We start from the raw sequence: 72,089 nt of genomic DNA, 5'->3' as shown, positions 1-72,089 counted from the left end.
CGGTGTGGTGGCACATGCTTGTAATCCCAGTACTTTGGAGGCTGAGACAAGAGAATCATAGGTTTGAGGACAGCCTCAGTAAGTAGTGAGACTCTCATCAACATAGCAAAACCCTGTTTCAAAATAAAAAATAGGGCTGGAGTTGTAACTCCGAGGTAGAATGCCCCTGGATTCAATCCTCATTGCCACAAGGGGAAAAAAAGAGAGAAATAAATTCAGGTAAGATTGTGCTTTGCCAGGACTACAAACAGAGTATTTGGAAGAATTCTTTGCTGCTTTCTAACATCACACCCATTGAGAATACAGTCTAAATGAAAACTGTCTTTCAGAATAGTTAGTTTACTAAGCCAGTCGTGGTGGCACACCTTTGTAATCCCAGCATTCAGGAGGCTGAGACCAGAGAATCACAGTTTGCAGACAGCTTCAGCTACTTTAGCAAGGCCCTTTGCAACTCCACGAGACCCTGCTTCAACAGAATAAAAAGACTAAAAAATAAGGCTGGGGGTATAGTTTGGAGGTAGAATGCACCTGGGTTCCATCCCCAGTGTTACACACACAAAAGAATAGTCATGCTACCTGTTTGTACAGTTCCTGCAGCAGTGAGTCATTAGAGTGAGAAGGGAAAGACTGTTTTCTTCAGGGATCACCCCCATCTTTGTTAAGTACTTAATTGTCATGATATATATTGCTTTTTTTCAAATGGATTCTCATTGTATTCACCAGTATTTGTTAAGGCTCCTTCCAGAGGTATAATACATCCTCAAAGGATACAAGTTTCTCATAGCTGAGGAGATTGCAAAGAATGCAGGCAAGATTTGAGTTGTATTATAGAAAGGTAAATTTAATTGAGTCAGAAATCTAAGCTTCATCTGTGCCCCAAACAGGCAGTTTTATCATAAGCAATGTCTTAACCTCTTTGAACTTCATTTTACTTGTTTTAAAAGGCTAATGATGCTTTTTTCCTAAAGTAATGACAAGGATAAAATATGTGAAAACAGTGTGCAAATTATGAAGAGGTATACAATTATTGGCTGTTATGGTTTAAATAAATTGGCAATAGAATAAAAAAATGAACTTAGCTTAAAAAATGAGAACATATATTTAGAAAGCCTCCTGGAAGTAAGTCTGTGATAAGTGTGTGTGTTACTGGACACTCTACCAATGAGCTACTATCCCAGCCCTTTTTATTTTTGAAACAGTAGGTGCCACAGCACCTGGCTGCCTCCTGGAACTTTTTTTTTTTTTTTTTGCGGCACTGGGGTTCATGGAACACAGAGGCATTCTACCTCTTTGCTACACTCCCAGCCCATATTTTTTTTCATCATTTTAAAAGAGTCTCACTGAGTTGCAAAGGGCATGACTAAGTAGCTGAGTCTGTTCACAAACCATAATCCTCCCGTCATAGCCACCCAAATGATGGGATTACAAGTATTTGCCACCCCAGCCCTGTTTTTTATTCTTTATTTTGAAACAGGGTCTCACTAAGTTGTGCAGGGCCTCACTAAGTAGCTGAGGCCAGCGGCAAACTCATGATCCTTGTGTCTCAGCATCCCAAGTACTGGGATTACAAGCATGTGCCACCACGCCCAATCCCTAGAAACTGAAGTACTCTACAAGTACTTTGGAAAAGTCATTTCTTAAGCCAAACAGTGGCATATCCCTATAATCCCAGCAGTCTGAGAGTCAGGCAGAAAGACTGCAAGCATGAGGCCCCCCCTGGCCAACTTAGACCACCTCAAGATTTTTAGAAACAGTTGGGGATGTAGCTTAATGGTAGAATGTCCCTGAGTTATTCAGAGGACCCCCCCCAAAAAAAAATACTTTATAAATTTCCTTAAATAGTCACAGTGAGCCAGGTATGGTGGTGCACACTTGTAATTCCAGCATTTGGGAGGCTGAGACATAAAGATCGTGGTGCCAGTACTGCAAAAAAAAAAAAAAAAGAAAGAAAAGAAAAGAATTAGGGCTAGAGGTGTGTAGCTTGGAGGTCAGTAGTCACATGTAGATACACCTTAAAAAATGAATTGGGAGCTGGGTGTGGTGGTGCATGCTTGTAATCCCAGCATTTGGGAGGCTGAAACAAGAGAATCCTTGTTCTAGGACAACCTCAGCTACTTAGTAGCTCTTTGCAACTCAGATCCTCTTTCAAAATAAAGAATAAAAACAAATAGGGCTGGGGTGTAGCTTGGGGGTAGAATGCCCCTGGGTTCCATTCCCAGTACCCCCAAAAAATGAATTGGGAGGAGGGGATACCAGTGATTCGTTTCTTGGCTAAACTGAATATGTAGCATTAATAGTACATTTTTAAGAAAGCACATATTTAAGGAACCTTTATTTTTGCAGTATCAGCTTCCATCCTCATTGTGCCCCTCATCAGTTTTTAGTAGCTTGGCTTTTGTTATCTGCCTGGAGTATACATAGACATACACATACTTTTCAGTTTCACATTTTGCAAATCCTTTCTAGTTTCCTGATAAGGTGGAACTGAAGGTATCATCTGCAAAGTTGGGAAGAAGTTTGCCATTTTAGTGTGTGTGTGTGTGTGTGTGTGTGTGTGTGTGTGTGTGTGTGTGTGTTTTACAGTCATTCTACCTCCAAACTACAGCCCCTGCCCTATTTTTTATTCTTTGTTTTGAAACAGGGTCTCACTAAGTTGTAGAGGACCTCACTAAGTATATGATGCTGGCTTCAAACCTACAATCCTGTCTCATTCTCCCAAGTACTGGGATTACAAGCAAGTGCCACCAAGCCCACCTTTGTATTAGGCCTTTTTAAGTTAGAGTAAATATTCAGCATCCTTTGTATATGATGCCCTAAACTGATAGAAACTGAGTTTCACTAAAGATCTTTAAACATGTGGTTGGGCAAGCATGATTTTATAATGCTACATGTCAGCAAAGAGAAATATAGATAGGAAGAAAAAAGGAAGTGCAACTGAATATCGAGTTTAACAAAGATGATGAAATTCAGGATTAGAAGGCTGGAACATCCTAATACTGGACCAGAAAATGCAAGAAATATTAACCTAGAGCAGTTCTGACTCCACACCCAGATTGCCCAGAACTCCCTATACCAGTTGATAACACCCTTGAGAAACTGAATAGAATCAAAGTGGTAAGGAGTTTAAAATGCAGCTAGGAAGGTTAAATCAGTTCATAATCCTATTTTCATGTGAACTGAATTCACAATAAAATTACTTTTAAAGTTTATCATGTACTTAGGCATTTCATTTTATCCTCTTTCAAAAATTAGATCAAAGTCATTTACTTAACAAGTAAATGCCAAGCACGTCTAACTTACAAGTACTTGAAAATATATAAATCTCTAGGTTGCATGTTTCACATAGAACTAAGGTGTTTAGATACTAAGGAGATTCTGTTGTAAGCTATCTATTCTAAACCATGTAGCTGCTGTTTTTTGTTTGTTTGTTTTGCAGTACTGGGAAACACTGGAGCATTCTCTCTCTAAGCTACACCCCCAGCCCTATTTTTTTATTCTTTATTTTGAAACAGGGTCTCACTGAGTCACAAAGGGCCTCACTTAGTAGCTGAGGCTGTCCTTGAACCGTGATCCTCCTGTCGCAGCCTCCCAAATCCTGGGATTACAAGTGTGCACCAACCACGCTCCATTGCTTCTCTTTTACCTTGAATTTTTTTCTTTGATCACAGAAAGAAGTGCAAATAACTGAAGATGTGCCCCCTCCTTTTTTTTTAATACAGTGTAGAGACTGAAGTTGGTGACTACATGTTCTGCTTTGACAACACATTCAGCACCATTTCTGAGAAAGTAATTTTCTTTGAGTTAATCCTGGATAATATGGGAGAACAGGCACAGGAACAAGAAGATTGGAAGAAATATATTACTGGAACAGATATGTTGGAGATGAAACTGGAAGACATCCTGGTTAGTATAATCTTTTAATAAAGTAATAAAAATTATTACCATCCAGAGGCCTTTCTGTCTGAGGCAACTGAGGTAGCGTTTTCTCTGCATTTCTCAGGAAAATGTTTCTAATGTTTTTTTACTTTTGTGAAAAATATTTTGAAATTTCAAATTACTTTAGCTTCATAGAGCCCTGTTATCATGTTCACTTATTTCAATATGACTGTATCATAAAATTTGTTGGGTTTTTTTGTGTGTGTTTGGGGATTGAACCCTAGGGGCATTCTACCTCTGAGCTACACCCCCAGATTTTTGAAAGTTTTTATTTGATAACTGGGTTCACTAAATTGATAGACACTTCACAAAGTTGCTAAGGCTTAGATAGATTATATTTTTGATTGTATAGTATGCACACCTAAAAATAAAATATTAGCCATGCATGGTGGTGCACACTTGTAATCCCAGTACTTGGGAGGATCACAGGTTTGCAGCCAGCCTCAGCTACTTAGTGTGGCCCTCTGCAACTTAGACTCTGTTTATTATAAAGAATAAAAAAAAAATAGGGCTGGGGTGTAGCTCAGAGGTAGAATGCCTCTGGGCTCTGGGTTCAATCCACACACACACACACAAAGAAATCAAAGAATAAAATATTATAAATGCATAATGTCTTTGATAACAGGTAAATACCTAAAGGTTAATATGTACTTGTGTTTTTTTAAACTGAGTCATTGTCTTATGCCTTTAGGAATAAAAAGTAACTTATAAAATTCCTAAACTATGCTATACTCTGCTGCTCAAATATTGTTTCATATTATACATTTTCAATTCATAGTATCTTCTTGGGTTTTTTGTTTGTTTATTGGTTTTTTTTGTGTGGGTCTGGGATGGAACCCAAGGGCATTTTACCTTCAAGCTATACGCCCTACCCTATTTTTTTATTCTTTATTTTGAAACAGGGTTTCCCTAAGTTGCAGAGGGCCTCACAAAGTAGTTGAGGCTGTTCATGAACTGCAGTCTCAGCCTCCCAAATGCTGGGATTACAAGTGTACACCACCATGCCCAGCTTCACAATAACTAAACATCAGGGACCAGGGTGTCCAAGTACATGGGAGGCTGAGGCAGGAGCCTCAACTGCTGGTTTGAGGCTAGCAACACACAGTAACTTAGGAAAACCTAGTCTCAAAATTTAAAGATAGGTCTAAAAGTGTAGCTTAGAGGGTAGAGCACCCCTGGATTCAGTCCCTAGTACTGCCAAAAAATATATTATTATATAACTACAGAGGATCTTTAAGTAATGTAAGTAATACTTTTCCTTTTTTTTTTGTGAGTCTTGGGAATGGAACCCAGGGGCATTCTACCTCCAAGCTATACCCCCTGCCCTAGTTTTTATTATTTATTTTGTAATCAGGTCTCACTGAGTTGCAGAGGGCCTCACTAAGTAGCTGAGGCTATCTGCGAACCGCGATCCACTGGTCTCAGCCTCCTGAATGCTGGGATTATAAGCGTGGGCCACCACGTTTTCCTCTTTAATTGGATTGTGCACCCATCTACCTCAAAATTGTATTTGGATTTTTAAAAAGCCTATTATGAAGCATATCTTTAAATTTGAGTATTTTTATATAGTAAAATTATTTTACTTATCTCTAGGAATCCATCAACAGCATCAAGTCCAGACTAAGCAAAAGTGGTCACATACAAACTCTGCTTAGAGCATTTGAAGCTCGTGATCGAAACATACAAGAAAGCAACTTTGATAGAGTCAATTTCTGGTCCATGGTTAATTTAGCAGTCATGGTGGTGGTGTCAGCCATTCAAGTTTATATGCTGAAGAGTCTATTTGAAGATAAAAGGAAAAGTAGGACTTAAAGTTCCACTAGATTATTTAAGTTGAAAAGAGAGGCAGAATGCAATAAATTGTTATTACTAATAATCTTTTCCAAAATGTTCTTAGGCATTATCATTAAGCGTAAAACAAGTATAAGTTTAATGTCAAGAGAAAGCCTTCACTTTCTGTACAACAGGAATATTTTCTAAAATATAGGTTAACCAAATGAGGTCATATTAATAACTGCATTTTTCTGTTTGAAAAAGACTTTGCGAGTCAGTGAATAAATGAACACTTGGCCTAAATACAACGTCTATCTGCTTTCACCCGGAAATTTCTTTGTAAATATGGCAGTTACAAATTAATCATAAAAGTTTTTTATATATTAAATGATAAACCATCTGGGAATTATATAATTCTGGATTGAATATATCAACTTTCTGCTATTTACATGTACTTTTCACTGTTTACATGTACCTTTCCTAAAAGATACATGGAAAAAGCTTTGAAATTTTAAAAATTTGAGATTTTTAAAAACCAAATATATCTCAGTGTAAAATATTAGCAAAATGACTGGCTTTAATAACTTAGCTCTCAAACTGACATTTTAAAATTTCTTAAACCAGCCGGGCGTGGTGGCGCACGCTTGTAATCCCAGCATTTGGGAGGCTGAGACCTGGAGGATCGCGGTTCGCGGACAGCCTCAGCTACTTAGTGAGGTCCTCTGCAACTCAGTGAGACCCGGTTTCAAAATAAAGAATATAAAATAGGGCAGGGGGTGTAGCTCGGAGGTCAAATGCCCCTGAGTTCCATCCCCAGACCTGCAAAAAAAAAAAAAAAATTTCTTAAACCACAAATACATGCTTTGTCATTTAAATTAGGCCAAATTTTCTGTTTGAAATAAAGATATACAAGTAAAGGCTTTCTAAAGTGCCGAAAGAAAGGTTGTTCAGTCTTCATAAGATACATTTGTCTAAACTTTAAGGTATAGAATGTTATAATTAAATGAGATAAATTCATTTTTACTTTATCTGTCAACAGTATTATGTTAGTTTTAACATAATTATTGACTTCAATAATATGCTGTTATCAAGTTCTAAGGAAAATATTGCTGATCTGGGTTCTAGTATAAATAATTATCTCCTTAGTTCTCTATACTATTAGAAACAGATCCAAATATAATTCACTTAGAGCTATAAATAAATATCTGCAAGTAATAACTCATGATATCCCAATCCTAAAATAATCTATAGGTTAAATTCCAGGTAATTTAAAAAACTATTAGAGTGAGTTTTATTTTCTACAATTATTAATTTGAATTATCTTTTATAAGCATTGAGGTACATTTTATGAAATATAAGCCCAACTGTAAGATTTACTCCTGGGCGTGCATATTTATTACAGTTTTTATTATAACTTTTAATAAATGACCTTTCTGATCATTTTAAGGAGTGGAAACAGTCCCAAATTATAGACACCTAATATATAAATAAGCCATATATACCTAGAAAAACCTCTGTGCCATCCTAGTTTATCAGTGTAGATAGTCTTACTCAAGTACTAGAGATTTAACTATCATGAATCAAGTAATGTTTAAATTACACCCATTTGTAGTATTATAAATATATTGTAAGTTAGAAACAATCAACTTAAACATTTGGGTATAGAACCCATCTACAAGGTTGTATCACTGGGATTCCTGATAAGCAATAATGATATTCAGAGAAAGTGATTCACTTAAAATTTATATTCAGAGTGGTAGAAAAATAGCTACATTTTCTTCCTTCTTAGGCCTTTGAAAAATAGAAGCCTTTATTTCCCTATTCAGATACTTTTTAGAATGAGGTAAATCAAGCTGGGTGTGGTGGCACACACTTGTAATCCCAGCATTGGGGAGGCTAAGGCAGGGGGATTGCGGTTCGCGGACAGTCTCAGCTACTTAGGGAGGCCCTTTGCAACACCGTGAGACTCTCTTTCAAAATAAAGAATAAAAAATAGGAATGGAGATGTAGCTCAGAGGTGAAATGCCCCTGGGTTCCATCCCAAGTGCTGCCAAAAAAAAAAAAAGGTAAAACTGGCCAAGAAAACACACCAGGTGTCTACAAGCCCCTGTAACACATGCAGAATGAAGGCCAGTAAGATCATGGAGAGTCCTTCCTTTTTCCTCTTCTGACATATTCATAACAAGAAGCAAACTTATAATACCATAACTAATAAAGCAGGGTAAAATATAAACTACTGCATCTTTTCTATAAAACTGTGATTAAGAATTCTACCTCTTATATATGACTGTTACTGTTCTGTACTCTGATTCCTTACCTAACTGAATTTGTTATACCATTGATTTTAAACCCTTAATTCAGTTAACTTACCATATAAAATAGTGACTTTATTTGAAAAGCAAGGACTTTAGGGATGTTAACAACAATTTTATTTTTATAGATGTGAAAAGAATGAGATATTTAAGAAGGATGTTACCTGTATTAACCAAAAAAGTAAAGTTTATAGACAACAAAAATCTGATATTTTAAAGACATATTATCTGCTTCATGTTATTTTTAATGTCACTTCTGAAATTAAAATTATGCTAAAATCAAGTAAGTTGTTCATCACACAAGAGCTGATTTTGTCTTTGGTTGCTATTAAATACCACAACATTTAACTAAGGCCTGTTGTTTCATTCTGATTTGCACTTGGATCATTAATGATGATTTTCTTTAATGAATGTCAACATGTAGAAAGTAAATGTTTGAAAACAGCACTGAAATAAATTATAAATTGAAGTGTAATTCTATGTCAAGTATATTTATCCTTAAACATTGTCTTAAAATTGCCCCAAATCAAGTACCTATAATTGTATGCCTCCTTACAGGAAAGTTCTTATCTGAATTTCTAAGAGAAATAATTCTGCATGTAATGGTTTCTCATCTGGAGTATAATCCACAGTGTTCTGAAATGAGGAGTAGATTATGGGTACTAAGCTGAGCATATTTAATAAAAATCACTATAAAAGGAAGTCTCACGTATCAATCATAAATCCTGTCTACTCTTTAAAATCTTCCTTGACTTCATTCTCAGTTAAATGACCTTTCCTCTCTCATTCTGAAAACCCATACCTCCTATCTCTATTTATATATGTACTTATTCATTGATTGCCTAGACATGCATTGTACCAAAAGGTCCGCAAAACACAAAGAGCCAACAGAGATCCTCAGCTTTGAAGTTTTGGGATATTATGCAAGCACCCAGGGACTTGTACTACTCTTCTACCCCAGAAATTAATTCTTTGGATCTGGAAGATGGCTCATGAATCTTAATTGTTATGTAATTCAATTTGGAATTCTTTCAGTTATCCTTGGACATATGCTAGCTAGGTGATCTTGGGAAATAAAAACTCCTTTCAGCCTATTTTTTCATTTGTAGAAATATTTGAAGTCCATTTTAAGACTTGTTAAAATAGCTGGGCATGATGGCCAGCCACACTGGCTTAAGAAACCCTGTTTCCACATAAAGTATTAAAAAATAGGTCTGGAAGTGTAGCCTGTGGGAGTGTAGCCCAGAGGTAGAAGGGCTTCCAGGAATCCCAGTACCACCAAAATAATAATAATAATAATAATAATAATAATAATAACAACAACAACTAAAATAGCATTTAAGAGCCAGGCGTGATGGCACACTCTTGTAAACTCAGCATTTGCGAGGCCAAAACAGGAGGATCACGATTTGATGACAGCTACTACTTACTGAGACCCTTTGGAACTCAGTGAGACCCTATTTCAAAATAAAGAATAATTAAAAAAAAAAAAAAGGTCTGGGGGTATAGCTTGGAGGTACAATGCTCCTGGGTTCCATCCCCAGTACTGCCAAAAAAAAAAAAAAAAAGTACAATAAGCTGGGCATGATGGCACATGCCTGTAATCCCAATAGCTGGGAGACAAGAGAAAGGAGTTCTCAAGTTTGAGGCCAGCCTCAACAATTTAGCAAGATTGTGTTTCAAAACTAAAGAATAAAAAGTGCTGAGGGTGTAGCCAGGAGGTAGAATGCCTCTTGAGTTGAATCCCCCCGACACACCAAAAAAAAAAAAAAAAATAGGCCGGGCATGGTGACACATACTTGTAATCCCAGTACTTGGGAGGCTGAGACAGGAGGATAGCAGGTTCATGGCCAGGCACAGCTACTCATGAGAACCTGTCTCAAAATAATAGAATAGCCTGGGGAATGTAGTTTGGAGAGAGAATACCCCTGGGTTCATTCAATCTCTAATACCACTGCACAAAAAGTTATCTCGAAAAGTTTACACAGAGGCCGGGTGTGGTAGAGCGTGCTTGTAATCCCAGTTTTGGGGAGGCAGAGATTGGAGGATCACCATTTGCGGACAGCCTCAGCTACTTAGCCCTTTGCGATTCAGTGAGACCCTGTTTGAAAATAAGGAATAAAAAATAGGGCCTGGGGTATAGTTCAGAGGTAGAATGCTCCTGGGTTCCATCCCCAGTACCACAAAAAAGAAAAAGAAAAAAAAAAAAAAGGAATCTGTAATTACTCCAAAATAAAAATTTTAAAACAAAAATGTTCGGGCAGAAATACTTTAGAGTTGAAACAGACATAGTGTATTGGCACATACCTAATTCTGATATGTTTTTTGGATAGGCAAAATAAATATAATCAGAGTGGCCACTCCACCAAAAGTGATACACGATTCAATGCAATCCCTATTAAAATACCAATATTATTCTTTCTTTTTTGTGGTACTGAGGATGGAGCTACACCCCCAGCCCTATTTTTTATTCTTTGAAATGGTCTCACTGAGTTGCAAAGGGCCTCACTAAGTAGCTGAGGCTGTTCATGAACCATGATCCTCCTGTGTCAGCCTCCCAAATGCTGAGACTGCAAGCATGCACCACCATGCCCGGCTTACCAATGTTATTCTTGCCACCATGTCTGGCACCAATATTCTTCTTAAGAGATCTACAGAAATCAGTCCTAAAATTCACATGGAAAATATGAGACCCAGAATAGCCAAAAACAATGATGAAGACATCACAATACTTGATTACAAATTATACTGCAACTTAGACTGTTATAAATAAAAATAAAATTGGGCTAGGAGTGTAGCTTGGAGGTAGAATGCCCCTGAGTTCAATCATCAGACACATACACACAGAGGCATGGTGACACAAGTTTATAATCCCAGTACTTGGGAGGCTGAGACAAAAAGATCACAGGTTCACAGCTAGCCTCAGCTACTTAGTGAGGTCCTCTGCAACTTAGTAATACCCTTTTCAAAAAAAAAGAATAAAAAATAGGGCTGGTGGTGTAGCTCAGAGGTATACTACCCTTGGGTTCAAAATCCCCAGTACCACAAAAGTTTGGGGAGAGCCTACAGAATGGAAGAAAAAAAATTTGCCAGCTACTCCTCTGATACAAGACTAATATCTAGAGTATATGAGAAACTATAAAAAAAAAAAAACCTAAAAGCAAAATAGTCAAATGAATTGAATAGAAAAATGTTCAACATTATTAGCAGTCAGAGAAATGCAAATAAAAACTACACTGAGAATCCATCTAACTCCACTTAAGAGTGGCAATAATCAAGACCAATAATAAATGCTGGCGAGAATGAGGGGAATTACCAACTCTTAAACACTGTTAGAACTGCAAATTAGTACGACCACTATGGAGATCAGTATGGAAGTTCCTCAAAAGACTAAGAATAGAACCACCATATGACCCTGCTATCACTCTTTATGGTATGTTGCCAAAAAAATTAAAGTTAGAATACTATAGCAATACATGTACATCCATGTTTATGCCAGTAGAATTTATACTAGTCAAATTATAGGAGCAACCTAGGTGCCCATCAGTAGATGGTTAAAGAAAATGTAGTATATATACACACAATGGAATTTTACTTAGCCATAAAGGACACAGAAGCTGGGTGTGATGATGCGCACCTGGAATCCCAGTAATCGAAAAGCCAAGGCAGGAGGATTGCAGGTTCATAGCCAGCCTCAGCAACTTAGGAGGTCCTCTGCAACTTAGTGACACCTGTTTCAAAATAAAAGAAATAAAATCAGACTGGGGATGTAGCTCCAAGATAGAATGCTTCTGCGTTCCCATCCCAAGTACTACCGAGAAAAGGCACATATGTGGTGTGTGTGTGTGTGTGTGTGTGTGTATGCCATCTGCCAAAAAATGGATGGAACAAAAGAATATTACACTAAATGAGATCAGCCAGTCACAGGAAGTGAAAATTGTGCTTTAATGTATAAAATTTAAAAATGGAACTTTAGATAAATGAGGGCAGAGACCAGTAGAATAGTGGAAGGAAGGAGGTAGGGTGGAGATAAAAGAGAACTTATGAAAGAAACAATTCAAATAAAGCTATGTAAGCCAGGTTTGGTAGTGCATGCCTGTAACCCCAGTACTTGGGAGGCTAAGACAGGATTTGTAGGTTCGAAGTTAGCCTCAAGAACTTAGCAAGGTGCTCAGCAACCGAGCAAGACCCTGTCTCCATATAAATAACAGCTAGGAGTGTTGCTCAGAGGTAGAATGCCCCTGGCTCAATCCCGAGCAAAACACACACACACACACACACACACACACACACACACACACCCATACCACACCACACACATACTATGTCCATACATGAAGGTATCATTACCAATCTCACTAATATGTACAAGGAAAGGGTGGAAACAGGATCGGCTCCAGAGGGAAATATATCAAGTGCTGTGTGCATGTGTATTTGTATTTGTACCACTTTGAAGCTACGATGTATAATTACAACAAACCAATAAAAATATTTTAAAAGCAAAGGTGGAATACTATGTTCTTTGGAGAGCTATGTAATTAAGCCTGATCACTTTTCATATGAACTATAAAATAACATTTTTCCTTTTGAAGCAATCACATATTCTAAAATACCATCTATTTTAGGGCGTGGTGGTACACACCTGTAATTCCAGTACTTTGGAGGATCACATGTTCAAGGATAGCCTCAGCAGTGTAATAAGACTCAGCAACTTAGCAAGACCTTGTTTCAAAATAAAAAAAGGGATGGGGGTATAGCTCAGGGGTAGAATACAGCCTGAGTTCAATTCTCACTACCACAAAACAAATATCTACAGGCCATACTATGATGATATTTATCATAATATATAATTATTAAAAATCTACCATTAAGCCAGATGTGGTGGCACACACTTGTAATCTCTGCGCTTGGGAGGCTGAGACAGGAGGATTAAGCAGGTTTGAAGCCAGGCTCAGCTATATAGTGAGCCTCTCAGCAACTTAGTGAGGCCCTGTTTCCAAATAAAAATATAAAATAGGTCTGGAAGTATTAGCCTGGAGGTAGAAAGCCCCCCCCCAAAAAAAAATAAAGTCTACCATTAGCCAGGCGTGGTGACACACACTTATAATCCCAGTGCTGGGGAGGCTGAGACAGAAGGATTGGGCAGGTTCAAAGCCAGCCTCAGCTACTCAGTCAGACTCTCGGCAACAAAGTGAGATGGTTTCCAAATAAAATGTCACACACAGAGACACATACAAACACACAGACAGTCTACCATTATTAGAGGAAGCTAATAGAAGCCAGGCATGGTAGTGGATACCTATAATCTCAATATGTGGGAGGCTGAGACAGGAGGATGGCAGGCTCAAGGCCAACCTCAGCAACTTAGTGAGGTCCTTGGTAACTTCTGAACACACAATCTCAAAATAAGAACTAAAAAAAGATAGGGTTGGGGGTGTAAATCAGAAGTAGAACACCTCTATGTTCAATCCCAGTACTTCTCCCACAAAAAGTGGCTGTTAGAACATTACTATAATATTACCATGGGAAGACTACACCTGTTCCACAAATGCTGCAGTTATTGTTTTGTGAATTTCAATAGACAAGTCATCCTTGACTTCCCAGTGGACAATCATGGCATATAAATAAAATGGAACCCCCCCCCCCCGGGGTTCCTGGAAGCCCTTATAAGCCCGGGCTACTCCCAGACATACATACATATATACATATACATACGTACATATATATATATATGTACGTATGTATAATTTTTTTTTTTAAACAGAGTCTCATAAGTCAGTGAGGCTGGCTTTGAACCAGCGCGATCCTCCTGTCTTCGCCTCCCAAGTATGGGGATTACAAGCGTGCGCCACCACGCCTGGCAAAAGGAAAATTTTGAACATAATTCCTACATCTAAAAAGATTTGGCTAAAGGGGGGTCTCAGAAATATAAAATACTCTTAAATTCTTAAATGTCACAATAACAATTTGTGTGTGTGGGGGAGGGGGTACTGGGGGTGGATCCCTGGGGCTTTCTAACTCCAGGCTATATTCCCAGGCCTATTTTATATTTTATTTGGAAACAGGGTCTCACTAAGTTGCTGAGAGCCTCACTAAGTAGCTGAGACTGGCTTTAAACCTGTGCAATCCTCCGGTCTCGGCCTCCCAAGCGCTGGGATTGTAAGTGTGCACCACCAATGCCCTGCTACAATGACAAATTATTAAATGTGCTGGCAAATAGCCCTTGACTAAACCACAAAAGAGAAGTAATAAAGAACATTCTTTTTTACTAAAGAACAGGAAAAGTCTAGAAAATATTATGCAGATGGTCCATGTGCCAGTATTGGGAAAGATTTTCAATTTTTCAAATATATCTTTGGTAGTAAAAGAAGCCAGGAGCTTCAGAGAAAGGGATGCAGGATTCCAGGCACCAAGGGTGATTAGCAAGACAACAGAGATAGTTTCAGGGCCTTTTTCAGTGTAAAGATTACATTTCCCAAGGAAGTGGAAGAATGCCATAAACCTTCAAGAGATACCAGAATTGAATGATCAAATAACACATTTTGGGGTGTAACAAGAGGCTTAGGGTCTGTACCAGAAACAGGAAAGACAGGCAGGAAGGAATCCCCCACATCAAAAGGGCTGGCCCTAGAGGGGGCAGATCTGGTTGGGTTAGGAGACTGGCTATAAGAATATTGTGTCCAGGAATCTTAGGTAAATTCATTCAAACCCCCCCCCCATGCCATGGGACTGTAAATGTATTCTGTATTTCTATCTTTTTAATAAATTCCTTTAAATCTTCAGCACGAGTCGGGCTATTGCACATCTATCCTTAGCTCAGGACAAGAACCTGCGGTTTTACAGAAATAGTTTCTGGGAGCCGAACAATGGTCTCCGGGGACAGTTTCCCAAACTGTAACAGTCCACGTAGTATCAAAGAAGATTATTTAATTTTTGGCCACCCAAGAAAAGATCAGGGTATAATACTCATATCCCCCACATACCCAATACATGTTACATTCCTCATAGCATATCCAAAGCAAGGTTTAATATCAAAATAATAAATGTTTGAGAGTTCCTCAGTCTAGTACTTTGGAAAACACAAACTTAAAGAATTAGCTGTTAAAAAGTCAATAGTGTAATTGGGGAGAAAGGCAAATATTGTAGGATTATCAAGTGTACATTTTCCCAGGTCTCAGCGCTGTCGTTCCTAACTTCGGTTAATATGCTCCCTCTACTTCCTTTGCTAAGCGCTGGTCATATGATATTGACTCTGACGGCAGAGCCATGTCTGTTTTAATCTACCATGCTGCACAATGAATTTTTTTTTTCTTTCTTTCTTTCTTTTTTTTTTTTTGTTTTTGTACTGGGAACTGAACCCAGGGGCATTCTACCTCTAAGCTACACCCACAACCCTTTTCTTTCCTTTGAATTTGGTTGTTTTTGTACTGGGGATTGAACTCAGGGTGTTACACTTGCAAGGCAAGGACTTTATCACTGAGCTACAACTCAGCCTTATCCTCCTCACCCCCAGCAACACAGCAAGGTCCTGTTTCAAAATTTTTAAAATGAGACAGATGTGGTAGCCCACGCTGTAATCCCAGTACTTGGGAGGCTCAGAAAGGTTTGCAGGTTTGAGGCCAGCCTCAGCTACTAAGGCCTCTTTAACTTAGACCCTGCTTCAAAATAAAGAATAAAAAAATCAGGGGCCAGGATGTAGCTCATTGGCAAGCACCTGCCTTCCAGATGCAGCACTCTGGGTTCGATCCTTGGTTCCAAAAAGAAAAAGATCCACCATAAACAAATAAATAAATCAAGCTGCGGATGCAATTCAGAGGGAGAATGCTCCTGGATTCAATAAAACACACACACACACACACACACACACACACACACACTCTCTCTCTCTCTCTCTCTCTCTCTCTCTCTCTCTCTCTCTCTCTCTCTCTCCAAGAGGTAGGGTCAGAGGTTGGATGCTCCTAGGTTCCTTGATAGTGAGCTTTCTTAGTTGTTTTTGTGGTACTGTGATTGACCTCAGGGATGCTCTCAAACTGAGCTACTGAGCTATCTACACAGACCTTTTAAGTATTTTCTTTTTTATTCTTACAGCACTGGCAATGCAACTCAGGGGCATTCTACCTCTGAGCTATGGCAGTACCCCAATTTTGATTCTTTATTTTAAAACAGGGCCTGAGTTTACAAAGGGCCTAAATAGCTGAGGCTCTTCTCGAACCACAATCCTTCTGTCTCAACTCCCCAAATGCTGGGTTACGAGCATGGGCTACCACGCCCCCCCCCCTTTTTTTTTTGAGAAAGGGACTTCCTAAGTTTTCCAGGCTGGACTCCAATTTGTGATCCTCCTGCCTCAGCCTCCTGGGCCGCTCAAATCACACACATACCAACCTGAGATTTGTTGTGCTTGTAATATTGAAGATTGAATCCAGGGGGCATTCTACCTAACCCCAAGCTACACTCCCAGCCTTACTTTGTTTTAAGAAGGCCTTGCTAAGTTGCTGAGGTTGGCCTTGAACCTGTAATCCTCCTGTTGCAGGCTCCCAAGTACTGGGATCACAGACATGCACCATCATGCCAGTCCCACCAGGGATTTTCAGTAATGGATTTCAACATACATTTAGGAATCTGCAGCAAGTTCTACTCCCCTTTGGTTGATTTGCCCTGAAGTTATTAGCTGAATAACTCCTCTCTTCCATCTGGCCCTGTAACAAAATGTTAAGACATTCAAGAAATTGTCCTTTATCATCACACACTGCCCAATCTCAAACATCCTTGTGTATAGTGAAGCCTGTTTATTCTTCCTGCACTCTGAATGTTCTACCATGCGGATTCATATAATTAATGCTACAATTTAAATTCCGCTTTCATAAACCTTAAATAAAACCATAAACCATAAACCTTTTTTCAAAATATTTTCCAGTCAGACAAAAATAACCTCTTCCATCCCTAAAATCACCTTGCTACTCTGAACCATTTGAGGATTTTTGTGTACGTATGGGTGTGGTGCTGAGGGATGAATTCAGGCCTTAGCCATGCAAGGCAAGCACTGGACCTAGACTAAGCTGTATCTCAAGACCTGCCCTGACCTCTTTAAATAGCCGAATTTATATATATTCTTAATTTTTCTTAATCTTCCCAGAGACAATGGATGTGTTAAGTTTGTCACTTCCCCCCCCACAAAGGCATCTTAGAGAATAATTGGCCCTCAAATAATGAGTAAGATGTTTATTCTCAATTCCAGGCATTTCTTATTCCACTTTTTTTTTTTTTTTTGGTGGCACTGTGGTCTGAACCCAGGGGCATTCTATCTGAGCTACACTCCCAGCCCTATTTTATTTTTATTTTGAAATAGGGTCTCACTAGGTTGATTAGAGTCTCACTACTCGTGGCTGTCCTTGAATCTGCGATCTTCCTATCTCAGCCTCCCAAGTACTGAAATTACAGGACTATGCCGACATGTCCAACTCATCCCACTCCATTTTCAACTAGGCATTCTCTCTCTTTTCTTTTCTTTCTTTCTTTCTTTCTTTCTTTCTTTCTTTCTTTCTTTCTTTCTTTTTTTTTTTTTTGGTGGTACTGGGGTTCCTGGAAACCCTTCTACCTCCGGGCTAAACTCCCAGACCTATTTTATATTTTTATTTGGAAACAGGGTCTCTTAAGCCAGAGAGGCTGGCTTCCAATCTGTGTGATCCTCCTGTCTCTGCCTCCCAAGTGCAGGGATAACAAGTGTACACCACCATGCCCAGCTGGGCATTCTCTTTCTTAGCTATTTTTTTCTCTTGAAGCTAACCACATCCTTCAAAGTACTATCTATCAAATATTACAGTCCAAATCAAAATCCTATATATCTGTAGTCATATACTATTTTCAGGTGCTGCTTAACTCCGATGCTTTTATCTTAATCCCCCAAGACTGTACCACTCTATGAATAAAATCTTCAATCCTCTTCCCCCATCTGCAACAGACGTTATTTAGCTTATCCTATTTTTCCCAGCACAGAACCTACTATCCTTCAAAGCCAAATGAAATACCCTTCGTTAAGTCCTTCCCTATTGCCTTTTTGGCTTACTATAAATTTTTACAGAATTTTCTATCAGTATTTCATAGCAATTACATTTCAACTCAAACTTAGTTATATTTATGTATGTGTCTTCCATAACTTAAAAATGTAAAGCAGAGCTCCTAATCTTCATCTCTTTCCTCTTAGCTACTCATTTGGGTGAATCATCTTTATTAATACAACAAATAACCTGCTGGGCGTGGTACTGCAAGCCTGTAATCTCAGTACTTGGGAGGCTGAGACAGAAGGATGATTGGTTGAAGGCCAACCTCAGCAACTTAGTGAGGCCCTCAATAACTTAGCAAGACCTTATTTCAGAATAAAAACATAAAACAAGGCTGGTGTTCTAGCTCAGAGATAAAATAACCTTGGGTTCGATCCCCAGCACCAACATATAACAATACCAGGGATAATCAACTTACCAGGAGAAAAGGTTTATTTTGGCTCACAAAGTTGGAGGCTACAACCCACATCAGTTGGCTCTATTGCTTTGGACCTATGGTGTCACATCATGGTGGGAGCATGAGAAACAGCAAACTCAGCTCACCTCATGGTCATGAAGCAAAAGAGAGGAAGAACAAGGGTCTAGCTAGAGCCTCACTATCCTCTTCAAGGGCATGCCCCCAATGACCTGAGGACATCCTAGCAGGCCCTATCTCTTAAAGGTTTCACCACATCCCAATAGCACTAGGAGTTGGGGACCAAGTCTTTGACACAGGGACCCCAAAGGCTAATGTCCATCTCACAATATAATTCAGTCCATTTCCAAGAGTCCCCAAAGTCTTGACTATTCCAGCACTGCTTCAAGTCCAAACTCAGATGCAAGCCCCTACAAAAATCAAAAAGAAAGTTAATATACTAAGGTTGAGTGGTGGAATGGGCAGAGGGAAAAGATTTCTATTCCAAGGAGAAGAGAAGGGAAGGGAATAGAAAGAAATCAGCCCAAAACACAACAGGGCAAATATTAAACCTACTGGTGCTTGTCTGGCATCCAGGACACACCATAGCATAACGTGGACTCCCAAGGGCTTGGACAACCTCACCATTACTGTGCTACTTGCAGGCCACAGGGACACTCCCTCAGGCTGGCTTTGCATGTGGCATGCATGCTTCCCTCGGCAGGCATTCCACATTCCTTCCTGGGGTCTCAACCACAGCTTAAATTTTACTCAGAGCTTGATGCATTATCCTATCAGGGATTGTTTACAAGGACTCCAAACCCATAACATACTTCCTGGCTTCCCTTTGAAATATCAGTTGGTCTCCATGAGCCTGTAACTCTTGAACTTTGTATGACTGCAAAACCCTATCACCATATCAAGATCTACCACCAGTGGTCTGGGAACACTGAAACCACAGCCTGAGTGCCTTGTCAGTATAGGTCATCCTGGTGAGCAAGAGACATGGAGCTCTCTTCAAAGTATCTGACTTCTTTTTCAATGACCTTAATCTCTTTAGCAACCATACACTCCTGGGCTGCACCTTTCAATGTGCTCCTTTTATGGGCTGAACTACAAGTTTTTCAAATCTTTCTACTTGCTCCGATTTTCCCCGAATTCTTGCTGTAGATCTGGTTGGTTAAAAGCAGCCAGTGATACCCATGCCATTGCCTGAATGCAGTGAAACCTTAAAATTACCTCTAGCAGATCAACTGGGCATGTCCTTTAAACTCAGCCACCTAGTCTCAGGGTATGAACAAATTCAGTCAACTTTATTACCATGGCAAAACAACTAACCACTAACCATTGGAGATTTCATTAGAAATGAAATTTCATTAGAAATCTCCATCTGGAAACCATCAGCTTCACCCTCACTCTCCATATTCCTATCAGCATTCTGCTCTTCGGAGCCCCCAACAAATACTCCTGGTAAGCCAGACATGGTGGCTCATGCTTGTAATCTCAGCATCTAGGAGGCTGAGACAGGAGGACTGCAGTTCACCAGCAGCCTCAGCTACTTAGTGAAGCCATTCGCAACTCAGTGAGACCCTGTTTCCAAAAATGAAGACTAAAAAATAGGGCTGGAGGTGTAGCTCAGAGGAACAATGCCGCTGCAAAACAAAAACTCCTGTTAGGCTTCATTTACAGCACCCTAAGCTTTGTTAGCTTACCCCTTCAAACCTTTTGGGGGGGATGGGCCAGTAGGGACCCAGGGCCATTTTACCTCCAAAATACACCTCCAGCTTATGTTTATTTTGAAACATGGTCTCTCTAAATTGATGAGTCTCACTAATTGCTGAGGCTGTCCTCAAACCTGAAATCCTCCTGTCTCAACCTCCCAAGCACTGGGATTATAAGTGTGTGCCACCACACAAGGCTTGCTCCTCCCAACTTATCCAAAACTCCTCCTGCACAACAATTCCAAAGTCTTTTCCCCATCATATATAGTCATAGCAATGACCATTACCTCTCAGTACCAATTTCCTATTAATGAGCTTTATCACTACAATACCTGAGATGAAAAAATTATAAAAAGGTTTATTTTAGCGCATGATTTCAGTTCGTGATCACTGCTTTGTGAGTCAGGACATCAGGGAAGGACGATGTAGTAGAACAAAACCACTCACCTCATGGCCAGGAAGCAAAACTAAGGAACAAGAAGGTGCTAGAGTCTCACAGTTACCTTTAAAGGCACACCGCCAATGACCTAAATTTCCCCTAATAAGTCCCTACCTCTTACAGGTTCAACCACTTTCCAAAAGCACCAAGGGCTAGGGACCAAGCCTTCAGCATATGAGCCTTTAGGGGACATTTCAAAGCAAAACTAGGGCAGCATTCATAGCTTGACTTTTGAATTTAAAAAAGTAAAAAATTTTCATAGTTAAACCATTTTCAGAAGAACTAAAGCTTATCAACAAAAATGTCTGTAATAATACTTTATTGGGTAGACTTGTTACTCCCCCAAAAAGATATGTTCAAGTCCTAACTCCCAATACTTGTTAATGCAACTTTATTTGGGACCAGGAAATTAGTAGATATAATTAAGGTACTAATATAATATCACCTAGGATTTTTTTTTGGGGGGGGTGGGTCTGTGGACAGAACCCAGGGGCATCCGACCTCCGATTTACACCTCCTGCCCTATTTTTTATTCTTTATTTTGAAACCAGGTCTCACTGAGTTGTGGAGGGCCTAAGTAGCTGAGGCTGTCCACCAACCGTGATCCTCCGGTCTCAGCCTCCCAAATGCTGGGATTAGAAGCGTGTGCCACCACGCCCAGCTCACCTAGGATTTTAAGTGGGCACCAAAAACAAGAACTATTACTGTCCAAAGAAAAAGGACTGTGCATGGTGGTACATGGCTCTAATTCCAGTACTCAGGAGGCTGAGACAGGAGGATCACAGTGTCTGGAGACCCTCAGCAATTAAGTTTAACCCATTTCAAAAACATAATAAAAGAGACATGGGTCATGACTTGTAGGTAGAACATCCCTGGATTCAAACTCAGTAACAAAAACAAAAACAAAAAACAAGGAGGTTTTTTTTTTTTTTTTTTTTTGGTGGTACTGGGGATGGAACACAGGGACCTTCTACCTCTGGGCTACACTCCCAGACCTATTTTATATTTTTATTTGAACACAGGGTCTCTTAAGCCAGTGCGGCTGGCTTCGAACCTGCGCGATCCTCCTGTCTTCGTCTCCCAAGCGCAGGGATTACAAGTGTGTGCAACCACGCCCGGCTAAACAAGGAGATTTGAAATAGGAGAAAGGCATGTAAATATTGGTAGGCAGTGTTTATTATATAGTCAAGGAACACCAAAGATTACTAGTTATAACTAGGTTGAAAGAGGCATAGAATAAACTGAATTTTCTCTCAGAATAAACAATTTACCACCACAATTTTAGACTTCTGCATTGTAGAACTATATAGTAAGTTGCTATTTCATGCTACAAAGATTGTGGTAATCTGTTGAAGCAGCTATAGGAAACTAATATAAATACCTCAGTAATAGCACCTTTATAGCCTTCAGGGAAAGAAATTTAAATTTCAGAAATAAAGATTCCTGCCGAGCGAGGTGGCAAATGAATGTAATCGCCCCTCCCCCCGTGCTTAGGAGGCGGAAACAGGAGGATGGCACAGGTTCGAAGCCAGCCTTGCTGGCTTAAGAGACCCTGTTTCCAAATAAAAAAGTATAAAATAGGTCTGCGAGTGTAGCCCAACCCAGAGGTAGAAGGGCTTCCAGGAATCCCAGTACCACCAAAAAAAAAAAAAAAAGAGATTACTAAGAACAGATAGGTTTTATTAAAAGCATATTTTGCCTCTACTTATGACTACTTTAATGAAGAAGCACTGGCTTATTTAAATCCAATGCCTCCTCTCAATAAAAAAAAAATGTCTAATATACCCATGTGTGGTAGTATACAACTATAATCCCAGTACTTGGAATTACTGAGAAAGGAGGATCACAGGTTTGAGAACAGCCTCAGCATTTAGCAAGTCTCAGCAAACTAGCAAACCCTGTTTCAAAACAAAACAATTAAAAAGGGCTGCGGGTATAGTTCAGAAGTAGAATGCCCAAGTTCAACCCTCCTTTCTCCAAAAAAAAGTTTAATATTAAGACTATGCATTTTAAAAGACGTTAAACCGCCAAGTGCAGCGACACACACAATCTCAGTACGTAAGAGGCTGACACATGACTTCAGACTTAAAGTCAGCCTAGGGAAGTTAGCAAGACGCTCAGCAACTCAGTAAGAACCTATTACAAAAGTTTTTAAAGCCAGGTACGGTGGCACACACTTGTAATTCCAGTGTTTGGGAGGCTTAAACAGGAAGATTGCAGGTTTGTGGCCAGCCTCTGCAACTCCATGAGGCCCTCCACAACTTACTGAGACCCTGCTTAAAGTAAAAAAAAAAAAAAAAAAAAAAAATAGGGCTGAGGATGTAGAGATAGAATGTTCCTGGGCTCAATGCCCAGTATTACACACACACACACACACACACACACACACACAAATTTAGAACAATTTTAAGGGCTTTTGGTGTAGCTCAAAAATAGAAATGTCCTTAGGTTCAATCTGTAGTACCAAAAGAAATATAACTGCCAGGCATGGTGGCGCACGCTTGTAATCCCCCGGGCTTGGGAGGCAGAGACAGGAGGATCACGCAGGTTTGAAGCCAGCCTCACTGGCTTAAGAGACCGTTTTCAAATAAAATATAAAATAGGTCTGGGAGTGTAGCCTGGAGGTAGAAGGGTTCCATCCCCAGAACCACACACACACACACACACAATATTAATAATAATAAATGTTAAGTTGGGTGTGGTAGCATGCACTTGTAATTCCAGCATTTGGGGGGGTGAGACAGGAGGATTGCACAGATTCTAAGACAGCCTCCACTACTTAGTGAGGCTCTCAGCAACTTATTGACAACATGTTTCCAAATACAATATAAAAATAGGTCTGGGAGTGTAGCCCAGAGGTAGAAATTCCCTGGGTTCCATCTTTAGTACCATACACAAGAAAATAATAAAACCAAACCTTTACCCAATTTACGTATACACATACATATATATGTACGTATTACGATGTATGTACATATTAAAATATATACGTGTGTGTGTATGTGTGTGTATTCCCCCCACCCCTGAAGATTGGACTCTGGTATTCTACCTCTGAACTATACTTCCCAGCCCTTTTTGTTATTTTGAAAGAATCTTGCTAAATTGCTGAGGTTGTTCTTAACATCTGACCCAGTCTTAGTCTCCCAAGTACTGAGATTATAGGCATGTGAATCCACACCCAAATAGACTATAATTTTATTTTTGCAGTGCCGGGAATGGAACCCAGGGGCATTCTACCTTCGAGCTACACCCCAGCATTATTTTTTATTCTTTACTTTGAAACAGGATCTCACCGAGTTGCAAGGAGTCTAAGTAGTAGCTGAGGCAGTCTTCGAACCGTGATCCTCCTGTCTCAGTCTCCCGAATGCTGGAATTACATGCGTGTGCCACCAAACCTGGCTAGACTATAATTTTTTAAATGTTACTTCTAAAGAAAATAATCACAGAGAAAAGATGAAGTTCTAATTTGTTATAGTATTTTCATTACAAGTCTTAAGGCTGTTCTTTAACAGTGAAGGTTCACATTTCTGTAACTTGACATTAGTCTCAATGTTTTGTTTATTATGTATAAAGAATCTTAACCCTATACTTCCCTTTACCCTTGTTTCCAAATTGCCCAATTGTGAGTTAAAGTCAGCATATACTAACAAAATACAAAAATGATTTCAATGAGCCTAAACCACTAAAAAAACCCCTCAAATTCCAAATTTAATAAATTGGAGGTTTTCACGCCGGGCGTGGTGGCGCACGCTTGTAATCCCCGTGCTTGGCAGGCGGATAGGAGGATTGCGCTGGTTCGGAGTCAGCCTCGCTGGCTTAAGAGACCCTGTTTCCACATAAAAAAAGTTAAAAAATAGGTCTGGGAGTGTAGCCTGTGGGAGTGTATCCCGGAGGTAGAAGGGCTTCCAGGAACCCCAGTACCACCAAAAATAAATAAATAAAATAAATAAATAAATTGGAGGTTTTCTTAATTTTGCTTATCTATGAAAATATCTTCAATCAGTAAATAAAATTTAACATAAAGAGTACACAGTTCTTTAAAGTTTCCCAAAATAAATGTAAATTACAGGTTAAAATACTTGATACTAAGTACAATTTGTGTGTGTGTGGGGGGGGGGGTGGTAGTGGGGGTAGAACCCAGGGGCTTTTCTACCTCCAGACTATAATCCCAGTCCTATTTTATGCTTTATTTGGAAACAGGGTCTAAGTTGCTGAGAGCCTCACTCAGTAGCTAAGGTGGCTTCAAACCCAGCTAAATACTTGCCAGGCATGGTGGCGCACGCTTATAATCCCAGTGTTCGGAAGGCTGAGACAGGAGGATCATACAGGTTTGAACCCCAGTACCACAAAAAAAAAAGAAAAAAAATTAAAGTTAAAAAATTCTCTCAAAATAATTTCTAAAAATTCTCAAAAGTTTCACCTAACTGAAACTAAGCTGTCTCTTGTAAATAAAGGCAATACCAATACAGGTAACTTAATTTCATATATTCTCCTGACTTATTTAGACAAAATGACGAAACAAACCAAGTTTATTAGGCAAACATTATATGAATTTAGTAGAACTATTATTTTAGAAAGTAATTATGATCCTCAGAAACTTGACATAATTGTCTATTTTTTTTCAGTACTGGTGGTGGAACCCAGGGGCATTCTACCTCCGAGCTACACCTCCCACCCTATTTTTTATTGTTTATTTTGAAATAAGGTCTTACTGAGTCTGAAGGTCCTAAGTAGTAGCTGAGGCTGTCTGTGAACCGTGATCCTCCTGTCTCAGACTCCTGAATGCTGGGATTACAAGTGCCCCACCACGCCCGGCTTGTCTGTAGTTGACTGCAGTTGACTGTAGTTGTCAATTTTGGCACTTAATGTTCTAAATAATAATTGCAGACAATTTTGGCAGGCACTTAATGTTCTAAATAACCAAATTACTAGTATCAATTATTTTCATTGAGCCTACAGAATAGTGTATATTACTGCTAAAATAGCATCCCTCTTTATTCCATTGGGCTTCTTTTATGTCTATGAAATATGTACATAAAATAAAACCATAAAATGCCAATTTTTCTTAAAAGTACTTTTTGTGTGTGATATTGGGATTTAGACTCAGCACTTTGAACATGCTAGACAAGTGTTCCTCCAATGGGCTAATTCATACCCAGATATTTTTTAAATTTGCGATCTTGTTATGTTGCTCAAGCTGGCCTCAAAATTGTAGTCCTACTTACTGCTTCAGCCTCCCAAGTAGCTGAGATGACAGGTGTACACCACCATGCCTCAGTGTGACTCTCATGTAAATCTGTATTAGACAAAACACTATTTTATTTCTCGTAACACACAGAACACATGAAACAACACTAGTAATAGTCTTATTCCACCTATCAGTTAATAGAAAATCACTGTGCTACATAGACTAGGCAATTTTTGCTATGTTAAGGAAATGTGAAGACTACTAGGGAACTACAAAATATTCAATACACTTCTCCCAAAATTGTAGGCAGATCTCAATTTTACAATTTTCCAGCTGTTAGACTTCTTTCAGCAGCTTCCATTTTATAAAATTAATTAGCATAAAAAGCAGAATAAAGTGGGACATGGTGGTGCACACATGTAATCCTAGTAGTTAGGAGGCTGAGAAAGGAGGATAACAGATTTAAGGATAGACTCAACAATTTAGCAAGACCCTCAACAATTTAGTGATAACTTATTTCAAAATAAAAAAAGCTGGGGGTGTAGGTTGAAGGTAGAATGCCCCTGGGTTTAATCCCCAGTACCAAAATAATAATAATAATAATTATTATTATTATTATTATTGCCGGGCGTGGTGGCGCACGCTTGTAATCCCCGCGCTTGGGAGGCAGAGACAGGAGGATCGCGCAGGTTCGAAGCCAGCCATGCATGCTGGCTTAGGAGACCCTGTTTACAAATAAAAATATAAAAATAGGTCTGGGAGTGTAGCCTGGAGGTAGAAGGGCTTCCAGGAACCCCAGTACCACCAAAATAAATAAATAAATAAATAATAATAATAATAATAATAACAACAACAGAATTTAAAAATCCATTGAGTAATGAATAATGTAAGAAAATGCCATTTACTTTTTCTTTGAAATAAATTCTCACCAGACATGCTTATAATCCCAATGCTTAGGAAGCTGGGACAGAGGGATCACAATTTCAGGGCTAGCCTCAGCAACTTAGCTCTTGCTCAGCCCTCAGCAACTTAGGAAGATCCTGCTTCAGAACAAAAGTAAAAGGGCAAGGGGTATAGAGCTGGAGATAAAATGACTCTGGATTCAATCCCCAATAGAAGAAAGGAAGCAAGAAGAAGAAGAGGGGAAGGAGAGGAAAAAGAAGACAGAGACTCATTCATTCTCAAACACTGAGTCTAAAAATAAGAATCAAGCTTGGCGGTGAACACCTGCAATCCCAGTATCTAGGAGACTAAGACAGGATGATTGCAGGTTTGAGGCGAACCTCAGCAACATAGCAAGACACAGCTTCAAAATAAAAAGGGCACAGAATATATCCTGAGGAAGAATGTCCCTTAGTTCAATCCTTAATACCAAAAGTTAAAAATTTTTAATTAAAAAAAATCAGAATTGTGGGTAAAGTGAAGTTCAAACTTTTATTTAAACATGTATCTTTTTGTCTCAGCAAACCTTGTTTAAATTCTTTCTAGTCTATGGCAGGCAGATTAATAATGTTTAGAAAGTAGGTGGAAGAAGAAAGCCACTCTGTACTATGATCAAACATGGATTAACATGAAAACTCCCACAGAATATGTGTGGAAAAAAAAATACATATAAAAGCTCCAACTAGTCTAGGTCATAACCATATCCCTGAGCACCACATAATAGCAACACACAATAATTAGCATTCATAATCTCTCAGTAAACAGGAAAGCTTAACAAGCCAAAAGTGGTATATTTTCTTTTCTCTCTCTCTCTTTTTTTTTTTTTTTTTGAGGTACTGGGGATGGAAGCCAGGGGCATTCTACCTCTGAGCTACACCACCAGCTCTATTTTTTATTCTTTTTTTTTTTTTTGAAACAGAGTCTCACTGAATTGCAAAGGGCCTAAGTAACTGAGGCTATCTGTGAACCACAACCCTCCTGTCTCAGCCTCCTTAGGATTACAATACAAGCACGCACTACCATGCCCAGCTCAAAAGTGGTATTTTTCTTACATTTTTTCCCCCCCTTTGGTGGTATTGGAGGTGGAACCCAGGGGCTTTTCTACCTCTGGGCTATACTCCCAGACCTATTTTATATTTTATTTGGAAACAGGGTCTCATTACGTTGCTGAGAGCCTCACTAACCTGTGCGATCCTCCTGTCTCAGCCTCCCAAGCGCTGGGATTACAAGCATGTGACTGGCAAAAGTGGTATTTTTAAAAACATGATATATATCAATTGTGTTGGCACACAACTGTAATCCCAGTAATTGGGAGGCTGAGATAGGAGGATCAGAAGTTCAAAGCCAGCCTGGCTAACTTAGTGAGACCCTGTCTCAAAACAAAAGATAAAAATGGCAAGGGTATAGCTCAGTGGAAGAACATCCCTAAGTTGCACCCTTGGTATACTGGTATACCAAAATAAATAAATAAAGAAATAAAAAAATACATTTTTTTAAAGAGCATGAAATATTTAATATATTCTAGAAAACCTTCAGTAAAAGGCATTTTGATGCTTCTGGTCCTCAAACTGTTTATAAAAGTTATGATTTATTATATATAGTATCAAAAATGGGTCTCTAATGACTTAATTCTTCACTGGAAAATTTATATCCAGAGTGAAAATAACAGAAAATCTAAGGCTCTACAAAATTACAACTAAACTGGGTATGGTGGTGAATGCCAGTAATCTCGGTATTTGGAAAACTGAAACAGGTGGATTCTATGTTCAAAGAAAGCCTCAGCAACTTAGTTGACTCTCATCAACCTAGTGATACCTTGATCCAAAATAAAAATAAAATAGAGCTGAGCATGGTGGCACATGCTTGTGATCCCAGCATTCAGGAGGCAGAGTCCAGAAGACTGTGGTTCAAGGAGAGCCTCAGCTACTTAATGCCCTTCGCAAGTCAGTGAAACCCTGTTTCAAAATAAAAAGACAAGCCGGGCGTGGTGGCGCACGCTTGTAATCCCCGCGCTTGGGAGGCAGAGACAGGAGGATCGCGCAGGTTCGAAGCTAGCCCCGCGTGCTGGCTTAGGAGACCCTGTTTCCAAATAAAAATGCAAAAATAGGTCTGGGAGTGTAGCCCGGAGGTAGAAGGGCTTCCAGGAACCCCAGTACCACAAAATAAATAAATAAATAAATAAACAAATAAATAAATAAATAAATAAAAATAAAAAGACAAAAAACTAGGACTGGGAGTTTAGCTCGGAGGTAGAATGCCCCTGGGTTGAATCCCCAGTACCACATGCATTTATTTATTTTTTTTTTAATTTTTTTTGTGGTACTGGGGTTCCTGGAAGCCCTTCTACCTCCGGGCTACACTCCCAGACCTATTTTTACATTTTTATTTGGAAACAGGGTCTCCTAAGCCAGCGCGCGCGGCTGGCTTCGAACCTGCGCGATCCTCCTGTCTCTGCCTCCCAAGCGCGGGGATTACAAGCGTGCGCCACCACGCCCAGCAACCACATGCATTTAAAAAAAGTTACAACTAAAATAATTTTTTCCAATGGACCTATAACGGAATTATAGAATATATAGACTTCTGGAAAAGACTTGGTAAAAATGTATAGAAATCAAAACCGAGCTACTGTAAGTTTGAGATGAGCCAATAGGCTTTCCCTCCCAGAATTCTCTCCAATAAATCTATTTTTTTTTTTTTGGCCAGGGATTAAAGCACATGCTGAATTCCTAGTACTATGGAGGCTGAGACAGAAGGATCGAAGGCTCCCAGCCAGCCTCAGCTACTTAGTGAGGTCCTCTACAAGGTAGCAAGACCCTGTTTCAAAAATAAAGAATAAAAAAATAGGTCTGGGGGTATAGCTCGGAGGTAGACTACCCCTGAGTTCCATCCTTAATACCACAAAAACAAAATAAGTAAATAAATAAATAAATAAACCTTATTTCTTCAAACTTCCACGTCACTTCAATTATGAAATTTAAATTGTCAGGAGTAGAGGCACAGTACTGTAATTCCAATACTGGGAGGCTGAGACAGGAGGATCACAGGTTTGAGGCCAGCTTCAGCAATTTAACAAGACCCTGTTTTCAAAATAAAAATAAGGAAGCTGGGTATGGTGGTACATGCTTATAATCCTAGTACTTGAGAGGCTGAGATAGAGGGATCTCAGGTTCCAGGACAGCCCCAGTAAAGAATCAGTTTAGACCCTTACTAACCTAGCAAGACCCTAATTCAAAGTAAAAATAAAATAGGGCTGGAGATGTACCTTGAAGGTGCAGTGCCCCTGGGCCCAATCATCAGTATCCCCCAAACAAAAGAAAAAATAATTTATCTGTAAGGCTATTCAATCAAGTACAACATATTTTCAAAGAAGATCTTACTTTCTCACAAAATTCCACACTTACTTCTACTGTCTAATTCTGTATAGGAAACTCTCTTATAAATATATATTACCTTATATTCCACTAATAGTTTTAAGGACAAATATGTAAATGCCGATTATTGGTTAAAACAACACTAATTACAATTGGCCACTAAGTACACTACTACTAACATATATACTGCTACACATACTACCACTAAGCATACTACACTACTAATCCTAGATGCTATTAACTTACTTAAATTTAGGTTGCATTCTGAATAATTCTAATTTATTTACTTATATAAAGTAAATGCATCATTATAAATATAAATTCAGTCTATCTAAATAAAAATAGTGGCTTAATTTTTAAAAAATCATCCAAAAATACTTTTCTAGGGAAAATAAAACCTTAAAATGTTAATTTCTTTAAAAAAATATTTTTGAAACGAAGTATTGGGCAGGTCTGTGATACAAACTACTTGGGAGGAAATTCCAAGGCTAAGAATGTAACTTAGTGGTAGAATACTTACCTACCACATATGAGGCCCGGGGTTCAATCCCCAATACCAAAGAAACATAAAAGATATTTTTTTGTTTGTTTGGTACTAGGGATTGTACACAGGGGGTTTCTACCTCTGAGCTACACCTACCCTTTATTTTCTATTTTGAAGCAGGGCCTTGACAAGTTGCTGAACTCACCTCAAATCTGTGATCCTCCTACCTCTCTGTCCCAAGTACTGGGATTCAAAGCTACAAAAGCATGCACCATGGTATCTGGCTGTGAGCCTATGCATGCGTGGGGTAGGGAAGCTGGAAGGTACTGGGGATTTAAGCTAAGGGCATTCAGCTCTGAGATATACACCCATCACTCCCAATCCCATAAATTGCTGAGGTTAGTCTCAATCAAACCTGTAATATTCCTGTCTCAGCCTCCCAAAAAAATAGGATTACAGGCATGCTCACCATACCTGGCTATGAGCTTTCTTTTAAACTTACTTTGCTTGCCATGAAAACGCTGTTTGGAGCTAGGGGTGGAGCTCAATGATAGAATATATGTTAAAGCATGCACCAGGCCTGTGACTCTCCAGCACCAAAAAAATTTAACTATTAACTAGCTATGAGATATTACCTGAGATATTGTCAAGATTTTTTTTTCTCTTTAGCCCAAGACATAATTAACAGTGATGAACCGCCTTGGTAAAATAAAACAAAATATGAATAACTAATATTAATTATCCAAGCCTAGGTAATACATAGGAACACTAAGGACCAGACAACATCTACAAAGAACTAGTGTTAACCAAACCATGAGCAGACTACTCTAAATATTTTCACATGCAATCACTCCTCCAAATCATAACCATCCATTTGCTGCAGCTTTACCTTTTGTGTATTAAGTGTATTTGTTTTGAATAAAAATGGGATTAAAATGAGTAATATTTTTACAGCTTTTCTATTGTGCAAGGACAAAGTGTTCTAGAAAAAATAGAAAATTATTTTATGTGAACCCAGATTCCTTCTATTTATATTTAAAAAAAAAGAAACATAGTTGGGAAGACAAGTAATTTTGGATTTTGAAGGCAAGGTAGATAAACATACTGTCTTTCAAATATAAAGTGTACAAAAGGCTAAATGTAAGCCAGGCATGATGGCACACACTTGTAATCCCAGCATTTGGGAGGCTGAGACAGGAGGATATGGACAACCTCAGCTACTTAGTGAGGCCCTTTGCAACTCAGTGAGACCATTTCAAAAAAATAAATAAATAAAAATAAAAAATAGGGCTGGGGGTATAGCTCAAAGGTAGAATGTCCCTCCCTGGGTTCCATCCCCAGTACCACAAAAAGGGGGGGGGGCGCTAAATTTATCTTTTATTTTTTTTAAAAAAAGGATTATTTAAAATGAACATGCAACAGTTACTAATATACTGGGGAACTAGAGGAAAACAAAGTTTCATAAAGATTAACTCAAGTAATCATATTAACAGATGATTTAGAAAATCCTCATCTCCCTAGCTTTAAATAAATGGAGTCAATTAAAGCACTAGTGTGTATTTTCAAGCAAATACAGAGGCAAAACTCATTAGCTCTTTTAAAAATACACACATTTAATGTTGGTCTGTTTTAATTCTAAGTAAAGCAATTCCAAAAATACAAACTGAACATCAGAGCCATGTGAACCACCATGATAAAATAAAACAGACATTCACAATAATTACGTCTAAAGACAGTTCAGCTTGATAAATCGTTTTCCAAGTATGTTAAAGGAGTGACTAAAAATACTGCTGGTGTTCAGTTAGAATTCAAGGGCTTTGGGGAAAATGAAATAATATGGTACAGGTGGAGTGCATAAGGTTACACGGGATTTACATTTTTCCATTACCCCTAGATATAAACAAACATTCAAAAATCAACACAAACTCTGTGTGTTATTCAAAATATTGCAGCTGCAGGAAAGGCAACTTTAAATTAATAGCTAGGGGGAAATCAAGTTTTGGTGGAGGTAAACAGAAGTGACAGTTTTTAATTTGCACTTTTGTAAAGCTCATTTATACCTGGTCAACCAGGAACCAAATGCAGGACAACGAAGTTCTCTGCTTCTTTTGGCTATAATGTGATAAGAAAAAGTCATCTTTTGAAGATGTTTAAAGAAATAAAGCAACTTTCTTTATAAACAGTCAAATAATCAATTAATGGAATAAATAAGCACTAACCCACATTTTTATCATCTGTCATCACTACATTTTACATATTTTTCATTTTGGTGGCAAATTCCCCAATTTTTTGTCTAAAATCCACCAGTCACTTTTAAAAGTAAAATGAATAGCCACCAAAACAAGAATATTCTTCTGTTTACTCTTTGGCTAAGAAAGAAAACAAACAAAACAAAAACAAAAAGAAACAGAAGACAACTCTAACACTGGTGATAAAAGAAACTGATCTTTTTACATGTAAAATAAAGTTATCAATTTAAATCTTGGTACATTTTATAAAAACAAGAGGTAATGTTGTAAGAAAACAGTAGTAGCCTCAGGGGGCAACATACTGTTTGTTAACCCTGTGCAATAAAATACTTTGTTCATACTACACTTATTCAAACATGACTAACAATTACTACAGACATTTCAGGAATCTTCACGGGACTCCTACAGACTTACTGTTAAAACTGAGACATTTACAATCATAATGTGCCTTGAAAACGTTACTTCTAGAAGGAGATAATGTTGATATTTGAATTTGTTTTAGGTACTGAACAGTGAGTTACAAGGACTGAAAGTGAAAAGCATTCTAAAAGCCCATGAACACTGTTGTTCATACCCTTCTTCAGTACACACTAAACTTGTTTGACACATTTCTCTTCATACATAGCAAGCAACAGCACCCAATAAAAGCCTGAGAAGAAATGCTGCTGTGTAAATACTGCAACTATTCCTGAAAAAAGAATTATGGGATATATACTCCAAAGCTGCCCATTCCCATAATTGGTATTGCATAGGTCACATATTCACACACATATATATACACACGTGTGTATATATATGTACATGCAAAGAATATATTAAGACGACAATGAAGTCTAGTCACAGAGCAATTTACAGGCTCAATATATTTTTTACATTTGCTTGAAAGAAAATTTCAATATTTTACAGTCTTTCAGTAGGCATTATATACACTGCACTTTATGAAATCTAAAAGGTACTGAAATAAATCTTTTCCAACATTTTGGTAACAAAACAGACAACGTTTCTCCAAAGACTTGTGCTATCTACATTATCTCTTTGTTCCAATAACCACTAATCACAAAAACTGACTCAATAGAATTAGAAAAATTATCTAACACCATGCATGGGTCTGAATCATTTTAATACCCTATCCTAGAAACATTCTACAAATCTTAAAAAATTAAGTCTCTGTTCTGATTTTTAAAAGATATCTTTTTATGACAATATCCATAACATTGACAAGTACATGTTAAGGCTAGTATCATCTTTTGTGAAAAGAAATTTTTTGATGCTGTTTTTTTTTTTTAAGAAAGATAGTAAAAGCCCAACTCCTTTAGGGCTCTGAACTGTACCTACAGAAAATGTGAGTGCAGTGAACATAATGTTCAGTCCTACAGTCAGGATGCAGTTGCTCCTTCCCATTCCACAAGATACTGCACCTTTCCATCAAGTGTCACCCGACGAGCCAAAACTCGGTATTTTTCACCACATGCTATTCTACCTGCAGCACCAAAATAACTAGTAATGGAGTTTTTCAGATGATTGAGTTGTAACTCTTGATCTGCTAAGTTATTCAGAATCTCTGTGTTGAGTTCTTCAAACTGATAATCTTCTTTGCCTTCATCATCTTTTACAATTTCTGAGTTCTGAGTCTGGAGTGCTCTTCTTGGAAGACGACCTCTCCTTCTCCGCAAATGTGGTATTGCAGCAGGCCAAGATCTTCCTGTGCGAGTTCTTTTTCTAGAGTCAGATAATCTAAGGAACAGAAAAGGCCAAAATTGTCTATGTTTTCAAAGCACCCTCTGACCATACAATATGTTCTCTGGTTTTTGTGAGTAACTAATAATAGACCCTTCCTAACCCCCAAAAAAGAAAACCTCAGGCAAATCAAACCAATAAGTGCAGTATTACGTCTACGGACTATCACTTGTTTTCCTGATGTTAGATTCTATCACCTTCTTAGGGCTCACCTTTGTATAGGTTTTCTTTCTTAACTATGTACTTTAAGCTTAAAAGAATAAAAAAAAAAATTAAGCTAGGACTTCAAATGAGGCAGATTCTTACCAAAAGATCCTAAGTCAGGCATTGTTAACCATCTCACCATTAAATGAAAATGACCTCAAACCGCACTCCTCCTGTCTCAGCCTCCCAAATTACAAGTGTGTGCCGCCACACCCAGCTTAAGTGACACCCTTTGCAACTCGTGAGACCCTGTTTCAAAATAAATAAAAAATAGGGCTTGGGGTGCATCTTGGAGGTAGAATGCCCCTGGGTTCTACTTCCAGTACCACAAAAAAAAAAAAAAAAAAAAAAAAGACCATTTTTTTCTTTCACTGCAACACATACTGAATAATGACCAACTACATACAAGTTACCGTTCCATGTGCTCAGATACTAAAACTAATTAAAGTTGAGCTGGGCCTGGTAGCACACTCTTGTAATTCCAGTACTTGGGAGGCTGAGACAGGAGGATTCCAGGTTCATGGCCAGCCTCAACTACTTAATGAGGCTCCCCGCAACTTAGTGAGACCCTGTTTCTAAATATATAGAATAAAAAAATAGGGAGTGTAGCTAGAGGTAGAATCTTAGAAATTATCTAGTTCAACTTTCACTTTTTTTTTTTTTTTGCTGTACCCAACAAATTGAACCCAGAGGCATTCTACCTCTAGCCACACTCCTATCCCTATTTTTTTATTCTATATATTTATTCTATATATTTAGAAACAAGGTAGAAAGCCTCTGGGTTCCACCCCCAGTACCACCAAAATAAAAATTTTAAAAATCTTCCTATAGAAAGACATATTTGTATAACAGAAACATAATAACGCAGCCAGGCATGGTGGCCCAACGATTGTAACCCCACATTCGGGAGGCAGAGACTGGAGGATCGGGGTTTGCAGACAGCCTCAGCTACTTAGTAAGGCCCTTTGCAACTCTGAGAGACCCTGTTTCAAGAAAATAAAAAAACTAAAAAATAGCTCGGGGGTGTAGCTCTGGGGTTAGAATGACCCTGGGTTCAAACCCCAATAGTGGGGGAAAAAAAAAAAAAAAGAAACACAAAGGCCTTAAAGAAAAGGGGCATATTGGTACACAAATTTCTTAAGAAATTTGAAAATTTTAAAGTTTATGCTCAGCCAGGAAAGGTGGCACATGCTCGTAATCTCAGTACTTAGGAGGCTGAGATAGGAGGATCCCAGGTTCTCAGCCAGCCTCAGCTACTTAGTGAGGCCCTCCTTAACATGAGAACCTGTTTCAAAATAAAGAATAAAAAATAGGTCTGGGGGAGTAGCCCAGAAGTAGAATGCCCTTGGGATCAACCCACAGTTCTCAAATAAACAAATAAGTAAATAAAAAGTTTGTGTTATGTAAAGCAAAAAAATTCAGATAAATATTAACTTAAGAGAATCTACATATGGTCAGCCTCTCAAAAAGCTGAAGGACATACATAATTTCAATGGCTAAAAATTATCCACCTGTTCCTTGAAAAGAAAACAAATATGAAATAAAATTAGTGAAGAATAAAAATAAATAAGAAGAGCTACCCATAATGCCTGGAAATGCTAGAAGAGGTAGTTTCTTTTGCACTGGAAGCACCCGTGAAATCCACATCTGAGGTATTAGATGTATGCGCAGTTCCCTCAGTTCTCCTGAGACAAAAGAATTTAAATAGTATAACGACTATATTACATAACAATAGAATTACAAATTCCCCAAAAAAATTATTCTGAGAAAAGAAGAAAATAACTTTCTATTTACCCTATAGAACAAGGTAAATCCAAAGTAGGATTCTCTGAAATGGATTCCTTATCCTGAAAAATAAAAATGTATAATAATAGTATGGTTCTGCAGTAAGAAAACATTAGCTTCTTAGTAATTTCACACATCCTTTCTGAGAGCATATACCAACATTATTTTCTTACCAAAGGTGGCTCAGCAGTTTTTTGAATCATTTTTCTTGTGTATGGGCCAGGAGGACGACCTACAGATTTTTTCTTTCCTTTTTTATCTATTCCATTGCTTACTTCTCTGAAATAGAAAATCATTATGTATTTAATATCTGCATAAATAAGAAAATAGCTCTACATATGTCACTGGGTATATTTGTAATGTTTTAATATTAATAACATTAAAAACTACATTAAATATAAGTTGAATCAAAATTTAGTCAGGTGCATAGATAATAATATTCTAATTTAAAGCAAGTACTTCTGAATTTGAGATATTTAATAATGAAAGACATAAAAAGTTCTCTTTTATCTAGAGTATACATTCCACTTAAAGATTTAAAAAACAGACAACCAAAAATTTCAAAATATCTAAAAGTTAAACTATTTGGTTTAGATTGTTACTACCTGAAGAAATTTTTAAAAGAATTTATCTCATTTGACCATAAAATCAGTCACTAACCTCATAAAAATACCTGTTAAAATTATAGTAGCTTAGCTGGGCGTGGTGGTGCCTGCTTGTAATCCCAGCATTCGAGAGGCTAAGACAGGAGGATCCAGATTCGCTGCCAGCCTCAGCTACTTAGTGAAGCCCTCTACAACTTAGTGAGACCCTGTTTCAAAATAAAGAATAAAAAATAGGGCTGGGGGTGTAGCTCGAAGGTAGAATGTCCCTGGTAGAATGCCCCAGGGTTCCATCCCCAGTACCACAAAGAAAAAATACACAGTAACTATCAAAAGAGGTTGCCTTATTATATATGAATATATTAAATATAATATATATAAATACATTATATATGAATGTATTATATTTAAATGACATGCTCACAAAGGGAATGAAGCCCAGGGTGGCAAAATGGAAAGAACAAAGAAATACTCCTTCATACTAGCATGAAGTCATTTGTGGAGGAAACTTGGAAAGACTTAGAAAATCACTGTGAACCATAAAGCCAAATATTAGGTGATGGGCTGTAAATAAGGGCAATAGTCAAAGACAACTTTAATAGAAGGAAAGAAAAACAGTTTTGGTAGCTTGTAATCTCAGCATTTGGGAGGCTGAGACAGGAGGATCACTGTTGGAGGACAGCCTCAGATACTTAGTGAGGTCCTTTTTAATTCAGTGAGACCCTGTTTAAAAATAAAAAATAAAAAACAGGACTGGGAGCATAGCACAGGAGGTAGAATGCCACTGGGTTCCATCCCCAGCACCATATTATACACATACACCAAAAAAAGGGGGGGGAGAGATGCAAATAAATAGCAATATACAGGACATAAATTTTATTTACTCAACAAACATATAATGGGTATACAAAGATGTTTCCTGTACAAAGGGGTTAAAAAATAATTACAAGTTTACAAATGTATATACAAACAAACTAATAAAATGAGTTATGTGCTATGGAAAGTTACCCAGAAAAATTCAATTAAAGAAAGAGGAAAAAGAGCCAGGCTTGGTGGCTCACGCTTGTAATCCCCGTGGTTGCGAGGCAGAGACAAGAGGATCACGCAGGTTTGAAAACCTGTGCTTAAGCCGCACTGGCTTAAGAGACCCTGTTTTCAAATAAAAAAAGTATAAAATAGGCCTGGGAGTGTAGCCGGAGGTAGAAGGGTTTCCAGGAACCCCAGTACCACCAAAAAAATAAATAAATAAATAAAAAGAGGAAAAAGGAACAGTACTATATAATAGGGATAGAAACAGGTAAATGAAGAAAACTTAAAAACAAAACAAAACAAAACCCTATCCCTCAGGAGGCTGGGCCCGGAGGATTGTGTTTCGCAGATAGCCTCAGCTACTTAGTGAGGCTCTCTGGGACTTAGTAAGACCCTGTTTCAAAATAAAGAATAAAAAATAGAGCAAGGGTTGTAGCTTGGAGTTCACATGACACTGGGTTCCATCCCCAGGGCAACCAAAAAACAAAACGACCAAACAAACACAAAACTCATTTTATGTTAAACTAGGGTCGAAACTAGGAGAGAAAGAACAAAGCAGAAGTAGATTAATTAATCAAAAGTTTTAAGGATGCCAGGTGCAGTGGTGAATGCCTATAATCCCAGTACTTGGGAGGCTGAGATAGGAGGATCACAGGTTCCAGGACAGCCTCAGCAATTTAGCAAGTCCCCGTTTCAAAATAATAAACAGGACTGAGGGTGTGGTTCGGAGGTAGATCATCCCTGGGTTCAATATGCAATAAGAACAAAACAAAAAAAAGTCTTAAGGATATGGTGGATGGGATATGAATTTCTTAAACATAACAAGAAGGGTGTGGTGATGCAGTTTGCAATCCTAGTACTTGGGAGACTGAGACAGGAGGATCACAGGTTTGTGGCCAGCCTCAACAACTTTGGGTGACCTTGTTTTAAAATAAAAAATAAGCCGTGCGTGGTGATGCACACTTGAATCCCAGCATTCAGGAGGCCGAGTCTGGAGAATCATGGTTTGCAGACAGCCTCAGCTACTTAGTGAGGCGCTCTGCAACTCACTGAGACCCTGTTTCAAAATAAAGAATAAAAAATAGGGCAGGGGATGTAGCTCTGAGGTCAAATGCCTCTGGATTCCATTCCCAGGCCCGCAAAAAAATAAATAAACAAACAAAATAAAAAATAAAAAGGGCTGAGGGTGTAGCTTAGAGGTAGAATGCCCATAGGGTTCAATCCCCAGTATCAAAAAGAAAGATAATAACAACAATAGTTATAGAGCACCACTACTCAAGAAGATACTTTCATACTAAAACAGCCAATTCATACATAGAGCCCAGGAAGAACTGAGGATGTCAAAGGAAACTTAACCCTGATCTGTGGCATCAGAACATCTGACAACTGCCATCAATGAGGCATCCTATCAAAATCACCATAGGAGTAAGGCAGAAAATTTCGTGAATTCTAATTCATAGTAAAAGCATCTACTAACAAAGAATTAAAGTGATGAAATTTGAAAGTAAAAGGAATAATAAACTGTGCAGTGGTATCTACTTTATTACAAACTATTTTTTGTGTGTGGTACTGGGGCAGTCTACCTCTGAGCTACACCACCAAACCTATTTTATTTTTATTTTGAAACAGGGTCTCACTAGGTTGATGAGAGCTGACAGGCTGGTTCTCAAACTTGTGATCCACCTGTCTCAGCCTCCTAAGTACTGGAATTACCAGTGTGTGCCACAACCAGCTTTTATTACAAACTTATAATGGCTATGATACATTTTCAAATGCTTTGTAATTATATTTCTTATTCTCCAAGATGATTACTCCATACCTTTCATTTACTCCTTAAGTTTCCCTCTCAAGACAACCCTCTCAGTTATATTTTGCTTCTTATTTCACCAAGAAAATAGAAGCTGCCAAACATGTAGTAATCTTCCAACTTCCCAATCTACAATACCATGAGCATCAACCTATACCCATCTTCTCCTTTTTCACCCTTTTTTCAACAGAAAGGTGTTAATCCTCCTACCAAAAGCCATTTATTTACTCATCTATCTCTTCCCCTTTGGTTTCTCAAAGACATCAAAATATCTCCAATTAACTCTAATCTCTGACATCAATCCTTTTCTCTACTTGGATCATTCTTATTAGCACACAAAAATAGGTTCCAATTATTTCCCATCTATGAAAAAAGATCTTTACGCCCATTCCACCACCATTCAACTGCTATTCCAATAGTCTACTTCCCCCCACTGTAAAATTTTTGAGTTTTGATGACATTCACCCTTTTCATTTTCTACCTTCTCATTCTGAATTCCTTAGGATAGCCCCACCATCTCCCTTTATTTTTATGATGATGATGATGAATCTTGCTAAGTCCCTTATTCAAAGGAGTAAATTGGGATGTGCTAGGTTCAGTAACACTTCAAGCCATTCTCAACAGGCTCATCTTTACAACTCCAAAGAAATTGTTTTTGTCAAGGTCACTATTAAAGGAATATGTTATTCAAGAAACATTTTTCTCTCATTCTAATCTCTCAGCAGCATCCAATACAGTTTTATATATCCACTCTACTTGAAATATTCTCTCTTGGTTTTCATGACACTAAACTTTCCTCACTTCTCTTACTTCACTGGTCACTCATTTAGTCCCCTTTATTTCACCTCTTCCAAATTTATAAATGATATCAGGGTACCATTCTGAGTCATATTCTTTTCTCTACTTATTTTCTCTGTAATTTCACTCATTCTCGTGGTTTTATAATAAATCGGCTTCCAAATTTATATCACCTGCCCTGACATCTCTTATAAGCTCTTAAGCATCAAATTGATTTTATCTCACATTACTTAAATATCCCTCACAAGAAGCTCAAACTCAGTGAGTATGAAACAGAAAAATACTTCCTTCACCTTGACAGAATGTTATGTTCTTCTACTTCTTAGTAAGACATTCCAACCATCAACTGCTCAAGCAGAAATATGGGCCTCACTTAACTTGATACCTTCTTTCTCTCATAAACTTAATTCATTATTAAGTCTAATAAATTCTGCCTCCAAATGAGATCTCAGATCTTTTCTCTCCATTTGATTGTTACCATCTATCTCTGTACAAGCAACCACACTTATCTCTCGTCCAGATAATCCATCTTTCTCTTGATTCTATGCTTATATATATACTATTCATTCTCAAAACAGCATCCAAAGAATTGTTTTAAAAAGATAATTAAATCTGTTTACATCCTTTAAATGGTTCCCTATTATTCCTAAAAAAAAAAAAAATTCCTTATTAGACCTGTAAGACCCTACATTATCAAAAGTCCAACCCCACCATTCCAGCACCTTAAGGCTACTCTCTGGTCCTCATTCATACCATAATGGTCTTCTGTGAGTTCCTAGAATATGTCTCATGGTCTTCATGATTGTTTTTTTTTTTTTTTTTCTGTTACCTAGAGTATTTTTCCCTTTTATTCTTCACACTGTTAATTCATTCTTTAAGCCTCAACCTAAATATTATCTTTGTGTGTGGTAATGGGGACTGAACCCAGGGGGCATTCTACCTCCAAGCTACACCCTCAGTCCTATTTTCTTATTTTTATTTTGTAAAAGAGTCTCACTAGGTTGATTATAGTCTCACTACTGCTGAGGATGTTCTTAAATCTCCTTGTTTCGGCCTCTCGAGTACTGGGATTACAGGATAGTCCTTTCATAACTTCTCTTGTGAAGTACAAAACCCTCATCTATACCAATTCAAGTAAAGTCTAAAACAATATGGCACTAGCAAGATCAGTAATTATTTTACCTCTTTATCACCATTCTTCCCCATTATAATATAAACCAAACCAGAGAAGAAACATCTGTCTTATCATTGTATCCCCAGCATTTATATAATAAAACATCTGATAAATGTGCTGAGTGAAAAATTAACGAACAAATAAATAAGCCAGTATTAAGCTTTTTACTAACAAATCAAGAGTCTTTATTACCTGAAGACCAAACACCTAAAATAAACATACACACATATATGTACACCTAACACCAGTTCCTTATACCTTGTCTAAAAGAGAAATTATGGACAGGAAAAAAAAATATCAAGGTAATTTCCACTTATACTTGCAAATATACTAATGAGAGTATATAATGTACATTTTTAGTTACAAATAAGCTAGAGAGAAAAACTAAGCCAGAGATCAACTTTTTACCTTGAATCAGTTATAGGTTTGGATGCCTTTCTGCCTTTAATTTTAAATTCATGGGATGTTCCTTCAGGCTCTTTCTCTGCTTTGAAAGCCACATTTGGTGGCACAGGAGGAACACGAATTCGCAACCCAAACAAATGCTTCTTCTTCTTTATTTCTTTCCCAGACATAAACCTAAATTTTTAAAAAAATTAACTAAAATTTAAAAAACTGAACAGATATACATGGCAGACCCTAACTACTTTCAGATATAAAGCCCACCCAGTATTAAAAACTCCTTGTGTCTTTCCCTTGCTTATCTGCCCCAGAGCTGGTCCACAATAGGGCATTATGGGGGGGAAAATATAATCAGTAGGAAGAAAAGTAAATATCCACTTTTCTTTTGAAAACATGCCATCTAGGCTGGCCATAGTGGTATGTATATACTTGAGTTCCAGTGCTCAGAAGGCTGTGGCAAAGGATCACTTGGAACCAGGAATTTGAGGCCAGCCTGGGCACACAGTGAAACTTTGTCTCATAAAATGAAGAAGTATAGGAAGAAGTAGAAGGATATCTAACTTCTTAAAGCAGGAAAATGAGCATAAAATGGCAAAATCCTTTAAGTTCCAATATATTTTTCCATATTTTAGTGTCATAGCCTAGTAATATCTCAAAGTATTGAGGAAAATAATTCAACTGGGCATGGTGGCACATTCCTGTAATCCCAGTACTTGGGAGGTTGAGACAGGCAACTTGCAAGTTGAAGGACAGCCTCAGGTATTTAAGGAGGCTCTCAGCAACTTAGACTCTGTTTCCAAATAAAAAAAATTATAAGTCAGAGATAGTGATGCACACTTGTAATACTAGTACTTGGGAGGTTAAGATAAGAGGATCACAGGTTCAAACACGGCCTCAGTAAGTAGTGAGATTCTCATCAGCCTAGTAAGACCTTGTTTCAAAATAAAAAATAAGGTTAGGGGTAGAAAGCCCCAGTGCTAAATCTCTAGTACCACCAAAAAAATATGTAAACATAAAACAAGAATGGGGATGTATCTTGAAAGTAAAATATCCTTGGATTCAATCTGCATGCATGTCTGTTTGTCTGTCTGTCTGTCTGTCTGTCTGTCTGTCTCTCTCTCTCTCTCTCTCTCTCTCTCTCTCACACACACACACACACACACACACACACACACACACACACACACACAGAATTCTATTTCTGATTGGATATGTGAGAAGAAAAAATTGGTCCAAAATAATAGGTAATGCTCAGCAATGGGAAAGTTGAAAAATCCTAAAGGCCTCGAGATAAACGGAGTGTCATCTAGTGCGCTAGATCAGTAGTTGAAAATAACCTAGAGGAAAAAAAGGATTATTTTAGCAGAGTATGAACTTGTGCTTTTAAAAAATATGCTCACTAGCCTTTCCTTGGCCCAAGTCTTTGGGTCCTTCTCCCCAACCACCTCCATTTACCTTAGCTCTATTAGAGCCTCTCTGGCTTCAAGAACCTCTACCAATTGTTAGCATGTTCTTTCATTTTTATGCAAGTTTAAGAATAGGTAACCCAGCCAGGCGTGGTGGTGCACGCTTGTAATCCCTGAGCTTGGGAGGCAGAGACAGGAGGATTGCACAGGTTCAAAGCCAGCCGCACTGGCTTAAGAGACCCTGTTTCCAAATAAAAAAAAGTATAATATAGGTGTCTGGGAGTGTAGTCCGGAGGCAGAAGGGTTTCCAGGAACCCTAGTACACCCCCCCTAAAAAACAAAAGAAAATAGGTAACCCTACTTCTACCATAATATGAGCAAATATATTTCTGGTACACTAAGTAGGTATTTAGAATTCACTGTCCCTTAAAATTTATCATTACCTTTAGGCTTTTTGAGTTGATTTAAATGTCCAGCTGCTAGTAATTAAACTATTTAATGAGGAAATACTGTCAAGTTAAAAAAAAAAAAAAGCAACCTGTTAGAAACAAAATAATTGTAGCTGGGCATGGTGGGCACGCTTGTAATTCCAGTACTTCTGAAACTGAGATGGATCACAGGTTCATGGCCAGCCTCAGTTACTTAGTGAGACCCTCCACATTTAGTGAGACCCTGGTTCAAAATAAAGAATAAAAAACAGGGCTGGAGATGTAGCTCAGAGGTAGAATGCCCTGGGTTCAATCCCCAGTACAAAACAAAAACTAAAACAAAGAAACAAAGAAATTCATGACAAATTTCGATAGTTTGCTGAAGTCAATATGCACATTTATAAAATTTCTATGGCATTTGGGAAATAGTTTTAAAAATCTAGAGCCAGGTGTGGTGGCGCACGCTTATCATCCCAGCACTTGGGAGGCTGAGACGGGAGGATCACACAGGTTCAAATCCAGCTTCAGCTACTTAGTGAGGTTCTCAGCAACTTAGTAAGACCCTGTTTCCAAATAAAATATAAAATAGGTCTGGGAGTGTAGCCTTGAAAGTAGCCAAGGTAGCCCCTGGGTTTCACCCCCAGTACCACCAAAGAATAAAAAAATAAAAATAAAAATAAAAATCTAAATTGCTGGTTGAAAAGCAAATAAGATCTATATAATACATCAAATTAAATGAACCATTATAGACCACTCAGACAAGTAACACTTTTCTATAACTATATATCAATTAACTAATCTTAAAGCCATAAAACTTAATATTTTAAACATTCCATATTCTTTTATTTTCCAACTTTTGCATATTACCACCAGCTAATAAGATTTTACTTTAAAAAGTTTGCATTTTAGCCAGGCGTGGTGTTTGGGAGGCTGAGACAGGAGGATCGCACAGGGTTGAAGCCAGTCTCAGCTACTGAATGAGGCTCTCAGTAACTTAGTGAGATCCTGTTTCCAAATAAAATATAAAATAGGTCTGGGATTATAGCCCGGAGGTAGAAAAGCCCCTGGATTCCACCCCCAGGATCACAAAAAAATAATAAAAATAAAAATAAACATAAAAGAACACAAAGTTACAAGATTTTCAAAAATAAATAATTTGCATTTTAAAAATAAGATATTACTGAATCTGACTTTCTATCAGAATGAACCAAATTCCCTCTAAAAATACTGATATGCTTCCCACCTACCATTCTCAAAAAGGATTACTCTTCCTTATCCAACCCAAAAATCCCTGCTTTACTCTAAGCAAGAAATTAAGACATTAAAAAGTTTAAGATGGTATGTACTTATTCAATACAGCAATCCCATCATTCTTAAACAATGACATTACTTATTCCTTAAATTTACTGTCTCCCTCATAGGGATACATAAAATAAATCAACTTACATGGTCTTGTAATCATTTAATGCCTCCAGAACATGCTCATATCTTTCAGATTTTGGTGTGTCTGCCAGCTGTGAAGTATTAAGAAACAATTTAACACAGTACAAGTACATCAGTTACTAATATATGCATGCTAGATAGAGGCACTATGATGCAGAGTAAATGCATACTGACTGGTATACTCAAACCATCTAAGTTCTAATTCCAGGTCCTCACTGACTATACAACCTATCTAGGATCATTTGATTTCTCAATAACAAAATCAAAACCATAAATCCTGTATCAAATACATTATTAGTTCAATATATAACCCAAATGGCAGCTTGTGAATTGCAAACTATAAACACTATAAAAGCAGAACCCCAGTAGTCACTATTACCCACTTTTTAAAAATGCTGTAACCTAGGAAAGTAACAATACAATTACTTTAATACAGATCATGAAAGCTCATAACTGACATAATCAATAGGAAAGGAAATAAAGAGTAATCAGAGTCAGACATGGTGGCACACACCATTTAGTAGTTAAAAGGCTGAGACAGGACAATTGCAGCTTTGGCAGCATCAAAAACTTAGACTGTTTCAAAACAAAAAAATAAAATAGGACTGGGAATGTAGTTCCAAGATAAAATGCCCCTGGGTTTAAACCCAGTACCACAAAAAAAGAAATATTTTATTTACTAACATATCTAATATAATCATAAATAGTAACTTTAATTTGGAACAAAAACCCTGAAATTGGGGTTTTCTTTTCATAACAATTGTAAACTTTAGGTAGGCCTAAATGTCCCACTAATTTTTCATCATCACAAACCATTCTAAAATCTAAATATTCAATTCTATAAAATATTCTACTTTTTTCCAACAAGGTTTTCCCTCAGAGATATTTCTACCTATTCCTCAAAGTTTAACGACGGGTATCTATTAACAAAAAGTTCTAAATTATAGTCAGGCACAATGGCACAAGCATGTAATCCCAGAAACTCAGAAGGCTGAAGCAGGAGGATCATACAAAGACTCTGTCTCAGAAATAAATAAATAAAGATAATAAAAGCATGGGGAAAATAGCTCAGTGATGGAGCACCTCTGGTGGCACAGACCTGTAATCTCAATACATGGGAAGGTAGAAAAGGAGGATTACAGGTTCAAGGCCAGCCTCAGCTACTTAGTGAGTGAGGCCATCTGCAACTTAGTGAGACAGCGTTTCAAACTAAGAAATAAAGTGGGCTGACGAGTAGGTCAGAGATAGAATGCCCCTGGGTTCAATCTCTGGTAAAATACATCCCCGCGCACGCACGCGCGCACACACACACACACACACACACGCCTCAAAATTATTTTTTTAAAAAACCATCCTAGGTGGGGTACAGTGGCACACCTATAATCTCAGTACTTGAAAGCATGGGACAGAATGGTGGTTCAGAGTCAGTGAGAGCAACTTAGTGAGTCCCTCCACAACCTAGGGAGACCCTGTTAAAAAACAAAAATAAAATAGGGCTTGGGGGTATGACTCAGAGGTAGGACACCCTGGGTTGAATTGCCACTACCACCCAAGATAACATTTAGAGCTAAAAAAAAAAAGCCTTGGAAGTCATCCATTCCAACTCTATTTTACAGGTAAGTTAACAAAAAATAAGGTGAACTGTTCAACTTCCCCTGGCTATCAACCCAAGTAATAATAAGATTTCAACATTTACTGAAAGCCCACTCTGGTGTTGTTTGCTGACTTAAAAAAAAAAAAAAAATAGCGCCCAGTGTGGTGGCACATGCTTGTAATCCCCGCGCTTGGGAGGCAGAGACAGGAGGATCGCGCAGGTTCGAAGCCAGCCGCGCGCGCTGGCTTAAAGAGACCCTGTTTCCAAATAAAAATATAAAAATAGGTCTGGGAGTGTAGCCCGGAGGTAGAAGGGCTTCCAGGAACCCCAGTATCACCCCCCCCAAAAAAAAAAAACAGGTTGTGCAAAATAGAGAATGGTCTTCTATTCCTATTCCCTTACACAAGAAAGCTCTTAAAATATCTGAAAGTAATGCCAGGCGCGGTGGCACACACTTGTAATCCCAGCATTTGGTAGACTAAGGATCACAGTCTCAAAATAAATAATAAGCCGGTCGCAATGGTACACACTTATAATACCAATATTTGGGAGACTGAGACCAGAGGATTGCAGTTTGCAGACAGCCTCAGCTACTTAGCAAGGCCCTTCGAAACTCAGAACCTGTTTCAAAAAATAAAAACAAGGCTGTGGTTATAGCTCAGAGGTAGAATGCCCCTGGGTTCAATCGCCTGTACCAAAAAAAAAGAGGGAGGGAGAAAAGGGCTGGGGGCATAGCTTAGAGGTAAAATGTCTTTGGCTCGATCCCCAGTACTGAGGAAAAAAATTTTACACACACACACACCACACACACACACCCGGGAGTGGTGGTGCACGCTTGTAATCCCAGCATTTGGGAGGCTGAGACCGGAGGTTTGCGGTTCTCGGACAGCCTCAGCTACTTAGTGAGGCCCTCTGCAACTCAGTGGGACCCGGTTTCAAACTAAAGAATAAAAATTAGGGCAGGGGCTGTAGCTCAGAGGAAGAATGCCCCTGGGTTCCATCCCCAGACCCACAAAAAATAAAAAATGAAAGTAGCCATTTTGTCTAAGTATAGGATTAGGGGAAAGTTTTAACAAATCACCTAATTTCTTCATATTAAGCTTTTGACTAGCCAATTATTTTTCAAGCTTCCCCCTCACTATCCCAAATCTGAAACCTTACCAGATCAACTCCTATCAGAATAAGAATCCTCTAGTATTAATTCTATTTTGTTTTCAATTCAAATTTTCAAATGATCTTTTTTCGGGGGAGGATTATCCTTAAAAATATTTTATATATTTTTTTCTTTTTATTGGTGTATGGGAGTCATGTACCTTAATGGAGTAAAAGATGGTAGAGGCATATCACCACACATCACTCAATTAGCCCTTACCCAATTCCCACTCCATTCCCTTCCCCCTCCCTCCTGCTCATGTTTGGCTTAGTGATTGACTTTGATATGCTTGTGAATGTACATCATGTACATTAGGGAATGTCCCTCTTCTCCTCTACCATCCCTTCAGTTGGGTCACCTTGTTTGTTCATCTATAGTTTTTCCTTCTTCATCTAGAGTTCCTCCTATGGCCCATTTTCTCTCACATTAGGAAGAACATCGGATTCCTTGTTTTCTGTGATTGACTAATCTCACTTAGCATAATGTTCTCCATTTCCATTCATCTCCCTATGACATAATTTTGTTCTTCTTTATGGCTGAGTAAAATTCCATTATGTACATATCCCAGTTTTATAACCCATTCATCTATTAATGGACATTGTGGCTGGTTCCATGGTTTAGCAACTGTGAATTGTACAATTATGAACATAAATATACATGCATTGGTTTGGCTTCCATTCTTTTGGGTAGATACCCAGAAGTGGTATTGCTGGATCATATGTTAGGTTCACTCCCATTCTGCTAAGGATCCTTCACACTGTTTTCCAAAATGGATGCATTAACTTGCAATCTCACCAACACTGTGTTAAAGTTCCCACTTTATGTTCTCACCATCATTTGTTGTTTGTGTTTTGAATGACTGCCATTCTAGTTGGAGTTCGGTGAAATCTCAGGATAGTTTTGATTTGCACCTCTCTGATTGCTGATGTTGTTTCATTCACTTATCGGCCATTTGAATTTCTTTTTTGAAATGTCTTTTTAGTTAGCTCATCATTTTTTGATTGGGTTGTTTCCTTAGTGCTGAGTTTCTTGAGTTCTCTGTATATTCTAGATATTAGTCCTCTATCAGAGGAATAGTTGGCAAAAAACTTCTCCCATTCTGTTGGCTCTCAGTTGAGGTTCTTGATAGTTTCCTTTGCTTTACAGAAGCTCTTCAGTTTAATGCAATCCCATGTACTGCCTTTTAGTTTCTTGTGCCTTTAGGATCTTATTGAGAAATTTTTACCTGTGTCTATGTGCTGCAGTGTTGGACCTATGCCCTCTTCAATGAGCTTCAAGGTCTCTGGTCTAATTTCCAAGTCTTTGATCCATCTTAAATTGACTGTTGTGCAGGGTGAGAAAGTGGGGTTTACTTCCGTTTCTCTGCATATGCTTAACCAGTTTTGCCAACACCAATAAAGAGGCTATCTTTTTTCCGTATATTTTTGATTTTGACATCCTTCTTGAGTTGAAAGACACAAAGTACAGACAGAACCCTAAAGTGTCCAGTAGTCTCCCAAGAGTACAGATTTTGTTAGTGTTTTAAACCAATTACCCATCTGTTTAATTTTTACATTAACTGGTTTACATTTCAATATAAGAGCAAGTTAAACTATGTCTACACTATGCCTATACAATTTGACATGTTGCTAACCATATCAAAAAAGAAATCAGAGTACTTAACATGATTATGTTTTTATTATTTTTAACCCTTTACAAACCATAAATCTGAAATCTGCAATTTTGCTGAGAATCAAAACCAAAAATTACTTCATAGTTCCTAAAGCCCCTCTTAGCATTTGAAAATCGCAATGAACTCTTCTTTTGGTACTATTTCCTATGGTGTCTCAGGGAAAAAAAAAATTTTTTTTTTTGGCGGAAGAACTGGGGATTGAATCCAGAGACAGTCTACCTCAGAGCTATATACCTCCAGCCCTATTTTTATTCTTTTTATCTTCCTTTCTTTTTTTGTACCGGAGATGGAACCCAGGAACCAATAGTCTACCTGAAGGATACATCCCCAACCCTATTTTTTATTCTTTATTTTGAAACAGGGTCTCACTTAGTTGTAGAGGCTGGCCACAAACCTGTAATCCTAACCAGGCATGACAGCACATGGTTGTAATCCCAGCATTTGGGAGGCTGAAACAGAAGGATCACAGTTTGTGGACAACTTCAGCTACTTAGTGAGGCCCTTTGCAACTCAGTGAGAATAAAAATAGGGCTGGGGATATAGCTTGGAGGTGGAATGACCCTGGGTTTCATCCCCAGTACTGCAAAAACAAACAAACAAACAAACAAACCTGTGATCCTCCTGTCTCAGCCTCTCAAGTACAAGTGTGCACCACTGCGCCGGGCAGAAATTTTATCTTTAAACTTCTTCAGCATTCTGACTATTTTGCATGGTACTGTATATTTTATCTCATATAAAATGGCCAGAGGACCCCTTTTTGTGTTCTGCAAATTAAAAATGCAACTACAATAGTGTAATTCAGATTATACATAAGAGTATCATATTCTCAGCCTTCCATCTGACCATGATTTTTATAACCTATTATCTCCAACAGAAAAATCCCTTTTGCTGTACCCTCTCCAGACACTGATCTTCTATTACACTTTTACTGTCAGTTGTATACATTTCTATAAACATTAACACTATTATATATATATATATGGTATAGGTTGGTAACAACAGTGAGGGTTTTTTGTGTATATATATTTATATATATATATATGCATATATATGTGTTGTTGTTGGCAACCTATATGCTATATAATACTCAAAAGTCCTGGGTGTTACTATTAATGAGATCTCTTCTTTTCACTTAAAAATATACTACTTTACCACTAGGCATGGCGGCACACACTTGTAACCACAGTACTTGGGAGACTGAAACAGGAGTATTTGCAGGATCGAGGCCAGTCTCAGCAAAGTAGTGAGACTCTAGACAAGCAAGGGAGATCTTGTTTCAAAGAAAAAAAATTTTTTTAAAGGCTGGGAGTATAGCTCAAGACGTAGAATGCCCCTGAGTTCAATCCCTAATACCATTAAAAAAAAAAAATATATATATATATATGTATTATACCATTGCTATTATAATACATTTAATCTAGCCAAATATTTCTACCATAGAATTTCACATATATTTTTCTCTTTACCTCCTGCAAAAGCAAGCAAGCATTTAAATACATTCTTCTGCTACTGACCTTAGGGGTTTTAATTTTTTTTTCTTTTTTGTAGTACTGGGGATTGAACCCAGGGGCATTCTATCTCCAAGCTACACCCCAAACCCTATTTTTTATTCTTTATTTTAAAACAGGTACTGACTAAATTGGAGGGCCTCACTAAGAAGCTGAGGCTGTCTGTGAACCAGCCATTCACAACATGTGAGTATCATGCTGTTTTAGTTACTACAGCTTTGTAGTATGCTTTGGCTCCTACTTGTCTCAACCTCCCAAGTGGGATTACGAGTGTGCACCACCACACCGGGCTTAAATTTATTCTTTCTTTTTGGTAATGATGGGGATTGAACCTCAAACCTCAAGCATACTTGACAAGTATACCACTTAATGAGCTATATCCCCAGCCCCACTGTTTATATTTCTATATTAAGCTTACTGGCTACAGAAAATGAGAACAGGAATTTACTTCCTAAAGTACATATTTTCTAGTATATATAAGAAAGTTCAAGCCAGGCGTGGTGGTGCATGCATGTAATCCCAACATTCAGGAGGCTGAGACAAGGAGGATCGGGGTTCATGGACAGTCTCAGCTACTTAGTGAGGCCCTTCGCAACTCAGTGAGACCCTGTTTCAAAATAAAAAACAGGGCTGGAGGTGTAGCTTGGAGGTAGAATGCCCCTGGGTTCCATCCCTGGTACCACAAAAAAATAAATAAATAAAAAACCCAACAACTCAGATGCCAGACGTGGTGGCGCACACTTCTAATCCCAGCATTTGGGAGGCAGAGACGGGAGGATCCTGGATCGCGGACAGCCTCAGCTACTTAGTGAGGCTCTTTGCAACTTATTGAGACCCTGTTTCAAAATAAAGAATAAAATATAAGGCTGGGGGTATAACTCAGAGGTAGAATGCCCCTGGATTCATCCCTAGCACTACAAAAAAACAAAAAAACAAAAAAAATTCAGTTGATGGTACACTTGAGATTCAGAGTGAACTCTCTTCTTTAACAGTAGACTAAGCCAGGGATGGTGGCACATGCTTGTAATCCCAGCATTTGGGAGATCTGAGGAGGATCGCAGTTCGCAGGCAGCCTCAGCTACTTGGTGAGGCCCTGTTTGAAAATAAAGAATAGAAAATAGGGCAAAGGGTGTAGCTCAGAGGTAGAATGCCCATGGTTCCATACCTAGTGTGTGTCTGTCTGTCTGTCTGTCTGTCTGTCTGTCTCTCTCTCTCTCTCTCTCTCTCACACACACACACACACACACACACACACACACACACGATTAACTACAATTTTTACTGTTTTATATTTTCACCATCTAAAAATCTAAACATTATGCCGGGAGTGGTGGTGCACGCTTGTAATCCCCCCACACACACACACTTGGAAGGTGGAGATAGGATCGCGCAGGTTCAAAGCCAGCCTCGCTGGGCTTAGGAGACCCTGTTTCCAAATTTAAAAAAAATATAAAAAATGGGTCTGGGAGCGTAGCCCAGAGGTAGAAGGTTTTCCAGGAACACCAGTACCAAAAAAAAAAAAAAAAAAAAAAAAAAAAAAACCTAAACGTTAAAGTTTTATCTTTTTACATTAAAGTTTTATCTTTTTTCATAAAGGGCATGGTGGTACATGCCTGTATTCCAGTACCTATGAGGCTGAGAGCAGGTTCAATGCGAACCTCAGCAACATAGAGAGATCCTGTTTCAAAATAAACAAAATAAGGCTAAGGATGAAGCACAGAGAAAGAATAATCCTGGGTTGAATCCCTAGTACCACAAAAAAAATATAATAGCATCTAAAATAAATGCAATCTGAGTTTTTATATGTAAAGCCACTATCTATTATCAAGTACTAAGTGACTATAAGGAACACTATAATTGCTAAGAGCTCCTTTTTTCTCTCATTACTAATTAGCTTATTAAAATTCAATCAAATTTATACCACGCTTGGGAGGCTGAGACAGGAGGATCGCGCAGGTTCGAAGCCAGCCTCAGTACTTAGTGAGGCTGTAGGCAACTTAGTGAGACCCTGTTTCCAAATAAAATATAAAATGGGAGCCGGGTGTGGTGGCGCACGCTTGTAATCCCCGCGCTTGGGAGGCGGAGACAGGAGGATCGCGCAGGTTCGAAGCCAGCCTCACTGGCTTAAGAGACCCTGTTTCCAAATAAAAATATAAAATAGGTCTGGGAGTGTAACCCAGAGGTAGAAGGGCTTCCAGGAACCCCAGTACCACCAAAAAAAAAAAAAGTTTATATATATATATATATATATATATATATATATAAAATGGGTCTGGGAGTATAGCCCGGAGGTAGAAAGCCTCTGGGTTCCACCCCCAGTACCACCAAAAAAAAAAAAAATTTATAAATCACTCATTTTCTATCAACCTTTTTTTGGGTGGTACTGGGGACTAGTGTCAGAGACAATGTAACTGTGAGCTATACCCCTAGACCCCCCACTTTTTTTTTTTTGGCAGTACCAGGGATGGAACCCAGGGGCATTCTACCTTCAAGCTACACCCCCAGCCCTATTTTTTATTTTGAAACAGAGTCTGGAGTTGCAAAGGGCTTCCCTAAGTAGCTGAGGCTGTCCGCAAACTGCAATCCTCCCATCTCAGCCTCCCAAATGCTGGGATTACAAATGCGTGCCACCACACCCGGCTTTATTTTTATTTTTTTTCTTAAACAGGATATAGCTAGATTGCTGAGAGTCTCGTCTTGAAACAGTGATCCTTCTATCTCAGTCTCTCAAGTACTGGGATCATAAACTTGTGCCACCGGGCCCAGCTCAAACTTCATTTTAAGTAAGAATTTAACAGAAGGCTTGACAAAAGTTAGTATTAAAACTCAATACCTAGAATTCAAAACATTTTATACTCATAGAATTTCAATGCTATCCTAGATTTTACTTAAGTATCCTGCAGGCATTTGTTTGTTTTTACATAGCTTATCTACCTACTAAATAAATGTGAATTATGTTCTCCCTGATTTCCCCATATAATCCCCAAACCCCAAAATACCTTGATATTCTATTTAATATGAGCTCTATAAATTCTCTCATATCTAAGTTAGAGATGCAGAAATTCTTCCTAAATTTTCAAATGATTTTACAATTTTTCCTCAAAAAGTAATGTATGACTAAAATGCATATACTAATATAAATTTACAGTTTTCACCCAAGTAGTTAATAACCTGTATTGTGACGTGTGTGTAGGAGGGTCTAGGGATTGAACAAGGACATTTTACCTCCGAGCTATACCCCCAGCCCTATTTTATTTTGATAAAGGGTCTCAGCAAGTTACCACATTCTGGCCATGAATCTGTGACCCTCCTGCTCAGACTCCCAAGTATTGGGATTACAGGCATGAACTACCATGCCTGGCAATAAATAACCTGTATTTTAGTAAATCTAAGTAAATAAATGCTAAAGATAATATAACTATTAAACATATTCTTTCTTTCCACTCTGTGCTAGATCATAGTTTCAAAATCTCTTTCAATAAATATGCATTTTTTTTTTTTTTTGGTGGTACTGGGGTTCCTGGAAGCCCTTCTACCTCCGGGCTACACTCCCAGACCTATTTTTACATTTTTATTTGGAAACAGGGTCTCCTAAGCCAGCGCGCGCGGCTAGCTTCGAACCTGCGCGATCCTCCTGTCTCTGCCTCCCAAGCGCGGGGATTACAAGCGTGCGCCACCACGCCCGGCAAATATGCATTATTTTTTATTCTTTATTTTGAAATAAGACCTCACTGAGTTGCGGAGGGCTTCACTAAGTAGCTGAGGCTGGCCACGAACCTGTTTCAGTGTCCCAAGTACTAGGCTCACAAGCTTGTATAACCAAGCTTGTACATTATAAGCCTGGTATAACCATGCTTATAATCCTTAAAAAAAAAAAAAAAAACTCTTTAAAACCAGCAGAAATGGTCGTAGTTCACAAATGAGAAGAAAAATAAAATGTCAGAATGAGGGAGAATAATCTCCAACTCAGGTAGCATAACTCTAAAACTCATTATTGTAATACTAATTATTGGATCCCGCCATTCCTGGAAGTCAGAGATGTCTTATGGGAATGCAAATAAGATAGGAAAGAGGAATATTGGTTACATATGTAAGTTTATGGGAAACTTGGAAGAAAAGGAGCTGAAACCCTGAATAAGACACCCAAAACAAAGGACTTTTTGTATCTTTGAAAACTATAATGATTCTCAATTCATAATATAGAAGAATCAAATTCCATCTATAATATTCCAGAGTCAACAGGCAATAAATTAGAGGGTAAAAGGGTTAGTCCTAATATGCTTAACTATTATTATTTCTCTCCCAAAACAATAAAATTCTATTTTAGGTGCAGACTTATACATATAGCTTAGTAGCTAAGGAGGTTAGCTCTAATACCACCTACCTCTCCAGGGTGCAATCTATCCCAGTTTTCATTAATGTATGTCATTAGCTCAAGTTCAGAATCAAAGTATTTCTTCTTATGAATAACACTTAGGTTGTAAAGGCATAGGTGTGCTATATCTACCCTAGAATCAAAATATACAAAAACTGTTTTTGGTTATTGTTAAGAAATCGGTTTCTTTATAAAACCAATAATTACAAATCCAAATTAAAAGCACTTAGGTGGACAGAGAAACACTATTCAAAGTCCGGTTCACAATACAATAAATTATTACATATGAAAAAAACTGAAAAACATTAGCCAAACATTTACTTATACATAGTAATTATAAACTATAAAATACCTCATTTCTTTCTATTTATTTATTTATTTATTTATTTTTTTTTTTTTTTTTTTTGCGGGTCTGGGGATGGAACCCAGGGGCATTTGACCCCCGAGATACAACCCCTGCCCTATTTTTTATTCTTTATTTTGAAACCGGGTCTCACTGAGTTGCAGAGGGCCTCACTAAGTAGCTGAGGCTGTCCACAAACCACGATCCTCTGGTCTCAGCCTCCCGAATGCTGGGATTACAAGCGTGCACCACCACGCCTGGCTATCTCATTTTTTAAAATACATTCAGAAAGGATTTGACTTTAAAATAATTTATAGTCAAGATTTTTGCAACTTTACTGCTCTACTAAACATATTTTACCAGGCTTTATTTTACCTGTTCATGATTTAAATCTTATCTGTTCCTAAAATATGTAAAAGACAATAAAAATCTGTAAATACTTAAGTATTTTATTATAAAATCTCCAAAATTCACACTTATCACACATAAGAATTACAACACCAAAGCAAACATAGGTATTTAACCTAAGTCCCTTTCTATTGTATGCTATTATGAAGGCATAAAAGAACTAAAAACCTGAATAAAAATGTAAGATACAAAAGATGTCTGAAAGCTACATTTAAGCCATTCCAAAATGAATAGGTTTATTAACTAAGCAATAAAAATAGAAAATCCTTGGTGAGGATGGCATAAGGATTGAGGATAGATAAAATAAATAAAACCAGGCATAAAGAACAAAGTTTTATTTAATCCAAGCAATATATAGAGAGCTTTTCATCTTGTAGATTTAATAATAATGGTTTTTTTTTTTTTTTTCCTAACAGAAATGTCTAGGCTTACCACTGTAATGGTAGGCGTTTGAGGTATTCTGGTCCAGAACTGCAGACAGAGCAAATAAATGTATAAAACCTAAGGGGAAAAAAGTTTCGTATTGATGAATAAAGGATACACAAAAATTATTGAACAGTTATAGTGAAAATTCAGCAAATGAAGATGCTACAGCTGATGTAAGGACTGACTCTCAAAGCAAAAAGTACTTTCAATCATGATACTGTGGCTTAAGGAATTTATTTTCCAATTAACAACAAATAATGAAATGGCTCCTACATGAGGGAAAGACACAATCTTTTTTTCTTTTTTTTAATTTTTGCGGGTCTGGGGATGGAACCTGGGGCATTTGACCTCCAAGCTACACCCCCTGCCCTACTTTTTATTCTTTATTTTGAAACCGGGTCTCACTGAGTTGCAGAGGGCTTCTCTACATAGCTGAGGCTGTCCACGTACCGCAATCCTCCAGGTCTCAGCCTTCCTGAATGCTGGGATTACAAGCGTGCACCACCACGCCCAGCAAGACAATCTTTTTAAGCATTAGAGACCCTTCAAGTTCACACAGAAATTCATATGTACTCAAAGTTTACTTACTACTGGTTTTTTGACACTGGGGATTGAACCCAGAAGCATTCTACCTCTCAGCTACACCCCCAACCCTGTTTTATTTTGAAAGAGTCTCACTAGGTTGATAAGAGACTCACTGCTTGCTGAGACTGTGTTCAGACCTGTGATTCTCTGGCCTCAGCTTTCCAAGTACTGGGATTATAGGCCTGAACCACTATACTCAGCTTTACTATTAGTTTTTATATAAAACTGAAGAACTGTGATGACTGCCCCTATATACATCATTCATGTCTAAAAATAACCTGGTAAGATAAGCCCACCTTCCTAAAGCCAAAATGATAGTCTACCTCCAAACTATACTCCCAGCCCTTTTTAATTTTGTTTGGAAACAAGGCCCCACTAGATTGTTAAATCATCCTTCTGATTCAGCCTCCCAAGTACCAGGATTACAGGTGTGGGCCACCACACCCAACTAAATCCAGAGACTTTTAATGCCAAATCTAGTGCTCTACATTTAATTTTTCTTCCTAAAGTCACTCTGCTATTCCACATAATCCCTACAGCTGCTTTTAGAATTTTTTTTTTTTTTTTTTGAGCCAGGTGTGGTGGCAAATGCTTGTAATCCCAGTACTTAGGAATCTTAGACAGGAGGATTGCAGGTTTGTAGCCAGCCTCAGCTGCTTAGTGAGGCTCTCTACATAGTGATACCCTGTTTCAAAATAAAGAATATAAAATAGGACTGGGGTATAGCTCAGAGGTAGAATGCCTGTTGGGTTCAATCCCCAGTACCACAGAAAAAAAGAAAAAGAAAAAAAATTTTTGTTGTTGTTTGTGTGTGTGTGGTACTGGGGATTGAAACCTAAGGGATTCTACCTTTGAGCTACACCCCAGTCCTATTTAATTTTTTATTTTGGAACAGGGTCTCAATGAGTTGTTTGAGGGCCTCCCTAAATTGCTGAGACTGGCAGTAAACCTGTAATCCTCTGTCTCAGCCTCCCAAGTACTGAGATTAGACATGTACAACATCATGCCTGCCTTAGAAATCCTTTTAGGTATAAATTGTGTGTCTAACAAGGCCCTCTAGCCTTTACCATTTCTGTCATGACAGAATTTAAAGAACTGCCTTAAAAAAGAACCTAAAGAGTTGAGGTTCTTTACAGGAAGGCATTAATGAGAATACTTTAAAGTACAGGTTCCCAAAGTGGGTGATACCAACTCCCTAGAAGATACTGAAACAAAACTTAGACACATGAATGAACACAAATTTGTCACTCATCACTTTATGAGCTTAAAGAAGATGTAATGGGAGGGGGCACAGATACTTTTTCTGAAAAGAGGGTGGTTAAGTTTGGTTTTAGAGCACTCTGAGAGTGACAGGAATAAATATAATAATTGACAATACTTAAAAGCTTTGAGAATAATAACCCAAAAGCACAAAATCACTGTTAAAATTATTCAAACTGTACAAATAACAAAAAGTCACAAAAGTTAATCAGTAAGGTTCAAATGTCCTTCTTACCTATCTCCAAATAACATTGGCTTTTGAAGGCATTGCACACAAGCCTCATGAAACCACTGCTTACATTTACAGCACTGAAGCATCTTTAAATACCAGCTATTAAAAAAAAGTTAAGATTAAAATTATTACTTTTTAATGAGCAAAAAAATTCATTTTTGAAAAAATCAGTGACATTATCCAGATACAGTTCTGATTAAAGCATTATGCTTAGTTTTTTTTTTTCTTTCTCATGTAGATTTGTAATGTCAACCATTTCATCCCTCCACTCTCTGCCCATGGGAATTTATTAAGTTCTTAAAAGATACATTTACTATTCCTAGTCAATAATGCTGGCTTCTACAATAGTAAAGAATTTTTCTCAAAGCAAAAGCCTAGAATCTCCCTCCCCAGTAGTAGTGCTAAAGACTGAACCCAGGACCTTGAAATATCTACTACATTACTTTGGCACATACCCAAGCTCTCTCTCTCCTTTCCACTTTTTGAAATGAGTTCTCTCTTCTTGCACAGACTGGCCTCAAAACTCCATGGCTAAAAGAAATCCTTTTAATTCAGCCTCCTGAATAAGTCTACTGATCCACACCGTCAAATCAGGTTCTAACTCTGAGATTTTTTTAAAGTCAGTTTTTCTACATATTAGAAGTGAGATTCACAGGCACCATTGTTTACTCCAAATACCAATGGCCTTAGGCAGCTTCCAAAATGAACGCTTCATTTACTATCTTTACTGTGTTTCTATTATTCTTCTCTATTACAATGAAAAGGAAATAAGTACAGTTTATAAACCATATAGAGCATAAAAGCTTTCTGATACATTTAGTATTGTTTCAGCACAGAGATCTTATCTAAGGATATTCTTTTCTCATGATGATACCCTTATAAGAAAACAAGAAATTATTTTCAAAGAAAATTTTTTCTTCCTACAAGAGAGTCCTACATTAACTGTAAACCATAATCTGAACAATGTTGGCACATGCCTATAATTCTAGTACAGGAGGATCACAGGCTCAGGCCAGCCTCAACAACACAGCTCAACTCAGCAAAAACAAAAATGGCTGGGGGTACCGGTACGCACACAGGCAGAAAGCCCCTGGGTTTAATCTCTAGTACCCCGCCCAAAAAAAAGGCCAGGTGCGATGGCATATGCTTATAATCCCAGTACTTGGGAGGCTGAGACAGGATTGCAGGCTTCCAGCCAGCCTCAGATACTTTAGTGGGGCTCTCTGCAACTCAGTAAGATCCTGTTTTCAAAAAAAGAACAAAAAACAAAGAATAAAGCCAGTAGTGGTGCCACCACTTGTAATCACAGTACTTGGGAGGCTGAGACAAGTGGATAGAAGTTTGAGACCAGCCTCAGATTCTTAGGACTTCTACAACTTAGTGAAATCCTGTTTCAAAATAAATAATCAAATAAAAAATAAGGTTGGGGTGTAGCTCAGAGGTAGAATGCCCCTGGGTTCCATTCCCAGTACTGCAAAAGAAAGAAAGAAAGAAAGAAAGAAAGAAAGAAAGAAAGAAAGAAAGAAAGAAAGAAAGAAAGAAAGAATAAAAAAACTGAGCCAGGCATGCTGGCTCCCAGTATTTGAGAGGCTGAGACCAGAGGATCACGGTTCACAGACAGCCTCAGCTACTTAGCAAGGAGGCCCTTTGCAACTCAGTGAGACCCTGTTTCAAAATAAAGAATAAAAAATAGGGCTGAGGGTTTTTCTCAGAGGTAGAATGCCCCCTAGAGTGAAGTTCACAGACAGCCTTGGCTACTTAGTGAGGCCCTTTGCAATTCAGTGAGACCCTGTTTCAAAATAAAGAATAAAAAATAGGGCTGAGGGTTTTTTCTCAGAGGTAGTATGCCCCCTGTATTCCATCCCTGTACCACAAAAAAAAAGAAAGAAAGAAAGAAAGAAAGAAAGAAAGAAAGAAAGAAAGAAAGAAAGGAAGGAAAGAAAGAAAAGAAAAGAAAAGAAAAAAGAATAAAAAACCGGGCTGGGGGTATAGCTCAGAGGTAGAATGCCCCTGGGTTCCATCTACAGTGCCAAAAAAAAAAAAAAAAAAAAAAGAATATAGGACACTGAGGGTGTAGCTTGTAGCTCGGAGACAGAATATCCCTGAGTTCAATCCCCAGTACCAGAAAAGGAGGAAGCTATACATAAGCAAAGATAAGCCTCCTATTAAATCAGATCATTTATCAAATGGCTAGTGAAAATTAACTACATTTCATGTATTCTGCTAAATTCTTTGTTTTAGTGGCACTGAGCAGAGAACCCAGAGGCTTTCTATCGCCGGGCTATACTCCCAGGCCTATTTTATATTTTATTTGCAAACAGGGTCTCAATGCATTGCCTCACTGAGTAGTTGAAGCTGGCTTCAAACCTGTGTGATCCTCCTCTATCAGCCTCCCAAGCAAAGGGATTACAAGCGTGTGCCACCATGCCCGGCATATTCTGCTAAATTCTGAAGCTGAAGTAATGATTAGCAATCAAATACATTTCCCATCCTTGCAATATTTAAAGAATAATGACCTGCCCCATAAAATTAAGTCCATAATAACTTATATTTATTTTAGGTAATGCTTTAAATGGGTCAAAGGAAAGGATTAATGGCTAAGCCTGATCAGTATTCTTTCAAGTAAACTTTTTTTTTTTTTTTTTTTTTTGGTGGTACTGGGGTTCCTGGAAGCCCTTCTACCTCTGGGCTACACTCCCAGACCTATTCATTTTATATACATACATACATAATACATACATACATACATACATACATTTTTTTTTTTAATTTGGAAACAGGGTCTCTTAAGCCAGCGCAGCTGGCTTCAAACCTGCGCAATCCTCCTGTCTCCACCTCCCAAGCGCAGGGATTATAAGCGTGCACCACCACGCCTGGCTCAAATAAGCAGTTTTTTAAAACTACACAAAATGTTTTCTAAGCTTCCAAGTGACCAAAAGCTGAGTTGAATCACAAAGTAATATTCCATAAGATCAGATATAAATAAGAATGAAGAATTTTTAAAAAATCTTTATCTATGGTGCTAAAGATTGAACTCAGGAGCGTTCTGTCTCCAAGCTACTGGGCTCCAGCCCTAGCTTTTAATATTTATTTGGAAACTGGGTCCCAATAAGTCACTGAGAGCCTTGCTACTTACAGGCGTGTACCACCAATGCCCAGTATAACAGAGTATTTCAAGAGTAACTTTTCTGTGTATGTGTGGCAGAGATGGTACTGAAGTTTAAATTAAACCCAGGGGCATTCTACCGCCAGCTCTACCCTCAACCCTTTTTATTTTGAAAAAGGGTCTCACTAGAATGCTGAGTCTTGATACATTACTGGGGTTGTCTTAAAGTCTGTGATTCTCCTGTCTCAGCCTCCCAAATACTGGGATTACAGACACCACACCCACAAAAGTAACTTTCAAACAATTGAGAATGACAAAAACAGAGTTTAGAAATCATGCCATAAAGAATGTTCACCAGCACCAGGCATGGTGGCACATGCTTATAATCCCAGTACTTGGGAGGCTAAGACAGGAGAATTGTAGTTCACAAATAGCCTCAGCTACTTAGTGGGGCCCTCCCCAACTTAGTGAGACCTGGTTTCAAAATAAAGAATAAAAAATAGACAGGTGTGGTGGTGCACACTTGTAATCCCTGTGCTTGGGAGGCAGAGACAGGAGGATTGCGCAGGTTCAAAGCCAGACGTGCTGGCTTAACAGATCCTGTTTCCAAAATTAAAAAGTATAAAATAGGTCTGGGCGTGTAGCCCGGAGGTAGAAGGGTTTCCAGGAACCCCAGTACCACCAAAAACAAACAAAAACGAATAAAAAATACAGCTGGGGTGTAGCTCAGAGGTAAAATGTCCCTGGGTTCAACACCCAGTACTGGGAAAAAAAAAAAAAAAAGTTCAATAGCAAAGGAGATTTGATTTAAAAAAATTTACTGTAATATGGGTCATAGAAGTGGGAAATAAAACTGCTGACTTGAAATATATATGTATTTTTGTATACTGGAGATTAAACTCTGGCTATTTTCCTTGCTGTGAACCCAACTGTGCTACATTCCCAGCCTGACTGCCTTGCCTTCCCCTCCCTCCTTTCTCTCTCTCTCTCTCTCTATGGTTCTGGGGATGGAACCCAGAAGCATTCTACCTCTAAGATAACCCTCTAAGCCTACCTAAAATCTACCTCTAAGCCTGGTTTTATTTCTGATTTGGAAAAAAGGTCTCACTAGGTTGCTGAGAGTCTAAGATGCAGAGGCTGACTTCAAACCTGCGATCCTCCTGTCTCAGCCTCCCAAGTACTGGGATTACAGGAATGAGCCACCACCCCCAGGGTTATTTTATTATGTGACAAGACTTTGATAAATTGCAAAAACTGGCCTTAGATTTGCAATCCTGCCTCAGCCTCCCATGTAGCGGGTTAGAGGTGTCCAGCGCCATACCTGGTTGAATGAGCCAATAAAGATGGATTATAGTAAAGCCTCTAATTATGGATGTATAACTAACAAGGATGGTCCGCTTCAAATTACTTCCTTTCACAATTCTGCTAGATAATAATGATAAGCCAGGCATGGTAGTGCACACTTGTAATCCCACTCCTTAGGAGGCTGAGACAGGAGGATTTCAGGTTCAAAGCCAGCCTCAGCAACTCAGTGAGGCCTTCTACACTACTGTTTCAAACTAAAAAAAAAAAAATGGGTTTAGGGTGTAACTCAGAGGTAGAATGCCCCTGAATTCAATCCACAGTATCACAAAAAATAATTAATGATAACTATTTATTGGTTAGCAAGGTGTCTAGGAGCCCTATATAAGAGAAAGTGAACACACACACAGACTCATGGATGCACGTATACAAACTATCACTAAAGTTCAAATAAGCTGATTAAGTTAAAATATCCTTGATAATTAGTGTTCTAATTATCAAGTTTTATTTAGAGATATGACTCCTTTTACAGCTCTTTAATATCTGAATAAGATTTTTTTTCAGTTAAAAACCTAAAACTACTTTGTAGTTTCTTCTGAAAACAATCTGTATAAAGTCATAAGAAATGGAATATGTAGAAAATAAAGTATACTTTCCAATAAGCCTCTGACAAAGTCCCATCTTGATTTTGTAATTTAAGCAAGAACTCTCTCTCATCCAAATAATACTGATAAATTTCTAAATGTCGATAACATTAAATATGAAATCCAAGGAAATTAAACAAACATCATACCTGACAGTGGGCCTCTACAGTAAATATTTTTCCTACAGTTTATTTTATAAGATATATGAATATTCACAATTCATTTTAAAACTCCAGAATATATAGCCTTCTGATAATATTTCTTAAATATATGGATGAGCAAAATCTGGATGAGATTGTTTTGTGAGGGGAGGGTACAATAATGGTAGACTTTTTCTTTTCTGTGTGTGTGTGTGTGTGTGTGTGTGTGTGTGTGTGTGTGTGTGTGTGTGTTACTAAGGATTGAATGCAGAAATGTTTCATCTTTGAGCAATGCCTTTTTTAAAAAAACTTTGAAACAAGTTCTCGCTAAATTACTGTGCACTGGCCACAAACCTACAATCCTATCTCAGATTACTAAATAATATGCCCCTCTTTCTAGCTAATGGTAGATTTTCTCCCTCTCATTTTCTTTACTTTTGCAATTCACTATCAATCCTATGTCATAAGCAGTAAGAAAAATAAAACAAGGTAATCAAATAATTACTTAAAAACCATTAAATAACTGTATTTACTTACTCTCCAGGGCCTCCACAATAGCAGTAACACTGCTGGACATTGGTTTTATGACCTGCATCCCATTCAAGGTCTGCCACACTATAGGGTAATGTCTGCTTCATGACTTGCAATGCTTTGGCATTTGGTCCTTTCTTAAGCGCACCACCCCTCTATATATTAGAGGGAAAAAATTATTTGAAAAAGTCAAGGTTAAAACTTTAAAAATTCTATCATTCAAAAATGCCTGAGACTTCTGAAAAAATTTCCATTCTAATCTCTAACATATCACAAGCTATCTGATTCATCTCTATTTTGTTGTTTTTAAAATTATTGCCCCAATTCCCATACCACTTTCACAAAAACAGTTTAATAAATGCCAGTCATTTTAGCATCACAGTCAAACATTAAACACCAATTCTAATCAGCATTCACTGCTCATTTCATAAATAAACTTTCAATGTACATATTACATTGATAGTGCTTTACAAATACCATTTAGGGCTTAAGCCCAAACACTTAAAAGATACCTTTGTTGTTGTTGCAAAAACACATTGTCGACAGAGCCATTTTTCATCTGAATCAATCACACTGGAATCAATATGAGGTGTATGACACAATTGATGATACCCTTAATATCAAAAAGAGCATAAAGCAAATTCTATTTTATTAATAAATACTGCAAAAACAATTTCAAGAAGGCATTTTAGTATTTCCTACATTAAAATATTTACAATTGATGAATAACTTAAAATAGCTTCAAATTACCAATGTAAAATTTTTTAGTCAATCTTCATCATAGGCATTCAGTATGTAACAAAACTTTTCCACAAGATTTAAAAAAAAAAAATCAATGCTTACCTTGGCCACACTTATCGCATATAACCATTTCATTTGGAGCTTCTGAATACTCTTCTTGACATATTGTACAGACCATTTCCCCACTTCCAGTGGCTCCTAAAATATTTAAAATACACATTAAAAAGAGTCACAGAGAATTTTGTATAACGAAACTACACGTATGACTAAGTGGGCAGCCCACATGGGCAGTGTTTGTTAACCAGACCATAATGTTTCACAAGACACATGCTGTACACAAAATGGTATCTTCTACTCATTTGAGTTTTTCCTACCTAAAATTTTAGATGCCTGGCTGAACAGCAATTATTTCATCTCTGAAATCTAGAATACGGTATACAACAATGTACTCTACAAATCCCATTGCAATATAAGTAGAAAATTCCATGCCGGGAGTGGTGGAACATGCTTGTAATCCCTGCGCTTGGGAGGAGGATCGCGCAGGTTCGAAGCCAGCCGCCCTGGCTTAAAAGACCCTGTTTCCTTATTTTAAAAGTATAAAATAGGTCTGGGAGTGTAGCCCGGAGGTAGAAGGGTTTTCAGGAACCCCAGTACCACCCCCCCAAAAAAAATTCCGGTTATAAATTTATCTATATGAGGGAAGAGTACTGGGGAATGAACCCAAGGAAATTCTACCTCTGAGCTATACCCACAGATCTTTTATTTTTTTTTATTTGAAACTGGGTCTCACTAGGTTGCTAATGTTATAGTGAGATATAAAATGTCCCCTAAAAAGATCATTTATTAATGTTTGGAGCTTATGTAAGTGAATCATGAGGGCTGTAACCCCACAATCAATACCTGGTAGGCCAGCAGGGTGTGGATAGCAGAGGTGATTCCTGGGGGTGTGACCGTGGGGATTATATAAGTGGGTCCTCCTCCCTCTGCTCTCCCTTGCTTCCAGCCTCCATGATGGGAGCACAGTACATGTGCTCTCCCTTTCTCCATTTCCTGTCGCCATGTGCTGAGAAAGGTAGTTCCTGGCCTTACAGACTGAATCTGAACCCATAAAAAAATAAATTTTCTATCCTCTAAATTATATGGCAAATCTTGAGATTATAGCTGCAAGAATGCTAATGGTTACACTGAAAGTCTCATTACACTGCTGGGGGTGTCCTGGAACCTGTGATTCCCCCATCTCAGCCTCCCAAGTACTAGGATTACAAACATGCACCACCATGCCCAGCACCAACAGCCCCTTTTTTTAATTTTGAAAGAGGGTCTCACTAAGTTGCTAAGGGTGGCCTTAAACCTGTGGTCTTCCTATCTCAGCCTCCCAAGTACAGGTGAATGCTACTACACTTGGCTTTCAAAACTTTTTTTTTCCCTTGGTGGTACTATGGTGAAATCCAGGGGCCTTCAACCTCCAGGCTATACCCTCAATCCTATTTTATTTTTTATTTGGAAACATGATCTCACTAAGTTGCTGACAGGCTCACTAAGTTGCTGAGGCTAGTCTCAAACCTATGATCCTCCTGTCTCAGCCTCCCAAGTACCAGGATTGCAAGTATACACAACAATACCCAGCTTTAATCACCTTTTTTTTTTGGGGGGGGGGCCCTGGGGATCAAGCCACACCACCTATCCTATTTTTAATTCTTTATTTTTGAAACTGAGTCTCACTAAGTTGCAGAGGGCCTCACTCAGTAGCTGAGGCTGTCCGTGAACTGCGATCCTCCAGTCTCAGCCTCCCGAATTGGCTGGGATTACAAGTGTGAGCCACCACGCCTGGCTTTCAATTACATTTTTTACCTAAACAAGAAGTCACTTCTTCCTCATAAAAATTTAATTCTTTTTTTTTTGTTTTTGTTTTTGTTGGTACTGGGGATGGAACCCAGGGGCTTTCTACCTCTGGTCTACACTCCCAGACCTATTTTATATTTTATTTGGAAACAGGGTCTCACTAAGTTGCTGAGGGCCTCACTAAGTAGCTGAGGCTGGCTTTGAACCGGTGCGATCCTCCTGTCTCAGCCTCCCAAGCTCGAGGATAAAAATTTAATTCTTAAAGCCGGGCGTGATGGCGCACGCTTGTAATCCCAGCATCTGGGAGGCTAAGACCGGAGGGCCTCACTAAGTAGCGGAGGTTGTCCATGAACCACAATCCTCCAGTCTCAGCCTCCCAAATGCTGGATTACAAGCATGTGCCACCATGCCCAGCTAAGACCGGTCCAAAACAAAATATAGAAAATGGTGAGCTCGGAGATAGAATGGCCCTGGGTTCAATCCTCAGTACAAGGAAAAAAAAATAAAGAAGAAATTTATACTGCCACCTGCAATGCAGGAGTGTATTACAACAGAAACAAAATTGGCAGATGTTAAAAATCCTTTATACTTCTTTGACTACTAAGCCTCTATGCTACACTCCCAGCCCTATGTTATTTTTTATTTTGAAATAGGATCTTAATAAGTTGCAGAGAACATCAATAAGTTGTTAAGGCTGTTCTCAAACCTACAATCCACCTGTCTCAGCCTCCCAAGTACTGGAATTATAAGCATGCATCTGTTAAATTTTTTTTTTTTTTTTTTGGTGTGTGGTTCTGGGAGTGAAACTCAGGGGCTGTTTGTCTTTGGACTACACTCCCAGACCTATTTTATTTTTTTTTTTGGTGGTACTGGAGGTGGAACCCAGAGGCTTTCTACCTCCGGGCTATACTCCCAGACCTTTTTTATATTTTATTTGGAAACAGGGTCTCACTAAGTTGCTGAGAGCCTCACTAAGTAGCTGAGGCTGGCTTCGAACCTGTGTGATCCTCCTGTCTCAGCCTTCCAAGCGCGGGGATTACAAGCGTGCACCACCACGCCCAGCTATCCCAGACCTATTTTATATTTTATTTGGAAACAGGGTCTAAGTGACTGAGAGCCTCACTAAGCTGCTGAGACTGGCTTCAAATCTGCCTGATCCTCCTGTCTCAGCCTCCCAAGTACTGGGATTACAAGCATGCGCCACCATGCCTAGCTATGTACCTGTAATTTTAATGTAAATTATTAAAAATTATCTTCCTAGCCTGACATGGTGCTGCACACTCATAATCCTAGTACTTGGGAGGTTGAGACAGAAAAATTGCAGCTTCTCGGCCAGCCTCAGCAACTTAGGCCCTCCACAACTTAGTAAGATCCTATTTTATTTATTTTTATTTATTTATTTTTATTAATTAATTAATTAATTAATTATTGTGGTAGTGGGGTTCCTGGAAGCCCTTTTCTACCTCCGGGCTACACTCCCAGACCTATCTTTTTATATTTTTTTAAATTTCAAAACAGGGTCTCTTAAGCCAGCGCAGCTGGCTTCGAACCTGTGCGATCCTCCTGTCTCTGCCTCCCAAGCGCAGGGATTATAAGCATGCACCACCACGCCCGGCAAGATCCTATTTTAAAATAAAAAATAAAATGGGGCTGGGGTGTAGCTCAGAGATAGGCTGGCCCTGGGCTCAATTCCCATAGCACAAAAAATTAATTACATTAAAAATTAAAATAAATAAAAGCTGGGCACTGTAGCTTGGAATAGAATGCCCCAGGGATCAATACTGTGTGTGTGTGTTCATGCATGTATTTGTGTATATATTATACACAAATACATACTATATATGTATGTATTTAAAATTTGGCCAGGAGTAAGCCGGGCGTGGTGGTGCATGCTTGTAATCCCCGCGCTTGGGAGGCTGAGACAGGAAGATCACAGTTCGTGGACAGCCTCAGCTACTTAGTAAGACTCTCCACAACGTTACAGTGAGACCCTGTTTGTTTATGTGGTACTAGGGATGGAACCCAGTGGCATTCTACCTCTGAGCGACACCCCAAGCCCTATTTTTTTTTTAATTCTTTATTTGGAAACAGGGTCTCAACTCAGTGGCTTCCACCACTTTTAAAAGGAAACTAGAAAAGATGACAAACATATATTAAACCTGCAAAAATATCCAAAAGACAAAATGCTGAAAGGAACACAATAGGAAAGAAGAGGAAAAAGAAAATCAATATAAAGTTTTAGTTCCCCTCTATATAGAGAGAGACCCATGTTTGCAAAAAAAAAGGAAAAAAGAATAAATACTTTATGCAGGGAAATTTTTAAAGCACTCCTCAAATGTGATATTGTTATAATAATATAACCTATTTAACAGAAAGTATAGAAAATGTCAAGTTTAAGAAAATAAAATTTCAGTATAAATCATATTCAAGAGAAACTAGCACCTGCCTGTTTGAATGTCCTTCCAGAGAACCCAGGATTTAGAACTGTCTTCAAATATGATGAAGCAGCTCTGCTTCAATATGTTTATCTGTAATACAGAGAAATATTTATGCTATCTGAAAATTATAAACACAAAGTTAAGATTAAAAGCTCACTGCAAAAACAGTCAAAATACCTTATATATTAAAAAAAAAAAAAAACTTGCCTTTTTGATAGTTCCAAGATAAAACAAGCCATCTGACCATCTAGCTAGGACATCCTGACCCTCTTCAAATTTACATGCTGGCTTTTTGGCTTTATGTCCATCCTGTAAAGACAGCTTGGTCAAGGATGTTGGGGTCTTTTGGTTTCGCCGTAAAGGAGACCGCTTGTGGACCAGTGAATTACCTGCTCCTGTAGAGTCTCTGTTCAAGGGAATAAAAGACCAAGTATAAGACTGACAGAGCTTATGCCAATGATTTCTTTAATATGCTAATAAAAAACTGATTTGTTAAAAACCTTAAATTGGGGAAAAGAGAACACATATCTCAAATCACAAATATTATCCAGCTATGTTCTAAAACAAAATCAGAGCAATTCTCAATATTCATTCATTGCCTACCCTAAGTGAGGCCAGGATTCAGCAACCACTCCAACCTAACATTTGGGCAGCTGTCATCAAAATAACAGCTGCTGGGTAGGCCACGGTCATAAGATGCCTTGAATCTCATTACTAGGTTAAAAAATAAAAGTGTTAAGAATTAAACCTTAATCTTTAATTATTACCACAGACAGTTAAGATATATTAACTTTGGAAGGTAGATGGGTATATTCACACTAATTAGAAACACAGTCATGACTCTTCTACTAAACTTAGCCATTTTTACTTTGGGTGCATATCACAAACATTCAAATATGCAGGCCAAGAGTTTTTTGTGTTTTTTTTTAATTGAGAATGTATGCCTACAATCCTAGTACTTAGGAAGCTAAGACAATAGGATCACAGGTGCAAGACCAGCCCCAGCAACTTAGCAAGACCCTCAGCAATTTAGTGAGATGTTTCAAAATAAAATTAAACCAGACATGGTAGTGCACACCTGTAATTCCAGTACCTTGGAGACTGAGACAGGCGGACTGCAGTTTGAGGTCAGCCTCAGCAACTGAGTGAGGCCCTCAGCAATTTAGTGAGACTCTTTCTCAAAATAAAAAATAAAAATAGGGCTAGGGGTGTAGCTCAGAGATAGAATGACCCTGGGTCATACCCCAAATGCCCCTCCCAAAATGAGAATCACTAATTTCAAAAAATTACAACTAAAATGTAAAGTATTAAAAAAGCTTCTACTTCCTTTTAAGCAAGGGCTCAAAAATAATATACTGTAAAACTGTAACATATATTAGTCATTCCATTAACAGCACATTATACCAATTTAATGTTTCACTAATTAAACATATAATAACACATAAATCTAGAGACAACAATCCTAAAATAGCACAAAACTTTAGTAAAAATAAAACAAGTAGAGAAGGAAAAAGAGGTACCAGTATCTTAAAATTAAGGACACCTAATTTCAATACCTAAAAATACACAAACTCTGGGGAATCCTGTTATATACGACAACATGAAACCTTGAAGACACTGCAGTAAATAAAGCAAGAAGAAAAAGACAACTTTTACTTAATTCCACTTATATAAGGTACAGAAAGTAGTCAAATTAATAGAAAGTAGAATGGTGGTACGTCAGTTCTTAGGGAAAGGAGGGAGTTAATGTTTAATAGATTCCGAATTTTAGTTAGAAAGAAATACATTTTTGTGTGTGTGGTGCTAGAGATTGAACTCAGGGGTCTTCTACCCCTGGGCTACACCCTGACCTATTTTATATTTTATTTGGAAACAGAGAGTGTACAATCCTCCTGTCTCAGCCTCCCAAGTAATGGGATTACAAACGTGTGCCCCCACCCCCGGCTGAAAGAAATACATTTTAAAGACATCCCAAGGAATAACAATATCTTCCCTACATTGCTGAAAAACAATCTACAGATTAAAAAAAAAAAAAAAAAGCCCTGCAGGTACATTAAGTGCAATGAAATCTACAATCACACCATAGTAAAAATGCTAAGACCAAAAA

At 38.2% G+C, this 72,089-nt stretch overlaps 2 protein-coding genes across 4 annotated transcripts in view; one reads left to right on the top strand and one right to left on the bottom strand.

The window, feature by feature from the left end:
• Positions 1-5,748, top strand: part of TMED5 (transmembrane p24 trafficking protein 5) — a gene marked incomplete at both ends in the record, with an annotated part of 16,001 nt that extends 10,253 nt beyond the window's left edge. The window contains 2 exons of one of the 2 annotated variants that reach the window (XM_080691989.1): positions 3,720-3,786; positions 5,530-5,748. In XM_080691989.1, coding sequence (XP_080548115.1) covers positions 3,720-3,786; positions 5,530-5,748 — 286 coding nt within the window. Of the gene's footprint in view, positions 1-3,719; positions 3,904-5,529 lie in introns of both variants that reach the window. The other variant, XM_080691988.1, reaches the window with a different exon arrangement.
• Positions 5,749-34,243: 28,495 nt separating this feature from the next.
• MTF2 (metal response element binding transcription factor 2) lies at positions 34,244-70,384 on the bottom strand (the record flags this gene model as incomplete). Of its 2 annotated transcripts, XM_080691986.1 has the most annotated exons (14): positions 70,190-70,384; positions 69,991-70,072; positions 65,805-65,900; positions 65,474-65,574; positions 64,968-65,116; positions 59,242-59,337; positions 57,168-57,236; positions 55,994-56,117; positions 45,686-45,753; positions 42,412-42,582; positions 36,767-36,872; positions 36,603-36,655; positions 36,389-36,493; positions 34,244-34,601 (listed from the first exon to the last, which is right to left on the bottom strand). In XM_080691986.1, exons 3-14 carry the CDS (start codon positions 65,878-65,880, stop codon positions 34,244-34,246), a joined length of 1,476 nt encoding a protein of 491 aa, XP_080548112.1. In that variant the 5' UTR covers positions 65,881-65,900; positions 69,991-70,072; positions 70,190-70,384. The 2 variants fall into 2 exon arrangements, with proteins under 2 accessions (XP_080548112.1, XP_080548113.1); XM_080691987.1 differs by lacking the exon at positions 42,412-42,582.
• Between the last annotated feature and the right edge of the window lie 1,705 nt (positions 70,385-72,089).

This window comes from Muscardinus avellanarius (assembly GCF_963383645.1).
Source record: "Muscardinus avellanarius genome assembly, chromosome: 3".
Classification (NCBI taxonomy): Eukaryota; Metazoa; Chordata; class Mammalia; order Rodentia; family Gliridae; genus Muscardinus; species Muscardinus avellanarius.
This window is presented reverse-complemented; position numbering and strand designations above follow the sequence as displayed.